The following is a 67,516-nucleotide window of genomic DNA, read 5'->3' as shown; positions in this document are numbered from 1 at the left end:
CCAAAAGCAGATGCTCAGCTCTACTGGTAAGGTGACAAAAGCAGATGACTCAGCCTCTACTGTAAGGGACAAAAGCAGATGCTCAGCTCTACTGGTCAGGGGCTCACACGCAGCTGTTTGGTTGTGCTGACAAGTGGGGCAGAAGCAGACGGGACATGGACCAACCCCAGCACAGCCCCAGCCCACAGGTGAGCTCCTCACCTCTCCGGCTCCTGCCCTTCTCCTGCTCCCTCTGGCCTATGGCCAGGGGACGGTGGCCCAGCAGGGCCTGGCAGCAGGAGGAGCGCCCCGGGGCATGCTGGGAGCTGTAGTGCTGGGGCTGCCGGCGGCCATGTTGGTGCTGGGGCTTGCAGGTTGTGCTGAGGGAGGGCCGGGGCCAGCGCTGAGGTGAGCGAGCCCCTGTGGAGATGGAGACAGCCCCGCTGTGGGCACAGGCACCGGGCACCCCGACTGCCAGAGCGCCGAGAGCTGCCCCAGCCCGCCTGCGGCCTGCAGCTGGCCCTGGGCTGCACAGGAGGAAAGGGGAGAGCACAGAGAGGCAGAGAAAGAAGGCCTGGGCTGAAGAGGTTCCCTGGCAGGACGGAGAGCGGGAGCTGTGGTGAGTGCCGGCCCTTGGGGCCGTGTCTGCCTCTCATCTCTCCAAGCTCCCCGCTCCCTTTCCCCTTGCTGTCATTGTCTCCCTTCCCCAGACCTCTCTTCTATTCCTGTGCTGTCCTCCACGTCCCTCTCTTCTCCAAGTCCTTCTTTCTCTGTCTCTCTACCAGCCCCTTCTCCTGCTTGCAGCTCATTCTGTATCCCACCGTCTCTGTCTTTCTCCCTGCCTACTTCTCCTCTCTCTGGCTGTGTCTGCTGCTCCCAGACCCTTCCCTCCATCCCTCTGCAGGCTTCTGATGCTTCTCTTTTCTTCCTCGATCCCTCTGAGCTGCTCGTTGCTCCTGCACTTCTCTTTCTCTTAGTTGTTAGTCTTGTTTGTTGCTCGGTTTTAGAATCCTAGAATAGTTAGGGTTGGAAAGGACGTTCAGATCATCCAGTTCCAAGCCTGTGCCATGGGCAGGAACACCTCACATTAAACCATGTCACCCAAGGCTCTGTCCAGGCTGGCCTTGAACACTGCCAGGGATGGAGCATTCCCAAGTTCCTTTGGCAGCCTGTGCCAGCCCCTCACCGCCCTCACAGGAAGAAACTTCTTCCTTATATCTAACCTAAACTTCCCCTATTTCAGCTTGAACCCATCACCCTTATCCTGTCACTCTGGTCCCTAATGAAGAGTTGCTCTCCCACATCCTTGTAGCTCCCCCTTCATACACTGGAAGCTGCTCTGAGGTCTCCATGCAGCCTTCTCTTCTCCAGGCTGAAGACCCCGGTGTTCTCAGCCTGTCTCCATACAGGAGCTGCTCCAGCCCCTGATCATTCTCGTGGCCCTGCTCTGGACTTGTTCCAACAGCTCCATGTCCTTTTGATGTTGGGAACACCAGAACTGCACCCAGTGCTGCAAGTGGGGTCTCAGAAGAGCAGAGCAGAGGGGCAGGATCACCTCCTTCGCCCTGCTGGTCACACTCCTTTGATGCAGCCCAGGACACGGTTGCTTTCTGGGCTGTGAGCACACACTCATGTTCATTTTCTCATTGACTGACACCCTCAAGTCCTTCTGGACAGGGCTGCTCTGAGTCTCTTCTGCTCCCAACCTGTAGCTGGGATTGCTGGGATTGCTCTGACGCAGGTGTAGGAGCTTGCATTTGGCTTGGTTTGAACTTCATGAGGTTGGCATTGGCCACCTCTCAGGCGTGTCAGGGTCCCTCTGGATGGCATTCCTTCCCTCCAGTGTATCGACCGAACCACACAGCTTGGTGTTGCTAGCAAGCTCTCCCTGCCCCTATTTGTTTTTTACCCACTCGCCCTTTCCTCTACCCACCACATCTTTTGATGATCTCTGTCAATCCCGTAGTCCTTACTTCTCTCTGCCCTGCTCCCTCTCCCACTGTTTGCCTCTCTTCTTCTTTCCCTGCTGCTTCTTTCTCCATCTCTGTGCAGATCCCTACCCTTTTATTCTTCTCATGTCTTTCTTCCTTTCTTCCTTTCTTTCTCTCTCTCTCTTTCTCTCTTTCTCTCTCTCTTTCTCTCTTTCTCTCTCTCTTTCTCTCTTTCTTTCTCTTTCTCTCTCTTTCTCTCCCTTTCTCTCCCTTCTCTCCCTTTTCTCTCCCTCCTTCCCTCCCTTCCCTCCTTTCCCTTCCTTCCCTCCTTTCCCTTCCTTCCCTCCTTTTCCTTCCTTCCTTTTCCTTCCTTCCTTTTCCTTCCTTCCTTTTTCCTTCCTTCCTTTTCCTTCCTTCCTTTTCCTTCCTGGAAAGCAGCAGCTGGATGTGATAAGGCTTGAAGTAGCTGAAGGTACTATTGGATTGTGTTTTCCCAGTGAGGTTCAGGCCCTGATGCAGCTGACAGAAATGTGGCAGGCCTGGCCATTGAGCAGCTAATGCAGTGCCTTGCCCTCGGCTGCCCGGCAGCAGAGAGGGGCACGAACGCTTGGCCCCTGCACCCAGAGCCGAAGAGCCAGGAGGGGATACTTCCTGATGTGTCGGCCTTCCCTTTGCACATGAAGGCAGCACGGGCAAGTGGGGTGCCAGGAGGAGCTGTGCTTCAGTGCCCATCACTTCTGAAGCAGCTCGAAGCCCTTCAGAGGCTGCCAGGATCTCTGTTTCAGGGGATATAACCAGCCTTGGATCCTGGGGATCCCGACTCCGAAAGCCGAGGGGTCGACCTGGAGTCTGCGCTGGAGCTTTCTGCCAGAGGCTCCAGGTAAGCCCATTCTCCCCAGTGTGGTGCAGAGCACATTTCACACCTTGCCCAGTGCGCACTGCCCAAGGGCATGAACTATCTCCTGGTTCATTTGTTCAGAGGCTGTTGTTGCTCAGGGCCCCATCTGCAATTGTTCTTCCTTGGGTCACTGATGCAGTTTACAATCAGACTGTCATGTGGGTTGTTGCACGGGCCCTGTGGGGCTCCTGAAGGGTGAGTGGGTCCTGCTGAGCACTCCTGGACTCTCCAAACAATGCATCAGCTCATGGATGGCAATCAGGGAGTCTGGGTTGGTGCCATCTGCCACCAGTGCCCTGCTGTGGTAGTGATTGGCACTTGTTGTTCTTCTCCCTTCAGCAGCCCCAGCACAGAAGGATCCTGTGAGAGACCAGGCAAGGCAGAGCTGCTGCATTTCCTCTGTCTCCAAGACAGCTCTACCAACAGCTCCTCAGTCACCTTTGGGCAGAGCCTGTCACAGGGGTTGGAGTAGCCTCAGTGCCTGTTGCTGACATTGAAATAGCTGTGCCACCTCTTGCTGAGGTAGCAGTTGTGGTGCCTGTTGTAGGGGTTGGAGTGGCTGCAGTGCCACATATCTTTTATTTGTATATGTGTGTCTGTATATTTCTGTGTGCCCTGTAATGTGATGAGGTGGTGGATTTTTGCTGGAAGCTTCAGCCCAGCCCTGGATCTAGGGCTTTTCTTTAGGGTATCTTAGAGCTGCCTGTGAAGGAGAAGGGGTATTGCAGCCCAGCAGAAATAATGGCAGAATCCAGCCCCTCCAGCATGTCTTTGAAACCCTCCCACTGTCCCGCACACCATTAGTCAGTGTCTCTTGCAGGACTGGTCCAGGCACATCTGCATCAATAGGCAGGAGCAGGACTGCAGCAGAAGTAGCATGAGCACCTGGCAGAGTTGGACTAGGACTAGTAATTGGTAGTGAGGGTGCTAGTGCTTGGTTCAAGTGTGTGGTACGTGACTGTTTGTATGGTGTGAGAACCCTGTGTAAAACCACATTTGGGGTTCCCCAGTGTGTCTGGGATACTCTGCTATCAGGGCAGTAGAATCTCCATGAAGGTTTCATACAACTTTAGGATAATACTGGACAAGAATTGGAAAAAAGAAACGAAAACAAAGAAACCCCAACAAAACCAAACCACAAAACCTAAGTCAATGAAGAAATAATCGAAGCTTTTGTGCATTCTTTATAAAACAATCTGAACTCATTTGAGGTTGTCTGTTAAGAAGGAGGAAAAGAACTGTTAGAGCTGAACCAGTGCAGTGATTGGGAGAAAACTCCAGGCACAAACTTGCCAACAAAGTTTTCAAGCTGACAAGCAGGTATTCTTCATTGCGGTGCTGGGAGACACGGGGGAGAGCTCCTCCTGCCGTTGGGTCCCCCTGTTGCTCCACAGGCCATCCTTATGTAGTCGCTGGGCATACATACATAGTCATGAGGCTACGTGTGGATTATGTTGTTTTCCAGAACGTTCCCTGCATGCGTACAAAAATGTGGTGGTCTCTGAGGGTATTTACTTCTTCCAACAATCTTCATCACTTCTGGCAGAAGTTCTAATCCAGGTCCTGGAAGGATACCTGTCGGTAATAGTAAAATTGGGTATTACAGCACCTAAGGTGCCTGCCCCCTTCCAGCTGGGGGGGTAGAGTCTCATAAGCATTTTCTCCACATAACCAATACCATCCTTTCCGTTTAGGAATGGCCACCACTGAACCAGATTACCATCTATATTAATAGTGTGGTTGCAATTTGAATGGTGACCCACATCTGTGGCATTTGAACAAGCATGATCTCCTGCCCTGGTTCCTGGTGTAATACATCTTTTTGCACAGGTGTGATATTTATTACCTGGATTAGGATTAACTATTCCAAATGTTAACCTTTCGTTTGAATACAAATTGCTAGTGTTCACCCACAGATTTGTCCATGAAACCAGTGTTAGGAATTGGAACTCCAGTTCATGGGAGTTCCAGGCTTTCTCCTGATTTAGGCAACTGTGCACACACCCAACAGCCACTACGATTAAAAACTTCAGTACCATTTTGCATAATTTCAGGTATAAATTCTGGTCCCAAGCTTGTGCACCAGTTATCATACGAGTCCAAATTACGACCGATGCAAGTTCATACGTAAGGGTCCTGAAGGTTCCATCTGCCACATCTCTGGTTCTGGTGCTTTCTTTATTCTTGAATACTGTATCCGAGCAGGTTGTTCCTTTATCTTCCCTGCTGTAAAGGTGGTCAGTAATATCTGGTACGTTCCGCTCCACTTCTCCTGTAGAGGATCTCCTGAAAAATTCTTAACATAAACCCAGTCTCCAGATCTGAAAGGGTGAATGGGATAATCCAAACCTCTTGCTCTTGTCCCTGCTACTCTCTTATTTATCTCCTCCAATTCTTTTCCCAGATTGATCAAAAATTGTCAGAGATAGCCTTTCTGCCACTTCCTGAAGACTTCCTGCTTTAAACTGGGACTGTTATGGTCTTCCATATAAAATTTCAAATGGGCTAACCTCTTCTTTTGACCGAGGTTTAGTTTGAATTCTTAATAGAGCAGTGGTCACCTTGGTACCAATAGAATTTCATTTCCTGACATATTTTCCTAATTTGTTGTTTGATCAGATGGTTCATCTTTTCTAACGTGCTCACTGGCCCGAGGCCTGTATGGAACATGTACTTGCCAATCAACTTCCCCCTGATCCCGGAGGGATGGGAAGGAGAATGGAAAGAGTGTAACTCCCAGGGGCTGAGGTAAGTCCAGTAACTAAGGTATAACACAAACCACTGCTGCTACCACCAATAATAATAATAAGGGAAATAACAAGGGAAGAGAATACAGCTGCTCGTGAGGATCAATGTTTACAGATATGTAAAGGTGGGTGTCAGAATGATGGTTTTTTTCAGTGATATCCAGGGATAGGACAAGGGGCAATGGGTGTAAACTGGAGCATAGAAGGTTCCATGTGAACGTCAGGAAGAACTCCTTTACTGTGAGAGTGACAGAGCACTGGAAGAGGTTGCCCAGGGGGGTTGTGGAGTCTCCTCCACTGGAGATATTCAAGGCCCGCCTGGACAAGTTCCTGTGTGATGTACTCTAGGTTACCCTGCTCTTGCAGGGGGGTTGGACTAGATGATCTTTTGAGGTCCCTTCCAACCCTTGGGATTCTGTGTAAAATGAAGATCTGCCCCTCTGCTCCCAGTGCCCAGAGGGGATGTGCTGGCAGTCAGCACAGAGGTCTCGATCCCATCAGAGCTGTAGAGTCTGACAGAACCTGCATGGCAGAGAGCAGAGGCTCTCGTAAGGGATGCACTGGCTGCCCTGTTTAAAAATCAAAGCCCTGGCTTGGGTTCCAGCCCAGAAGACCCTCTGCACAGCTGTTGTTTGACAAAACTCACAGTGTTTTTGGCCAAAGACTTCAGGTACAAATGCAGTCAAATAGTTGACTAAGCAAAAGACAATCCAGTGGTCCATTCTTGAGCAGAGCAACGATTGCTTTGGGGTTTTTGCTTGAGTTCAGACAGTTGTGGCTGTGACATGGTTGTAATGGGCCTGTGAAGGCACCTGCCCGGGGCAGGTAAAGCCACATTCATCTTTGCTTTTATTTCTTGGTGCCTGCTTCAGTTTGGAAGCTCGTTGCACAGCAGGGCTTGTGCCTGCAGCCTGCCCAGCACCTCTGAGCACAGCGTGCGTGCTGCAGGGAGCTGCCCCAGCTGCCTGTCAGCAGCAAGAGATGGGCCTGTCCCTCCAGTGCTTCCCAAGTGATAAATAACCCAAGCTGCTCCTTTCACAGCTTCTGAAGAGCCTGTGGGGCTTCGTAGGTGCTGGGGTTGTGGCCGGTGCTCCTGTGGGCTCAGGTTGAAAGGCAGGTCACGGGCTGGGCTTGTCCCCTCCCTGTGTCTCCTGGTCTGATCTTTCTCTCCCTTGCTTCAAATCACAGACCCACGTGCCGGTGTTTGAAGCTGCCCCACAGGAGAAGTATTAGCCCTGCTGTGGATGACCAGCTTGCTGCAAAGGCAGGAGCCCAGGAGCCCAGTCCTGCTGCAAATGGAGCTGCCACACTATGTCTGAAGCTGCAGATGCCAACCAAGCTGTGGTGGAGCAGGTAAAGCACGTGAGGGCTGTTGTTTGTCTTGCTCAGGAGAAGGTGGAGGGAAGGAGCACTTGTGGCAGCTGGTGTGGTCCTTGGAGCTGACCATGGGAGGATCCTGCTGGGCTGTGGGTGCTCGGGTGTAAGCATGGTTTGAAATGTGTGTGATGCCAGGAAGTAAAGAGCTGCCATGTGCTCAGGCTCTGAAGGAAGCTCTGTATCTTGGGGGAGGAGAGGAGGAGCCTGTACTCCCTAGGCTGTGGTGTGTCTTGGTGCTGGGTGGCATGGAGAAGGCCCCGGCAGGAGGGAGAGAAGAGCTGGGTGTGAGGGAAGAGAGACTGAGCCCTGCTCTGGCTGCGTGACTTTGACTAAGCCCTGGTCCTGCAGTGTGGGGGTACTGTAGGATGTTTCTGTCCTCAGTATCGTGGTGACTTTGATGGTTTTTAGCTGCCAGTGGAGACATGAGGCCAAGGCAGTTAGGATTAAGGCAGTGTCAGCCCCAGGAATGACTGTTGAACCATTCTGTAGCTGCTGCACAGTTATCAGTGCCCCTGACATCTGTCCCCTTTCCTGTTTAACCTGAGACGTGGTGCCAGTACCTTGCTGAATTGGGCCCGAACCTCCATCCAGAATGCGCCCATCTTTCTGTGCCCTGTCTCCTGGCAGTCACAGCCTCGGTTGCTGCCCTGCTCGTGTCAGAGATTGCCCCTGAACTGTGAGTAACTTCTTGAATGTTCTGAAATTTGCAGCAAGGCAGCTGCTGGGTTAAATGGTTTCACAGTGTGAAGGGAGAAGAAGAGCGAGGAGGCATTACACTTGTTGGGCCCAAGTTACTTCTGTTTTGTTTTAAAAAGTGATGGAGGGAAAATTCCTCAGTTCAGATTTGACTGCACAGCTGACGTCAGGGTCTCCAAACTGGGGGTATTTGAAATGCTGTCTGGATTTAGGAAAGGAGGAGAGAAGCCTTTGCTTGAGCTCTCCAGTTTTCACCTGGATTCGTGGCTGAACATGATGCGGGACATGTTTTGGAGTGTTTCCACAGGCTGGCTGCCTGGAGAGCCAGTTAGCACTCGGGGCTCATCTCCTCCCTGGCTGGTTTGTAAACCCCCAGATGCTGAGTGTTGGTTTCAAAGTGAGGACTCCACAATCCCCACCAAGCAGACGTGAGGATTTGCTTTGCCTGTAGCCGAGAGTCTCATGGGAAGCTTTTGTTTCTGGCAAAGGCTGTGCTGAAAACGTGTGAGGCTCCTGGCAGCTGAGATGCCCCAGGAAGCTGGGTGGCCTTGGCTGGTGCGTGTGCCCGTGTGCGCAGGCTGATTGGGTACAAAGTGATGGATGGGTGCTCAGCAGGGACAGCAAGAGGGGTCACCCCAAAGGCAGCCTGGCCATGGCCCTGTTGTGAGTGGGCTCCTCCTGGGCCAGCAAAATAGGAATTAAATGGTTGCTTTGTAGTCAGTGTGGAAGCTTTTTTCTTTACTCCTGCAGCAGGGAAATGATTGGCTCATGTGCAGTGTATAAACCAATTTATCTGCCGCTCACGGAGCGTGAACAACTGGTGCTGTAAGGTGCACTTTAATGGTGCTGCAGCCCTTCAGTGCGGGGCAGACATTGAAGGCGTAGGGGGGCTGCAGGGATCTGCAAGGCTGTAACTTTAGCAAGGCCCTGCAGTGGCCGTGGAAGCCAGCAGAGGAGAGACAAGGCGGCCGACAGTGATAGCGAGAGAGCTCAAGGCAGGAAGCAGCAGGGTCTCCACTCCAGCCTGGAGCTGGAGAAATCCCAGAGCCACAAGTGGTGGTGGCCTTGGTGTGGAAGTGGTGCGGGAGGGTGAGCACGTTCTTTCCGGGGGGTGTGGACCTCTCCTATTGTGACATAGAGGGAGCTGCTGCTGCTCAATGCACTGAGGCAGGAGCAGGCTTGAGCTACTGTCAGGCTCTGAGCTCTGCTTCGTGGAGGCGCTGGTGAAACCCTGCCCTAGCTGGCAAAGCCAGAGCGTTGAGGAGAGGGGCTGGGCAGCCCAGGTGCCAGCCCTGTCCTTTGGTGCCCAGGTTCCCCTGGCTGTTGGCAGCCCAGAAGCAGTTCCCTGCTGTGCTGGTGGGCAGCATCCCCACCGAGGCGGCTCCTGTCCCTCCAGCTGCCCACAGGTGCCGAGCAGCGCGAGGGCATTGGGGAGCCAAGGCCCTGCGGGGAGGAATCCTCCAGGAGAAGCGTGAATCACCCGTGCTGAGGTAGCGTCTGGCCCTGGGCAGGGAGGAGGCAGCTCCGTTGGCAGCAGGGATGGGGCAGTTGTGTGATAGCCGCAGGATTTAAACACCCCTTGGCTAAGAGCAGGGCTGGGCAGGTAGAAGGGCTTAAAGGGGCTGTGGAACTGCCGTGCGGCTTGCAGCGATGGTAGAGACTTGGAGCTAGGCTGTAGGTCCTGCAGCAAAGGGAGCCTTGTGTGTGTGAGGTGGGGAGCAGGGAGCCCCGGGGTGGTGGGCTGGAGGGGTGCTGTGTCCTGCTTGCTGGTTTGTCCTGCCCCTGCAGGGAGATGTGCCCGATTGCTCCGTTGTGCTCCTTTCCTGCTCCTCTGGGAGGCTGGTCCCTGCGGGCTCTGGGGCTGTGGAAGAGCCTTGCTCCAGGGCTCAGGGGAAGCTGCTGGGCTGGCCGGGCTGTGCAGGTTGGAAGCCCTCTGGAAATAAGCGTTGTGGGGGTGACGACAGGATTCGTTTCAAGTGAAGTGAAATCACAGTTTGGAGAATTGGGACGAATAAGGCAGTTAAGAGCCGGTAATAAACCCTGAAATCAGATGAATGTTGGATCATCCCCATGAGGTTTCTCCCCTGACAAGCAGTTCTTTCCAGCTTTAAAGGCCAGCTCTTGCTGCAGCAGGTCCTCCTGAGCAGAGGCAGTGCAGAGCTCTGGTGTTTGTTGCAAGAACAAAAGGAACCGGTAGCCTTGTTTCCTGAAGCTGCCAAGGGCCCAGCACCACAAACACCGTTTGTGCCGTGCTGTAGCTGTCTTGGGCGTAAAGGCATGAAGTGATTGCCTTGCGTGCAGGGTGTGGGGGAGAGTCGAGGGGCAGGGAATGGCCATCTTTGCCTAGATGCTGTCTTGCTGTGTAGAGCAAGTGCACACAACAGAGGTGCTGTGGAACACAGGGAAGCAGGAGGGAATATCCTCCTGGATTTTCTTTAGATTTGTGGTAATTGCTCCTGTGCCTTTGATGGTTTCCTGCTTCTTTCCTGCTGTGGCAGCCTGGAATGCCTGTAGGGAGCCTCGAGTTTGGGTGTTACCAAGTGACAATGAGGGCATCCTTCTGCATGGAGAAGTGCTCTTGGGCAGTGGGGTGGTTTCCTGGCTGGAAGGAGCCGTTTTTGCCAGCTAATCTTTGTAACTTCAAGCAGGCAAAGTAGCCTTGAGAAACTCTGGTTCTTAATCAGAGTCTTGAGCTCTGTGCTGAGTTAGTTAGAAACATCAGCAGGCTCCTTGCAGAAAGGGTGAGAAGTGCCAGCAGCCCCTGGTGTGTCTCCGTGGCTGGTGGGACTGCACCCTGAGCAAAAGGCTGTTTTGGCTCAGGGGCTGTCTGTTGTGGGGTTTTACGTCTATGAATGGAGCCTAAATGTGGTCTAATGATGAGTGAGGGTGGGGAGGCCATCCCTGCGTTCTGCGCTTAGGAAGGATGCCGGAGGCTGGAGACACGGCTGTGTCCTTTGGGTGTGCCAGGAATGGCGAGGCCCTGGCACAGATTGCCCAGAGAAGCTGTGGCTGCCCCATCCCTGGCAGTGTTCAAGGCCAGGTCGGATGGGCCTTGGAGCAAGCTGCTCTAATGGAAGGTGTCTGTGGCCATGGCAGGGGGTTGGGAGTGGGTGAGTTTTAAGGGCCCTTCCCTAAGGTTGTGGGTTCCAGGCTTCCATGGGTGTGGGGTTTTAAGGTTCTGGGGTTGTGGATTGTCCAATTGTTGCTTCTTCCAGGTGAGCTCTGCGACATGGCCAGTGGCAAGACCCCCCGGCCCATGAGGTCCTCCAGAAGGGCGGATGGATTCCAGAGCAGAGTGGTAGCATCTCGTAATCCCAAGCTGGTCAGAGAGGCAGAAGAGTCTCTCAGCAGCAAGCAAAGGCTGGCGAGGCCTCGGGAGATGAGGCGGCCCCGGACTGCCCAGCTTCGGGACATGGGTGAAGTCTCCCATCAAAAGGTAGCGTTTCCCTGGCCTTTTCCTTGCTGTTTGACGTGCTATTTGAAGAGGGCACGTGCTTGTGGCTGACTTGCCTCCAGCTCACCCAAGCAGCTTGGTGATTAGGTCCTGTTGTCATTTCCGACTGGTGGTAGTGGAGTTCTTTCTGCTGGGGGAAAGGCAAAACGTGTGTTTGCAGTGAGCCATTGAAGTCCTGATCTGCAGGAAGCAATGGAACCTGTGCTGCAGTTGGTGGGTTTTGCTGGAGTTGAGCTACCATCGCTAAAGCACGCTACTGGGGGTAGGGCTGGGGCAGGACACAAGGGCAGGAGCTGCTATTTCTCATCCTGCTGTTCAAAGAGCCACCTCTGGCTTTGGTGTAGTCAACTGCCACGTGCTTGGGGTCACAGGACTCCCTCAGTGGTGGCAGTAGTGGCCTTTGAAGGCTGAGGGCCTGTGGCAATTACTTAAGCTGTAAGAAACCCAATTGCGTCAATGCATGAATGGGTTGGAAGAAGGCGTGGGAGCCTTCCAGGGTGTTTGAGTTTTCAGGCTGCTGGATAGCCGGGGAATCGCCCTGGGCAGAGGAGAGTGGATGCGCTTTCCCTGGATCAGTGCTCTCTTAGATGGATGTTTAAAGCTGCTTTTCTTGCAGGACTGCTCAGTGTAACAGCCAGTCCAGGTGGGTGGACGACTGAGGTAGGCTGTTGAGCAGAGTGTTGCCAGCAAGTGAGCTGTAGCACATCAGTTCAGGGGTTGCCCCAGACAGCACACGAGGTGGGAACACGTAAGACAGGCGCCCAAATAACTGGCAGTGCTACAGCTTCTGGCCTCAGCCTGACCGTGGCTTTTGTGGGGCAGCGGGAGACCTGCGTGTGTGTCTCGAGTGGCAGCAGTGCAGCTGGGAGAGGGGAGACCAAGCAGGGAGGAATTATCTCCAAGTAATGCCTCTGCTGGGTCAGCATTTGTTCTTTGTGTGTACTTTTCAGAGCTGCTTCTGCAGTGCTGTTAAATAAACCAGCAGTGATAGAATACAGTGAAGCAGCAACTTTAAAGCTCCTGGGGAAAGGGGATACGAATTGCAGCCTAGCTCAGGTTGCCCAGTAATGCTGGGGAAAGAGCTGAATTTCATCCCCATCCAGCATTCACCTCATTTATCTGTTTCCCAACTGCCCTGTTACTTTCTTGTTGGCCTTTCCTCCCTGGTACTGGTGTCTTCCGCCTGGTTTCTTGGCTCTCCATCAAAAAAAGATATGTGGGATGTGTGGGACTCAGTGTCGCTGTCCCAGAGGGAAGTTCACCCGCAACTTGTTTCCTGTGGAGGCTCATGGAAACTGCTGGGTTTTGCTTGCTCCCCGAGTGCTGGTGGCTGTTCCAGCAAGTGTCTGGAGTTGAGCGAGCAGCTTAGCAGAGGGCTCTGCTGGAGGTGAGCGCTGCTTTGCCTTTTGGAGAAGGCAACCTGAAGAAAGAGCCTCCAAAAGAGCTTCTTAGCTTGAGGCTGCTCAGCATGGTCCAGAACCCTTTGCTGAGCTGAGAGCAGAGGTGGGTGAGCTGCCATCTCCTAGCGTGAGCTGGGCAGATGTAGTCACCAAGAGACTGTATTTACTGGAGATGAGTGTGGCATCTTCCTTCGTTAATCTTTCTCCCAGCAGCTGAAGCTCTCTCTGCTCTGTCTTGCATCTGCAGTTCTCAGCCGTTGAGCGGGACCAGAGGTCGTTCCAGCCTTTCCCATCCGAGGTGGTGTTTGAGAACTACATTCCCCACCAGTTCTACATAGCGTCGCTAGCTCTGAGGAACAAAGACAGGGTAAGTGCTGGGCTGTGGAGGTTGAGCACTGGGCTGGAAGAGGAGAGCAGTGGAATTCACATGGTGTGCAGCAGAGCAAGTTCCCTGCTGCAGTGCAGCGCATGCAGAATAAAATGTCTCACCAGCGTTATTCTGCAAGATGGGGGAAATGTTCCCATGCTGGGGATTCTGGTTTTGGCCGTGCACTGGTGGTATCTACCCAAAGGAGCTCTTAGAGCCAGCATGCTTCCCCTTGAAAGCCCTGGACTGATGGGATTGTCGAGGGCTGTGCAGTTCTTGCCTGCTGTCATGCTTTACCTCGAGTGTGCACCGTGTCCTGGTGGCTCTTTGGTCAGTCTTGGTTTCTGGCAGGCCATGTTTTCCTCTCTCAGCCTGTTCAGCCACCTGTGTGCAAGTGCCTGTCAAAGCACAGGGAAGAGCAGTGGAAAGAGGCTAGCTTAGCAGGAGCAGTTAAAGGGGATTCAAGTCCAGCCTTGTGTGTTCCGTGCGTGTACCTTCAGAGCTAAAAGTGTTTTGGGAAGGTGGTAAGGAGGCTGTCACGTGGCCTGTCCTGGTCCCTTCTCAAGTTTCCCCAAGTGACAAAATCATAGTTGTGTGTCTTTCGTGCAGGTTCCTCGTCTGCTGAACGTCATCCTGGGGAACTCTCCTTACTTTGAGTTGATCAGCCCGAGTGATGAGGACTATAAGGTAGCCCCGGGCACGTCTTCAACCTACCGCATCCTTTTCCGACCTGATGAGAACAAGGTGAGAGTGGAGGTCCTGAGAGATGATGCCTTGAGGGGAGGTGAACCTGCAGGGCTGGATTCCAAAGCAGGCATCTGGTGTGGGTTTTGAAGAAGTGTCCTGGGTTCAGTGGGGTTGCACTGGATCTAGACCTGGGGGAGACTCTTTGCTGGTGCTGAAGGTTGTGCTCCCATAGGCTGGAGGCTCTTGCCTGTTTCAGGCTCTTTTGTCCTTCAGTGGTGGAATATTTAATGGAATGTCTGTTGGCTTGAGGGCTGAGAGTCTGCTGCCTGTGCATGGCCTTTTACTCATCTTGTGTTTGCTGCTTAAATGTAGTTGAATAGTCTGTCCTATCCTCAAGCAGCATGCCTCTAGAAAACTACAGAGGATCTGCCCCATGGTCCCTGGCTGCCCCTGCTTGTGAAATAATCTGTAATGAAAGGCCATGAAGGTAAAAAGTGCGAGTACATTATTGAATGCTACTGTGAGAGTCACAGAAACCAGCAGCAGTTCTTCTGGCACAGGCATGGTGCTAAAGGCACTGTGCTGAGCTTGTTTCTTTCCCTGCAGGATTATTTTGAGGAGCTTATCATCATCACAGAGAGGGAGAAGTTCTTTGTGCCTATCCGAGCCATAGGTGCCCGAGCCAGCCTGGACTTCCCTGAGCAGCTGAACTTCTCCGAGTGTCCAGTCAGGTTCAGCACCCAGAAGACTCTGCTGGTGCGCAACGTGGGGAAGCGGGAGGCTTGCTACAGCATCACCACTCTGAGGTAAAGGAGCTCATCTCTTGTGCAAAACGCTGTTGTGTGCTCATGGAGTTGTAAACAGTGAGAAAAAGGAGGCAGAGCATCTGAGGTGCTGGACATGGGCAGGACACGTGGGGTTTGCCATTGCTTACGGTGTTTTGAGAAAGCTCTGCAAGCAAGTTTTACAGTGCAGTGATGTCTCCAAGGCAGCATCTTGCATATCTGATGCTGTTGGATTGGAAGAGCCAAGGTAGGAAGGCAGCTGGAGTGCTGCAGAAGGTGCTGTGTGGCAGAGGACAGCTCAAGGGGCTCAGGTCATGGAGCCCAAAGGCAGCATCAAGAAATGGGCAAGCAATGAGCTGGAGAGAGGCACTGAAGAGTTGATCAGCAGCTGTGTCTATATTAGCAAGCAGAGATCATAGATGAAAGCAATTGCTATGGAGGCCCTGGCAATAAGAGTGTGTGGTCTAGGGCCTTTGTTTTCCCGTGGGCTTGGTCTGGTGCCTGGGACCAAATATGCCTAAGCAGAATGAGCTCTGAAGTGGAGAGGAGCAGGTGGTGGCTTCAGAAGTGGACTACCAGAAAGCTAAGGAGGGAGCAGGTGAAAGATGCTCCAAGTGCCTGGTGCATTTGCAAAGGGTTGGGGGCCTTTTCTCCTGGAGCTGTCTCTCTCCCACATTTCCTGGAGAGGGCTCAAGTAGCTGAGTAGCTGGTTTGCACCCTTGTGGTCACAAATAACCTTCTGAAATGGTTCCATACCACTAGGAAGCAAGTACACCCGGTCTCTGGAGGCCACAAGGTCACGGTAGTCTGGTGGTCCCGTCATCAAATGCCTGAGGTGAACTGTGTTGCAGACAGCCTGTCCTGTTCCTGTTGGTCTCAGAAGCCAGTCACTGGTTTTCCAGTTTGCTGCACCGGAGAGGGGAATGTGTTTGTGACACTGCATCCGCAAGGCAGGCGGTTCAGTTGGCTGGGAGTTGAGAGTTGCTTGGTCCCAGAGGTCTCAGCGCAGGAGCTGAGGTTAAGAACGCACCAAAGACCTGCTGCGTCTCAGTTGGTACACCTGAGCTGCTTCAGTTTCTTCTCCAGGAAACGGGATTCAGAAGACTTTCAACTTGTCTCCTGTGAAACACGAGGGTCTGAGAGGAGCTTCTGCCAAAGGCTGGCAAGGCTGTTTAAGCAGGCTTCTAGGGTGCTCTTTAAGCAGGCTGCTGCTTTTCCCTGTGGAGCTCCATGGGCAGGAACTTGTAAATCACTGTACAGTTTCCTTCCGGGATTTCCATGCCTAGTTGTCACCACCACAATAAGTACCCAGTGAAGTCTAGCATCTATTTGCAATGCACTTGCCAACTACTCTATTGGATGACAGAGCATGTGTTGAGAGCTCCTTGACAAGGGTTTTAAGAGTTCCCGAACTTCAGCAATGAACTATTTCGGTCCTGATTTGCAATAAAGAAATGGGAAGCATTACAAAAGTTTAAGTGAGCTACACAAAAACCGTAGAATTGTAACTGGATGGCAGAGGTGAAGAGCTGAGAACTGTGTGCAGAGGATGGGGGGCTGAGGTCATGTTATACCACAGGATCCTCTGCAGGGTTCTTCTGCATGGGATTCTTCAGCAGGGAGAGTCACCCGCTCTGTTTCTGATTCTGGATGCTCTGGTTTTCTTGTACCGCCTGTGGTTTGCTTGCTCCTTGCTTGCACAAGAGAGCTGAAGTGAACTAGACTGCAAATTTAACGGAGGACCCAGATCTCTCTCTTTGTGTTGCAGCCCTTTCTCTGTGGATCCCTCCATTGGGACTCTTGGCGTTGGAGAAGCGATGCAAGTCACGGTGGAATTTCACCCACCAAAGACGGGTGTTTATACAAGTCCCATGATTGTTCACTATGACACAGGTAAGTGCTTGGTGCACCCTCGGTGTGTCCTTCCAAAGAGAGCAGTGTCTGCCATCATCGTCTGATGGCTTCATTGTCCTGTTGAATCCCTTCTGCAAGACTCCTTCACGCTGGGTAGAGCAAAGCTTCCATGCTGGCTGCCAGATATTGCTGTGCTGGAATATTTCAGCCTGTAACAAGGCAGCAGATCTTCCTAAGCACAGTGCACAGGGGGCGATGGGGAATATTCTGGGTGCTCCATTGGGGAAGAAGGCGTAGCAAGGAGCCTGATTGAAAAGGAGATGGCTTTTAACGTGCGAGAGAGCTGTCTGAAGAGCCTGCAACTTGTCCCATAGAGCTCTGCTGACTGGTCATTGCTTTTCATCCCGATGTGTTGTGTTACAGTTCCTGGCAAGGCCTTTGAGGTAGAGACCCTCTTCTTGTGATGTGATGCACGGGTACAGTGGGTGCTCTGCCGAGAGCTGGGCCATGCATCTTGTGACTGTGAGGAGCAGTTAGTGTGGCAGCAGTAGCCATTAGGGTGCTCTGAGCTTTGCTGTAGCCTGGGAATGATTCTGTAGAACCCCCCTAGTGAGCAGCAGTTATTTAATGGTGAGGTTTAGGGAGAAGCTGCTGCTAGGGCTGGAGTCAGTAATGTGAGGGTGTAATGATGTCTGAAGGTAGGTGGTGAACAGCACCTTGGAGAAACCCTTGGGGATGGCTGTGCTGCTGTGCGTGTTGCTCCGATGCTGGAAGTCTCCAGCTTTCCAGCGGACACTTACTCTAGTGAAGGGACTCACTTATCCAGTGGTGAAGTGGTAACAGCAGCACATTTGACAAAGGAGAATGTGCTGGCAGTGGTGAGGCACTTGGCTGTGACAGCAGCAAGGAGCAAAAGAAGGAGTTGGCAGATGGATCCGAGGGCCCCATAGCACCCTGTTGAGTGCAGAGCTCAGCACAGAAGCTGCTCTGTACTTGCCATTGTTCTTTCTGCCCTTGTCCATTTCATTTCAAATGCTCCCGCTTGGTTTCTGAGATGAGAGCTATGGCCAATATTTGAGGAGCAGGAGATGAGGATGACACGAGAGTGGGGGCATCTCCTGCCTGCAGGAGAGCCTGGGCAAGCCATGACTGAGGTGGGCTCCTCAGCGTCACTGAGTGACTTGGGTGTAGAATTCCCTATGACCTGAGTGGGATGGCAGCCCAAAGGGCACCCGGGCACATCTGCAAAGTCTCACTGTAAATGCTGTCACCTTGGGGATAAATCTCCATGAACACCCCCCAAAATAAGGTGCCTAAGGTGGTGCCAGGACATCCTCATGCCATATCATGTGCAGCTGTCAGGATACGATAAATGTCCTGACCTGGGGAACTGCTGATGCAGCTCAAAACTTCAGCTCTTTCTCCTGTTGCCTGCAGATTGCCCCGTTCCTTGTACTTCCATCAGCAAGTGAGATGAGCCAAGACTTTGCCTTTGCTTTGTTCCAGGTGAAGATGTTCACAAAAGCCTCTGTGGAGCAGCTGTAAATGCCAACATCAGGCTTGACAAGAGCTCCTTGACAGTTGAGAAGACTTCCCTCACGCTGTCAAAGCAAAGTTCCCTGGTCATCCACAATCAGAGTGGCATCACGGCCCACTTCCAGTGGAAGCGTTTTGTTGATGAGGAAGAGGAGGAGCGGCAGAAGCTGAGGTTTGTTTGAGAGATTCCTCCCAGCAAGATAGATGCCCCAGGGGAAAACTAACACACAGCCTCAGAGGGCTCTTGGGGCTTTTGAAGGGATTAGGGCAGACAGAGCCATGCACAGTGTGGAGCTTAACCCTTGCCATTCCAGTCCCACCCGTGCTACAGCTGAGGATGATGTTTTGGGGAGAGAAGGTTGATTGCAATCACTGGCTTGCCTCAGAGGGCAAATTCACGTTTGGGAGCCACAAACTATTGAGTTCAGAGCTGCGTGCACTGCAGAGGGTCCATGAGGCTGAGGAAGGTGTCAGCACTCGGTACCTGGGACTGCACTGAGCAGTAGCACTGAAGAGCTGCAGGTGGCACAACTCTTATGATACTCAAGCAGTTTCTTCTTTGATAAGGTGTCAGGCTCCTTTTCCAGCCACACGCAGGGTACAGTGCTCGGTTGGCCCAGAAGGTGGAGGCCGTCCTGCTGTAGGCTGGGGAATTGCCTTCCAGTGTCCTGGTTTCTGGCCCAAGGAGGTGTTTCTGGCCTTGCTCCTCGGCTGGGCAGATGTGGAGGGGGAGGGCTGTGCAGGGAACGGAGGGCAGCCAGGACTTGGAAGTGCTTTTGGGCTTCAGCAACCTGTGTCATCCTGGTGGTGAGAGATGGGGCAGGTTCTTCCAAGGGTGCCTCTGGTGAAGCTTTGAAATTGCCATTTCAGGCAGCAGAGAAACACTGACAGCCTGGGGGGATGAACTGGAAATGAGACTTAAAAGCTTCTGTGACTTGGGGAATCCTTGTGCAACTTTTCAGGCTCCCAGTAAGGAGCAACCACTGTGCAGCACTGCTCCCTTCTCATCTCCCGCTTGTGATCTCTAACCACTAGAATGATTTCTGCTGCAACCAGCAATAAAGGCAGAGGTTAACTGCACTGCAGCTCTGCAGAGGAGGCCAAAATGAGGGAAAAGATGAGGTGGTTCAAGGCTCAGCATAGGGTTTGCATTCAGAGATGCTGGTCCTGACTTCTTTCCTGAGTGATGCTGGGCAAAGTCCCTTCCTCTCTTGGCACCTCTGTTTTCATGCACAGAAACCCGTTTGTGTCACTGAAGTGGTGGGATGCCAAACCCATTGGTTTGCTTTGGAAGTGTACCAGGATCCTCTGGTGCAAGGCAGTGCAGATACTGTCTTCTCATCCCTGTTGGGTGCAAAAGGGAAGGGGAAAAGTGTGCTGCTGGTAACATGCAGCTGAAACCCAGTTGCTTCTCCCTTCCCAGTGCAGGAGGCTTTTTCTTGAGGGCTGCCAGCTTTAAGAATCCTCTGATGAGCTTGTCAGTGAGGAGTAAAACTCGCTGCTGTGCTGGGAATAATGGGATCCATGGGGGAGCCTGTGTCTCAGGGTCAGCCCCGTGCTGAGCTGCTGCTCTTCCTCACCAAGTGCTTTGCTGCTCGTGCACAGACACAACAGGCTCTGCAAATCTGCTGCTTCTTCAATGATCTCCTTGGTTTGTCTCTCCCATGGCACAGGCTGCAGAGGCAGGAAGAGGACAAGCTGGTTGATGTTCCTAAGGAGCACGGGGTGGTTTCCCCTCTCAGAGAACACCTTTCCCTTCCCGTCTGCACCTCCCAGAACCAGGGGACAGAGGTGCAGGGAGACTCCACGCCTTTCTGCAGTGATATTTTCACCATTGTGCCCATGGTAAGTGATGGCTGAGAACCTCCCTTCCTGCTCCTCGTCCTTCTCCTCTCTGAATGAGGTCCCTTGGCAGATCCCAGGTCAGCTGCTCCATGTGCCAAGAGAGGAGACATCAGGTTTCTGGTGATGCTGGGGGCGCTTGTTGCAGAAAGCATTTCTGAGCAGCAGCAAGAGCCGACCCCAGGCTGGGCTCTGCTGCAAGGGCTGTGACTCAAGGGCACTTCATGAGTGTCCTCACAGTGTTCAGAGGTATCAGTTATTCTCTGTAAGGACACATTTCCATGTAGCGCATGGGGGTGAAGAAAGGCCACTGGTGCACTGTTAGTTCACATCCTGACCTGCAGAATGAAATGGTCTCCTGTGGAAAGGAGTCCAAATTGAGCCCAAGTTTAATCGGGGGGACAGCAATCCATTCCTAAAACCTGGATGTATACCACATCTGAGTCTCCCTTCCAGTGCCGTCTGTGAGCCTGGACACGAGGCTGGCAGGTTTAAACAAGCTTTTTGAGTTCTACTGCAGATAGGTAGAGAAAACTGCTCACTTTCCTGGTGATGCAAGCAAAACCCCCATGTCCTTCAATCAGCCAGAGCCGTTGTTGTGGGTATTCACATGGTCTGAGATGAAGAATGGCTGCTGTCTGAGCAGTGCAACATCCCTTCTCATCTTGGAGTGAAGCCTGGAATAATCCCAACCTCTTCTTTCTTTTCCAGTGGGTGAAACTAGTTTATGTTTTGATTTTGTTTTTGAGGAAGGGGCTGCTGTTCTCTTCTTGCTTGCTCCTGCAGCGCATGTAAGGCTGAGAGCCACCAGTGCCAGCACAAGTGCGGTCTCACAGCACTGTAGCTGGCAGCAGCACGATGTGAGCAAGAGACTGTGTCAGAGCAGCAGGGATATTGGGGAGAGTGGGAGCTGCTGAGCTGAGCCTTCAGAGCATCCTGTGGTGTGTGAGCTGGTTCTGGAGTGTGCCTCAGGGCTCCTGCTTCATTCCAGTTGCTGTGTCTCCACAATGAGCTTAAGCTGCTCTTGAGCTCCTGAGGTGCATTAAGGGGAGGTCTGGAATTGTGGCTGAGTCCTGTCCACATCAAGATGCGATGATGCAGAGACGTGAAGTGTAGCTTGGCCCCAAGCTGTGAGTGGAAACCTTTCCTAAATGGCCGTGTTCCTGTTAGATAGTTTGCTGTAGGGCTGAATCAAAGCAGGCTCCTACAGGAGTCTCTCCCCTGCTGTCTTGTGCAGCGTTATCAGTCTCTTGATTTCCATGAATTCCATTCTTTATGGAGCAGTCCTTTTCCCATGGAGAGTCTTGCTGGTGTCTGCGTTCCCCCTGACATGTGCGTGTCTTTCCTCCAACTGACAGTATTTTCCCCTCTTTTACACATGTAGAATGTGCAGATCCCCTGCCACTGACTTCCAGACCGTGTTGTCTGTTGATGGCCCTGTAACTTTGAGCTTGGACCAACCCCCTTCTTGCACTGCTCTTGAATGTGCTGGGGAGGCCCCCCCAGAGGTGGGACCTTGCTGCCTTGGACGTCCTGGCCAGAAGCAGCTGCTCTCTTGTTGGCACCAATTGCCTGTGGTTTGTGGGAGCACCCTCTAGAAATCATCAACCCCTGGTGACAAGTGACGGGAGGAAGTGATTGCTTGCAGAGGTTAGGAAGCTGGCGGAGGGACAGTGGTGTTGGAAGTGCTTTGTGGGCAGGATGGCTTTGCAGGGCTTGTGCAGCAGCTTTGCTAAGTGGAGCATCAGCTGCCTGTATTTCAGGTGTTGCTGTCTGCAGAAGCTGCAGCAGGTCACTTCAGCATGTCTAGGGTTAAGTCCTGGCTGCAGATCAGACCAGGACAGAGGAGGCAGTGCTTTGGAACTTGCCATGTGAGGGGGAACATTTGGAGCAGCTTCCAGGCCCGTGGGGAAGGAGCTGTTGTGCAGGATATGGAAGTGCTGCTGTTGTTGATCCAGAGGCTGGGCCAGCAGGTAGCGGTGTTGTTTGTTCCTGCAAATGTCCACCTGAGCTGGGAGCCAAGCTGGTCCCCATCCAAACGAGAGGATCCTGCAGAGCCCTTCAGGTTTTGGCAGAGGCCCCATTTCCAGAGGGGGCTGAGAGTTGAGTCATTTGTGGATAGAGGCAGATGTTGGCTTTGGCACTGCCTTTCTCCTGAGTGCCCTGAACTAAGAGGATGCTCTCTGGATGTCATGATGGTGCTGCCTCTGCCAGCTCTGTCTTTGGGTATTGTTTGCTGTGAGCACTGGCTTGGTTTCCGTGGCTCACCTTCCACCTCTGCAAAGCAAAGCAAGTGGCTTGGGCAGCCCCAGCTGGTGGTGGGCAGCTTTTGAAGGCCAGCTTCTTCTTCGGCAGCCTGGGGGGGGTCTCACAGATTCTCACCATTTAGGGGCTGAGGAAGGAGCAATAGGATCTGTGTGTAATTAGTGTTGGCTCTCGCCCAGGGATCACTTGTGTAGCTGTGAGTCATGGTGTGCCATCCTCTCCTGGGTGCCATTGCTTTCTGGTGCAGCAAAGCCAGGGTCCGAGAGCTGAGGGGTTTGTGCTGTATCACCTGCAGCCACCGTCTGTGTTTTAGGGCACCTGCCATCACAGCCTGAGCCTGCCGTGAAGCCAGGAGTGTTGCAGTGTCCTGTTGAGAGCACTGCAGAGCTTTATTGCTGTCCTGGGTAGCATCCGTGGGAGTTCTCTATACTCTGCTCAGCTGCCATCCTCTAGAGAACCTGCTCTCGTGGGCAGAGCGCTGGCTCCTGAGGTGTCCCGAGGCTCATCCACATGTGTCACCAGTGTGCAAGGGTGGGGGATGAAGCACATCCTTTTATCCAGCAGTTCTTTTTGCTGGGGAGTAGCAGGCATGTGAAGAACCTCTTCAACAGCCTATTTTAATTTCCCGAGAGAAATAGTGTTCTGCTTTTGTGGTCTGCCCTAGAGCAGTAATGAAGGGAGAAGTGCCGAAGGGTTTCCCAGTATAGGTCTGTCTTTCAAGAATGTGGTTTGGCCATGGAATAGTAGGATAAAGTGTAACTGATGATTTCTCCTGGCCTTCCATCATCGGAGTTAAACGCTCTGGCTTACAGCTTCCCTGCCGATCCAGGGAATGTCTCTGTGGAGAGACTGCCAAAAGTTTCCATGCCAATACACTGAATCCGGCTGGATGGTGATTTCCTGTCAGGAGCTCAGGAGACCTGAGCCTGCTAAGTGCTGGGTCAGTTCTCTTGGGATGGAGGCTATGAATGCAAGGCTCCAGTGGGGGTGCTGTATCAGGATTGTTCCTGAGAGCTGTGCTGATCCCTAGAAAAGGAGAGGCTTTAGTGCTAGCCCATAAGCTTGTTCCTCAGGTGCCTTAGAGAGGTCTAATCTGGCTGTGCCTTGGGACCCAGCAGCACCTTGGATGTATGGAGATGTGTCCCTTGTGAGGATCGTGGTGCCTCACTGGATGGCTTTGTGGTGCTTGGTGGCCAGCAAGGCATCATCCCTGGCAAGAGGGTGTGTGCTGCACCCTCCTCTGATTAGCTTGTAAAGGAAGCAATGGCACGTTCCCAAAGCTCTAAGCTCCCTCCTGCACTAGTTAAAGAGTGTGTACAGAATGATGCCAGCAGTCAGTGTGGTCTCGGTATGGAGCAAATCATGCCCCCAGGGCCTTGGGCACTCGCAGTAACCCTGCCGGGCTCTCCTTTGCACTCCTCACTGTTTGAGATGTACCTTTGCAGTGTTCTCCAGGTTCTTGCTGAAGCTGTACTTTTTGGTGCAGTGGCAGCTCAGCGTTGTGATGTTGAGTTTGGGCTATGTGGGGCCGGGATCAACTGCAGAGTCAGACAGATGCCTTGAGGCACTGAGGCAGCTCCAGCTGCCCTGGCTAGAGGAATGGGGATGCAGGAATGGGAGGAGGCCGGGGCAGCAAGGGCTTTGTGTCATGGGCAGTGTCTCCTGTCCCACATGGGGACTTTGTGCAGGTTTTGAGAAGAATCCAAGTGACTTTACTCTTTCAGACTTTTGCAGTTACTGGCGGTTGGTGTTTGAAAGGGTTCTTCCCTGCCTGTCCTTGCCCGTGTTCTCCTGACTCAGAGCAGGTTGTGCATCAGGGAACTACTTGCAGCTGCAGGCCAATAACTTCCCATGTTGTAGCTCTTTAATTTTTGTGGGGCTGTCCTCTAAGCTGTCAGTGCTGTGTCAGTGGCAGAACCGTAGCTAGTAAATATTGATGCTGCAGGAGTGCTGGAGGCTCCAGTCAGTTCAAGGCTCTTCTGGACAAATTCCTGAGAATAGCCAAGAGCAGAGTGGAATCAGAGCCTGGCTGTGCTGATAGAAAAATGACTCTGTTCTTTTTATCTGCTTGCGTCAACTCAATATTGAATTCCTGTAGAGTGTTATTACGGTTGCCAGAGGTGTAGCTACTTACGTCAAGTGTATTTGTAATGCTAGGGGCTGAAGGGCTGTAGGAGGTGCCTTTGCTTAAGGCAGTTGGAGGAAGTGAGAGCAGATAGAAACCAGGGATGCCTGCTGAAATGTGTGACAAGGCTTCCTGGGCCTGAGCACCAGTGCCAGGATCCTGTGGGAGAGCAGCAGAGAGAGAAGACCCTGAGGAAGCAGCAGACAGTTGCAGAAACTGGTAGCGTGGCCCAGACTTAAATCCCTGGGCCAGAGCTCAGTCTCTTCTGAGGGTAACAAAAGCCCCTTCCGGGCGCCAGTAAAGGCGAGGGACTTTGGAAGGTGTTTCTGCAGCTGCTTCCAAGCTCTCCTCTAAATTCTGTTGACAAGTGTTGCTTGCTCCTTGCTCTTTGCTGATGCTCTAAATAAAGGCTTACAGGGCTGTAGTGGCAACAAGAATGTGCTGTTTGAAGATAAATGGTTTGCTGTCACTTCTGTTTCAGGAGGGAGATATCTTGCCAAGTTCTTCACTTGAAATCAAGGTGATCTTTAAGCCCAAAGAAGCCAGAGTCTACCAAGAGGCAGCCTACTGTGACATCTCAGGTACAGCTCCTTCTTCCTGCTCCTGTTCCCACAGAGGAGGTACAAACACTCTTCCAGCCCACTGGGATCTCGTGTAGCTCTGGAGGGCTCAAGAGGACAGTGCTGGCACATGCTGCTGTCCCTGCAGCTCCCGGTGGTCTCCTGTCTGAGGCCAGGGCTCAGGATGCCTGGCTCTGGCTTCCTGACCCCAGAAGAGACAAAGCAGTGAAAGAATAAGCTTTCCTGGCACGGGTTTGCCAGCATTTGCAACACACACAGCTTTAATGAAGGAGCACCAGGAGCCTGTAGACCATTTACCTCCAAGATGAGTCTTGGTTGTGTGGCTCTCTCCTCCTCCTGGTGCTGCTCGCCTTGTGTGCAGAGTAGAATGGGATGGCAGTGAGATCTCGTCCAAAATTTGAGCCAGGATTCAGGCTTCAGTGGCTGAGAGCAGCTTTCAGACTGAAGATCTTGTGCTCTGTCATCTCTAGCAAATCTGAGGGAAAGAAGCCACCCTGGAGTTTGGCTGTAAGCCTTGAGATCTCAGTTGCCTTTGCACCAAGGGATGTGTACGTTAGCAGTACATGTCTGGCTTATGTGATCTGCTCAGTGAGAGGGCTGGTTTTCCAGGGCTGGAGGGATGAGACAAGGGGTGATGGGTTTGAGCTTAAACAGGGGAGATTTAGTTTAGATATCCAGAAGGAATTGTTTGCTGTGAGAGTGGAGAGGCACTGGAACAGGCTGCCCAAGGAAGTTGCTCCGTCCCTGGCAATGTTCAAGTTCAGGCTGGATGGGTCTTGGAGCAGCCTGGTCTAGTGGAAGGTGTCGCTGTCCATGGCAGGGGTTGGAAGTGGATGATCTTGAGGTCCTTTCCAACGCAAACCATTCTGTGGTTCTCTGAGACACCATCCCAGGGGGTTGGTTAGAAATGAGAAACCAGCCCCAAGGCTGATCTCCTGAGGGACGAGATGGGTCCCGTATCTTCTCCTGGAGCATCTGGAGGTGGTTCCATGCAGGCCAGGGACCGGCAGCAGCACTGAGACAACCTGGAAAGTGCTGGGTAGCAGAAGGAATTGCGCTCACAGAGATTTCCCTCCACAGGCTGTGAGACCAGGCTGCCCCTGTGCATCAGCGGGGAAGGCGTCGGGCCCCAGGTGGAACTCAGCTGCGACCAGGTGAGCGTCGGGAAGGTGTTTGTTGGCTCAAGCCACAGCTACGGGGTGAGCAGGACGGGTGGCAGGGCATGGGGTGGATCCGGATGGCTCGTGGGCAGCAGTGAGCCTGGTGGAGGTGTGGGATGGGTCTGAATCAAGTTGGTGGTGCTGAGCAGGTCCTTGCCACTGCAGGTCAAGTGGAGTGCTCTGTGTCAGGGGAATAAGGCCAGAGTGGCTCTGTTTGTGTGAAGTTATCCCTGCTTTGCATGAAAAAGCCCCGAGGCAGAACTTGTCCTGTTGTATTTGGCAGCAGCGCTCAGCATCTTCTGCCTTTTACAGATGTTAATTGCTAAAGTAGAAAAGAAGTGAGCCTTCAGTAAGTAAAGAGGATTCTTCATGTATTTCCATGTTGCTTTCTTGCTGCTGCTGCAGGTGCTCCTGCTCAACAGAGGAGTTCCTGAGGCTCCCTTCAGCGTGGTGTATCCGGAGAGAGCTCTGGATTCCTGCTACGAGGTGGCTCTGCGTGGGGAGGCCTCAGGCATCAGCTACCTCCTGGACACCACCGAGATCGACTGCGGGCTGCAGGTACCGCACGCTGCTCTTGTCAGAGCTCCTTGTCTCCAGCCATGACCGGTGGGCTGCTGTCCTCCCGGGTCGAGGGCTCTCCCCCCTTCCCAGCTGCTTTGCTGGCTCTGTGGCTCGGAAGTCCAGCGTTTGGGTGATAGCTCCAAGCTGGTGTTTAATGGCCATCTCCAGCCCAGCCCAAAGCTGGTAATCCCTCCTCTTGGAGGGAACTAACGCTGCCTCCTGGGGCAGGCAGGATCCCAGTGTTGCTCTCCAGAGGGATGTGTCCCTCAGATGTCCATCCGCTGATGGGCTCCTAAAGCCAGAGGTGCAAGGAGATGCTCTCTTTTAATGCTCCTGATTCATCGGCCAAGGAGGCAGCTGACTTGGGCTTCCAGTCACTGTAGCTGGATAGAGTGTCCCAGAATAACCCTCACTGTACTTCTTTCCAGTTACATCCCCACAGCTGTTTCCAGCTGTTGGCCGTGTGTGCGTTGCCCTGTTTGTCTCCCTTTTGGCTTGTATTTTGCCCACAAATACTTGTGTGCATGAGCCTTTTCTCCTGAAAAGCCTCAGTGCCTCCTCCTGTGTTTCAGCTCGCTGTTGGGTGACACCTTCAAGTGCAGAGGGTTTGTGTCCCCTACTTGGTTTCTTACTGATCTTTCCATGGTTGTAATTGCACCTCTGCCACAAATACCTGTCCCTGTATAGGGCTCAGAGGTACCCTGCAGTCGCGGGTTGCCCGGGTTAACCCAGAGAGCCCAGTGCCCATCTCTCCTGTGCGCTCCATGCTTCTGGGCTGTGTTCCTTTGCTTTCGACCCAATGGAAGAGGAATGAAATTGTGAGCAGCAGACGTGTGCCTGTAACTTCCTGCTCTTTTGTCCTCTCCTCAGGTGTTTAACAAAGTCTCGGAAGCAGCAGTGACCCTGCAGAACAGTGGGAAGCTGGGATTTGCCTTTGTGGTGCTGAGCCCCGGCACAGGCACTGCAGCCAGCCCTCTGCCTGGCGTGCCCCTGGTCGTGCCCAGCATGGTGAGTAGCACAAGGGCTTCACCCGGCCTGTGTCAGGCTGCCCAGGAGAGAGTTTTGGGGGAAAATAGGGGGAATGAGCACACAACCCCCGTCCAAAACCAGGCAGGAGAGACGGGGCTGTGAGCGATTGCTGCAGAGGCAGAGGAGGTGCATCGAGCACAATCCTAATGGAGCCCCTGACTGGCCTTGGCCGCCACTGGCTCTGCTGTCCTACAGCAACCAGCAGTGGGAGGCACGATGGTTGCGGGAGCTCTTTGGAGCTGAGTGCTGAGCTCTCTGGTTGTGCCATCACTGGAGCATCACTCCATCCCAGTTGTCATCCTGCCTGGGTGTCTTAGAGCTGGAGCAGTGTTCCTGCCTTGGTGCCCTTTTGCAATGGGAAGAGGAAGCAAAGGGCCGAGTGGCTTCCACCTTCCTCAGTGCTTGTCCGCCTGAGGGATGACACGCTGATGTCCTCTCCTGCAAGCTGCTGCCAGGAGCTGCTGGCCCTGCTGGAAGTGCAGGCCCTTTGGTGCTCTTGCAGAACAGCTGGTGAAAGAGCTTTGGTTTGTTGTGCCTGGCTCTGGCTAGCAGAGGGTAAACCCTGTCAGCAGAAGAGCTGTGCTCATGCTGAGCAGAGGGCAGCCTTGCGAGGCCTCTGAAGGACATACTGCATCTTGGTGTAGGAGACTTGGGCGTTTGGGTACAAGAAAGCTGGAGGTGGGGATGTCTGATGTTTCATTATGTATGAGAAGCTGTCTTGTGTCCTCAGCGTGTCTGTCGTGTGAGCCATCCCTCCACTGAGTCCTCTTTGGTACACTACCTCCCTCCCTCTTCTGTGCCCTGCAGGGTTACATTGAACCTGGCAAGCAGCAAGTGCTGAAAGTCTATTACCTGCCAGGAGTGCCTGGAGTCTTCTGCAGGGCTTTCCAGATCCAAGTGGGTCACCTGGAGCCAGAAAAAATCTGCCTGAAAGGAGAAGGGACCTTTCCCAGGATCCACTTGGACCTGCCCAGGAACATCAAAGGTGAGCACTGCCTGTCTGCTCACCAGGAAGGTCACCTGGCTTTCCCCCATGCCATATGCCCATAGAGCAGCTCACGGGCACCTGCGCCAGGCCTGGAGGTTTCAGGGCTGTCAGGCAAACTCAGCCCTCTGGTTGCTTCCTTGGTCTCTGGCAGACGAGCCCGTGTGGCTTTGCCGCAGGAACCATCCTGCACAGCTTGCCAGCGTATGGCAGAGGTCTGGGAAGACGAAGGCTGGGCAGAAAAGCACAGGGAAGCTGCAAGAGAGGCTGGCAGGGATTTTGACAGGGTTGGGTTTGCATCACGTTGTGGGGCTGAGATGCTCCTGTGTGGCGAGAAAGACGGCTGGGGGTGAGAAGCAGCAGGATCGCCTTTCCCTCCATTGCTGGAGCAGTTTGTGTCTGCGTGTTGGGGGAATGGGGCTTCCCGTCTTCCATGGGATTTGTGCTGCCCCACTGCTATTGGTGGTGTTCTGTGCTTTCAGGCAATGCCAAATATGAGAAGATCCTCCAAAAGGCCCAAGAAAAGCTGGACAAAGGCAGCCAGAGAGACGAGGCCATTGCTCTGGGGGAGGCTGTGGCAGCCGAGCCCCGCATGGACGACTCGGGCACCATGGTGAGTAGAGCTGCTGCCCTGTCCCACACGTGCCACCCTCCTGCGTGTCACTGGAGCCCCTGCACCCCACGGCCCTGTGCCCAGGGCTCTGCTGGCACTGGGTGCCTCCCTGCACAGCCCTGGCCATGGACTGTGTCAGCTCAGCGTGCCCCATGGGCTGCCCACCTCTGGGAGTTGTCCCTCCTGGAGATGCACCAGCTCCTGACTACCCCAGGGAGATGCTAAGGGCTGTGCTCAAGCAGTTGGGTTTATGGTGCTCTGAAGGACATTCAGGTCGGTGCTGGGGGTTTTGTTGCTCACCAGCCAAGCCCTGCCAGCTTTACAGAGTGTAAAGCAGCAGCCTGAATGCACCCTGAGGCTGTGCTGTGTTCTGGATCTCCAAGAGGCTCCAGCTCTCTCATGGTTCCCTTTCCAGGAGAGCTTTTGTCCAAGCTGCTTTGGCACTAACTGGGGGCAGGGACATACTTGGAGCTTTGGAAGGTTTCTGGCTTGTCTGTCCATGTGTCCAGATCAGCTTTGATAACTGGGCCGGGAGAGACACTGGAGTTCATTTCTTTGGAGCTATGATCCTGCCTGAGAGAGCAGGAAGTGTCCCAGACACTGAGCAGTGAGACAGAATGACTCCATCGCCTCTCTCAACAAGAGCAGGGTGGGATCCTCCACCTGAGACAAGCTTGTGCCTTGGGAAGGACCTTTGCTAAGCAGCCCCTGTCTTTACTTTCCTCAGTGGGATGCTCAGCTGCAGATGCAGATGGAGGAGATGCTGATGGAGGAACATGCCGTGGAGCAGCAGAAAGCTCTCAGCTCCCGTCCCCCGGAGGACACTGCCTTTCACCAGCGTGTACATCGGAGGCTTCTCAAGTTAGTAGGGAGTCCTGTAGCCTGTGTGCAGGGGCCCCGAGGGTAACAGCCAGCAGTGCAGGCCTGCTCCTGAGAGCTCCTTGTGTCTCAGAGCTGGGAACAGCTGCGGACTTGAGAAGGGGCCTGATGCTGAGAGCTATGATGTGCTCCCTGTGGGCAGCTCGGTGTCCTCGCTTGCACAGTGCTCCCCTGAGCTCTGGAGGTGCTCCCCTCCCCACAGTTGCTGGGTTCTGTTCTCAGAGCTGAGGGGTGCAGACGAGCAAGCCCTTGCAGACAGCACAGGCACCATCCCTGCTGACCAGCTCTGAAAGGGGCATCTCAAAGCTGGCGTCTTTGTGCCAAGAAACAGACCCCACTATGCAGGAAGAGCAGGGAATGGTCCAGATCCCTTATGCACTTTTCCAAATGGGATTGCTTGCCAAAAGACCTCTGCAAGGAAATGCTATGACAAGGTCCTGAAGCAGTTTCAGGCTTGGGCTGGACACCAGCTTAGCAGTTTGATTGAGATCAGTGGAGATGCAGTGGACTTCTCTGCAATGGCTTTTTGCAGCATAGGAACTGTGTCCAGTACCCACTTTAAAGTCACTCGAAGATCCCATTGGTGGCTGATAAATCCTAGGCCCTGCACTCCCCATGACTTAGCCAAGTGTTATTACTGGGTACTCAGGCCTTGGGTTTCCTGGGCTTGGCTTGAGCTTTCAGAGCAGTGAATACAGAATTATCCACTCCATTTGCTTCTCCAGCCCATGCCATGCTGGGGTTTACAGAGTGTCCTTACTCCTCCTTTCAGAGCTGAGCTGCCCGAATACATCCTGGACCTTGGCTATGTCGTTCCCGGTGACATCCACACACACATGGTGAAGATCACCAACACCGGGCACTTCCCCGCATCTTTCCGTGTCGATGGATATGTCCTGTATAACACAGGTAACCTGTGGTGGAGAGGCTTCACGGGGGCTTGAAGGAGCTATCTCTGACACATCAGCTGAAGCCATTGGTCACGGGGAGATCTGAGTACTTCCTTGGACAGCTTTTTCCTCCTTAGTACCACCGTGCTGGGTGCCCTGTTCAAGAGCCTGACTTGTGGCGAGCAGTGCCCAGAGACCTGCTCTGCCTGTGGCTGCCCTAAAATCTGATTGCAGGGGCCAGAAGGGCTGATCACCTTGATCGCCTCTCAGCATCTTCTGCTCTTGGCTCCCGTGAGCATCATCCCAGTTTCTTTGTGCACTCTGAGGGTTTATGTTGCAAACAGATGGACCCTCTGTGGTTCAGAAGTGCTTTGTTTAGAGTTCATAGTGCCAGAGCACTTCTGCTCAGCCTTTATTGACCGGCCTGTGGGATCCTCTGCTCTATGGAAACAGGCTTCCCAAAGAGGCCTTGAGGTAAGGCTGCAGCTCCAGCACATGGTGACTGCTGTCTCTGCGGGGTGGCCAGTCGTCTCTTCTAAGCCGCTGTCAGGGAACACCCCAGCATTTAGTATCTTAGGTGGCAATTCTCCTTTGGAGAGGTCTATGCATCCTTCCCTGAGATGCTTGATGAAGGAATTGCTGGAGTTCCTCAAGCAATGTGATTTCTTTTTACTATGTAACCCCTGGATTCTGGTTGTGAAAGTCCTTTTGCTTTGGGCAGTGCCAGAGGGAGAAGAGCAGCTTCTCTGGAGATGCAAAGGGGTCTTTCAGAGAGCTGCCAGCCAGGACATCCCTGTGGCCTTACCGTGCTTCTGAGCCATTTCCTGTTGCTTGCATATCTCAGCTGCTTTATTTTGCTGTGTTCAGGCTTCAGCGTGTGCCTGGAGCGTGTGAAGCGCCTGCCCTCCTGTGAGAGCAAGACATTTGAAGTGTGCTTTGACCCACAAAGTGCCAACGTGCCCCTGGGAAAAGTGGATGTGCTCCTGCCCATCAAGGTACTCCAGGTTCTGGGGCAGGCAGCAGGTTGGGCACAGCAGCGAGTATTGGGTGGGCTCTCAACCAGATGCTCTGTCCTTCTCTAGGTCAGAGGAGGCCCCACATTCCAGGTCCGCCTCCGTGCCATGGTGGCTGAGCCGTCCCTCTGCGTGTCCAGGGACAGGCTGGAGTTCTCTGCTGTCCAGTGTGGGCAGTGCCAGGAAGAAACCATCCAGCTCCACAACACGTTCCAGGTCCCCTGTAAATGGTCCATCAGCATGACTGATCCTGTTGAGGAGGTAAAGCACAGACAACGTGTAACACACAACTTCTCGGTTGGGTTCTCTTTGCCTTTCTTGCCTTTTGTGCCCCTCTGGCTGCCTGAGCACTTGGGCTGCAGCTCGCTTGAGGAAGCTTTTGAGGGTACAGAGCAAGGCTGGTTCACCTGGGCCTGTTCACTAGCTGCCATCTTCACCCATTCCTCCTTCTCTGAGGACACTGCCTCCCCATCTGCCTGCCCTGCCAGCATGTTTGCCCTCCAGTTCTAGGCAGTGGTGGCCACGTCTGGGTGGGATGAAGGTGCTTCCTGCACCGTGCCAGCATCTCGGAGCACTGCAGGAACCGAGGGTCTGTCCTCACAGACCAAGGAGACCTCACACCACTGGTTTCTGTGCGCAGGTGGACAAACATCTGCCAGGGAGCGAGCACCAGAAGCTGCTGGAGGAGATGAAGTCTGTGCCCTGTGGCTTTGAGGTGCTGCCCTCAGCTGGAAGCCTCGCTCCAGGACAGCAGTGCCATGTCCAAGTCCGTTTTTCACCCACGGAAGAGGTGAGATTGGTGGGTGTCATGCCAGGATGTCTGGCAGGGCAGTGTGGTAAGGGGAGGCCAGCCCAGGGAGCGGGGGATGAGCTCTGCCTCCACGTGGAGCTTCCTGCGCCTCAGTTTCCCCTGCACGTTCCCACGCAGTTCGGGAGTCAGCTTAAATGATGGAGCATTCCCAAAGGCAGTTTGCATGTGGCCACCGTGACTTGGAAACTGGTAGCGTGTGACAGGATGGACACAAGTGCTTCCATGCCTGGGGACAGTCCCAGGGATCTCAATTGCTCGTGGAGATTTCAGCGTCTCGTGTCTGGCTTTGACCAGAGGCAAGCACTGAGCAGAGAAGATGATCCTTATTTGTGTCCAGTGAGAGCTCAGGTGCCTCTTGCACACAGCTGATGTTTGCCTGGTGCTGCAGTGCCAGGACTGTGTCTGAGGAAGCAGACCTTTCTCATGAGCGTTGCGCTCCCCCATGCCCAGGTGAAAACCTCTGATAGCCCATTTTAGATCCACCTGGTAGCCAACTGTCCAGTTATGCTCCACAGCAGGACTCGCTGCAGTTCCTGAGAGCCATGCAGATGCTGTAGCCCCTGCTCTAAGTAAATACCTGTTTTGGGTTCAGCTTGGAGGTGCTGACAAGACCCCTGACCCTGGGCGATTGTTGACTTGGAGGTGCTGTCAGCTGGGGCTTCACGGAGGAGCTTTCTGTGCTGCTTCTTTGCAGAAGTGCTACCGGGGCGAGCTGCAGATCCAGGTTTGCCAGAGCAGCCAACGCCTGCAGGTGCCGGTCTTGGGACGTGGTCTGGAGCCACGGCTGGAGTCCATCCCCGCAGAGCTGGAGCTGGGACCGCTGCTGCCCCAGAGCCATGGGGAAGAGGGGACAGTGGTGGTGAAGAAGCCCTGTGAGGTTTACTCAGTGCAGTTTGAGCAGCAGCACCTTGCTGAGGAGCAGGTGAGGGGGAAGGTCTGTGCACACTCTGTAGATTCCCAGCGCTCCAGCATGGCTAGGCTTGTGCAGGGAGACGGGGGCAGTGCACAGGGCAAAGCCTGGTGGCCTTCCAGGGTTAGCCAGCTCTGCTGGCAGGCTGCAGAGGGACTTGGATAATCCCTGCCCCTGGGGGGAAGGAATGTGGGAGGGGATGGCTTGGCTGGGGGGCCTGCTCACATGGTGAAGGTCAAGAAACTCATCCTGCCTATGGTTTCTCTTCCTTCTGTGCACAGCCCCTACAGACACCGAAAAATGACAACAGCCCCAACAGCTTGTTGCTGCCTCCGTGTGCCCCGGGAGAGAAGCTGACTGATGAGGCCCAAGGAAGGGGAATAAAAATGAAGGTGAGATGAAATCTAAAGGCTAAAACTCCAGGTGGCAACTGGCATGGTTTTCTCATTTCCTCCTCTCTTCCCCAGCCTCCCATGGTTTGGGTTTCTGCCACGAGAGTGGCAGAAAGCCTTTTCTCCTTCTTTCCTTTGGCTTGATATCAATCCCTACCGCCTCAGGTTGACGTTGTGGATCCACCAGGAAAGGTGGTGAAGCTGGGAAACGTCTGCATTGGACAGACGGTGAAGAAGATGGTCACCGTAGCCAACAAGAGTGCAGCCCCTCTCACCTTTAAGCTGAGGGTCACTTCCACCGTGCCAGAGTTGCAAGAAGCTGGGGTAAGGCCCGTTCCTTCTCTGCAGAGCACTTTGGTGTGCCTGCAGGGAGCGCTGAGCTGCTGTGGGTGGGAGCTAGTAGGTAATGACTCAGGTGTGGGCTGCCCTGGCTGCCTGTGCCTGCCCTGTCCTCCCTGCTGGCACTGCTCTGGCAGCAGATGCCTGCAGTGCGAATGCTTCAGCTGAGCTGGGTGCCAGGACTCCCTGAGAGCCAGAAGTGAGAAGGCAGCACAATTCCTCTAGCCTGTTTTAGACACATCCATCAGGATGCAGCCATGTGTTCTAGATCTGGAAAGGTGAGGGAGGTGAATCTTGAAAGAGGGAGAGTTGCAGCTCTGTTGGAACGTATGTGAAAGCTTTAGAAGACAGAGTTGACCTCGCCATGACCAGGTGGACACATGGTAGAAAACACCTTTGGTATTCCCTAGGAATGCCTAGGAGGGAATGAGTGGGACTGGGGCAGTGCTGGTGGGGACAGAAGAGGAATTGGAAGCCTCTTCCCTGAGTGTGGTGAGGGAGGCTCCACAGCTCGCTTGCCAGATGAAAGAGTCTCCACTCGTTTCTTCGGGTAGGTTCTGTGCTTGAAGCCCAGCAAGGATCTAAAGCTGAAGGGCAGAGGAGACACCTGCAAAGTGGAGGTGACCTTCTCCCCGAAGCGCCGCATGCAGCCGTTCAGCGGGGAAGTGCTGCTGGAGTGCCGCGGGCTGGTGCGCTCCCTCTGTGTGGTGCGGGGCTCCTGCCAGGGCAGCCTCGTGAGCCTGGACCAGGACCAGCTCAGCTTTGGAGCCGTGGTGCAGCAGAGCTACACGTGCCGGCGCGTCGTCATGCGGAACGCGGGCGACATGAGAGTCAGGTAAAGCAGTAGGTCCTGCCCAGCCTGAAGCCTTATTGCCAGGTGGCTCAGGGTCAGGCCTGAGATGTGGTGGGAAAGCCCACAAGAGACTTGGAGCCTCACACTGAGGCTTACACTGCCTTCACAGCTCCCCGTGGCTAATCCTTCTTTCCTGTCCTTGTGCTTTCCTCGGCAAGGTTTATGTGGGACGTGGAGAGCTTCAAGCCAGACTTTTCCATCAGCCCCACAAAGGGTTACATCAGCCCAGGGATGGATGTCCCCTTGGTTGTGACCTTCCGCCCCTCGAAGCTGAGCCAGGCTGTCCAGTACGAGGGGCTGCGGTGCCTCATCCAGGGCAGTGAGGCGCTGCGGCTTACGCTGGCAGGATCCTGCGTGGAGGCCCCTGGCCCCAAAGAGGTAACGCAGCAGGGACAGGATGGGCCCCTGGACCCCAGCATCTGCACCACATCTCTCCCAGGGCAGGAACTGAAGGACACTTGTGAGCACAGACTCGCTGGTGCTGGGGTATCCCAGAGAGAAACTGCTGGGCAGGATTGCCAGAATTCCTGAGCCCTGTCATTGCCTTTCTCCCCTGTTCAAGGTGCTGCTCCTCCAGTGAGCAGCTCAGCTGTCCTGGCTCTGCACTGCAGCACCTGTGCCATGTATCCCAGCACTGCACCTGCAGCCACACTTCTCCCCCCTGCTGGGCCAGGGGAGGGCATTCAGCAGTAGGAAGGGGCAAGGCATCTGCATCCAGTCCCTGGGATGGGGCAGCCTGGGAGCTGTTGGCTCTTGCTCCCAGAGAGAGCGTGGAGCTCCTCTTCCTCCTGCCCACGAAGGAAGGGGCTGTGTGGCTGCAGATCTTGTCCTTGCACAGGAGTTTCCTTTCAGGACTCCCCGTTTCCTTTCACCCAGCATGCGAAAGGCTTGTTCTGCTCCCTTCTTCAAGAGCAACCAGCTTGATTTACTCCAAAAGCTATGGCCAAAGCGTAATTTTTGCATGTGACAAGGAAAAGCTGCTCCCTGTGCTCCAGGTCCTGGTGCAGAGCCAGCGTGAGAAGAGCGGGAAGGATTGTGGGTACGACCCAGCAGCCTCTGTGCTCCTCTGTTACAGACGCTGACTTTCAGCTGCAATGTGCGTGAGAGGCAGAGCCAGACCATCCTCCTGTCCAACCCGAGCAGCGAGGCCTGGACCCTGCAGCCCATCATTGAGGGGAAATACTGGAAAGGGCCTGAATTTATCCATCTGGAGGCCAGGCAAAAAGAAAAGGTCTACCAGGTCACCTACAGACCCCTAACCATGAGCTCTGAGAACAAGAAGCACCAGGTACGTGAGCTGTGCCAGCGTGTGCTGACCCTCGTGGCATGACCCTTGTAGCTCACCCTGCTTTGGGCAGGAGGTTGGCCGAGATGACCTTCAGAGGTCCTGTCCAAGCTGAAGGTGTCCTGTGTCCTCTGTTGGAAGCTGGGTTTTGTGGTGGCTGGGGGCCAGGCACGGGCAAAGGGCAGATGGGAACTCGGGCCTGACACCAAACGTGTTGGAGCAGCTGACCTAAAGAGCCAGGCTTTCTGAAGGCCAAGAAATGAAGTTTGTTCTGCGCAGCTCCTGGTGGCTGCTTGTGGCAGCCCAGGGGGCTCAGAGACCCCCACGCTCAGCGCACGGCTGCACAGGCTCTCCGAGCCCTGGGCACAACCACTTGTGCCTGTCCTTGTGCAGCTTGCAGGGAGCAAGAAGGGCAAAGCTGCCCTGCAGTTTCTCAGTGCCCTCCTGGCCGTGAACAGGCAAGTGGGAAACGAGAGAGATCTCTTGACAGTCATGCAGGAGCTGTGGGAGGAGCCCTTCCTGCAGGTCTCAGGCTGGGCACATGGGGGTGACTGGCCCCTCTGCAATGTTTTCTGTGCCACAAGCTCATAAATCCAAGGGGTCAGTTCAGAAGGGCTCTGGGGTGCTGGAGCTGCCGGGTCCTTGTCCTGCTCCAGCTGACCTTAACAGTAGGCCAGAAATGAGGTCAGAGATTTCTGGTCTCTGTCTCCAGGGTGCTCAGCAGATCTGTGCCCTTAGGGTTGCACGTGCTCAGCATGTCTTTAACGTAGAGCCTGCGTGAGGAGTCTTGCAGCTTTCAGCTGCTGTGGAGGCAGAGGAGATGGCAGAGGCAGGTGTCTGGGATCCACTGGCACCCAGAATGATCATGGATATGAGCTTTCCATGGCCCACGGCTGGTGGGCCCCTGTTGTGCCAGCTTAGAGGCTGCTTTCCGGGCAGTGCTGTTGGGGCTAAGGCCAGCAGGACTGAGGCAATGGAGCTCATGAGGGATGGGCATCCCCTACCCAGGGCTGTCCCTGCATGAGCACAGGCTGGCAGGGATGTGCCCAGGTGAGTGTGGCCAGTAAGGGAGTGTTGGGATGTGCAGAGCAGCTCTGCTGCAGGGCCCGTGTCTCCTTGCTTTGCCCAGAGATGCTGCCTCTGTGTCCTGTAGCTGTGCCATGTCCTGTGGGCCATGCACCTACTCACAACCAGCTCTGAGCAGGTGCGATGCTGGTGCCTCCTCCTGCACGGGACAGGGCTGCAGGCAGAGCTCTGCCAGCTGGGCGTGCTGGAAGTTGCTGCAGTGAGAGCCTGAGGCATGGGGCTGGCCAGGGGTGCTCCAGAGCCGACTTGTCCTATTCGTTGTCTGTAGGGCTCCATCTTCTTCCCCCTGCCGGACGGGACAGGCTTACGCTACCACCTGGAAGGAACTGCTGAAGCCCCCAGGTGTTCAGGGGCCATTTCCCGGCAGGTTCCATGCAGGAAGTGCCACATGGAGCTCATCCCTGTGTCCAACTGGCTGCACAGACCACAGAGGTGAGTCCAGCCCAGGAAGTCTGGAAGTGCCTGGAAGCTCCTTCCTGAAAGCTTGTCCCTCTCCTTGGCCGTGTCTGGCCATACCCACGTTCTGCCTGTGCAGAGGCACCCTGGAGGGCTTTCCTCCAAGGGGGATGAGAGCTGGTGCCCTGTGCCTGAGGCACTGAGGGTGAGAGGGGCTGTATTGTACCCCCACACGATGGGTATCCTATGGGAGTCCTTCGTGTTGACCTTCACTGCGTCCTTCTCACCCACAGGTTCCTGGTGATTATTGACATGCTCAAACCAGAGAACCTGGAAAGCAGTTCTGTGCTGCAGGGGTGTTCCTACATGGACGTGCCAAGCTCTGCGAAGAAGGACTACCAGCTCACCTTCCTCTCCTACAAAGAAGGAGTCTTCAGGGCAAAGGTAAGTGAGGATACTGGTCTGCAGGGCCCTTCAAGGAGCTGTTGGCTCACCAAGAAGCTACATGCCTCTTCATACCTCCACGTGCACAGGTCCTATGAAATACCGCACGTGCTTTCTGTGGTCTTGTGCTCTTCCTCGGTGGGTGCTCACAGCCATTCCTGGAAGCAGGGCGCTGAGCTCAGTGGGCTCTTTTGGGTCTGTTTTCATGTGTGGAATGAGCAGCCCTTCCCTTTCTGTCTGATTTAGGTGACCTTCCTCAATGAGACAACCGGAGAGTACTTGTTCCACATGGTGACTTTCAAGGTGGTGGCTTCAGGACCCATGGGCACTGTTCAAATGAGCACCGCTGTTCGGCAGAGAGTGTCCTCCAGCGTCAAGGTGGACAACCCTCTGCCTGTCCCGGTGACGTTTGACATCAACTGCAAAGTGCCCGACATCAGCGTTCCCCAGCACTTTACTGTCCCTGCACAGTCGAAGGTAGGGGCAAAGCTCCTCCGGCTCCCTCTGCTCTCCCTGCTCCTGGCTGGAGGGGATGCTCTTGAAGGGTGATGCCTGAAAGGAGCCATGTGGGGCTTCCTTCCGTGGTGGCAGCTCCCTGCCGATGATCTAGAGAGGGAGCAGTGTGCGAGAATATCCCCAGTGGGCATCATCCTGCGCTGGTGGAGCCTGCCCTGCTGCCCCCTGGAACACGCTGCAAGTGGGCCTCACGTGGCAGGTCCTTGTGCCACGTGCCCCTCATTTAGTGTGGTGCTTCCAGCTGTGAGTGGCTGCAGGACAAGCCTCAGCCCATGGCCAGGTTGTCTGCAGCCTGGATTGACAGGAAGTGGTGTGTGCCCTGGGGGAGCACAGGGGCTTTTTATGGTGGGAAGCTTCTGGCATCGTGCTGGAGGGCTGTGAGCTGTTGGGATCTGTCCCTAAGTGAACCGTCCCCCAGAAGGAGCAAGGCTGTGCCCGAGAGAGGGGAGTCAGAGCGGGGAAGGCAGCCCAGCCTTCTGGCACTGCCTGAGCACAGCAGGGACCAGCTGCCCCTTGTCAGGCACACGTGTTCCCTGCCTCTGCCTGACAAAGTGGCTTTTTCCTTCCTTCCTCCCAGGCGGATCTTGTCTTGGAGTATCAGCCCCTGCAAACGGGTGAAAGCAGCGGGCAGCTGGTGCTCCAGAGCAGCGACTTGGGCTCTCTGTTTTACACCCTGCAGCTGAAAGCCACCTGGAGCAGGCCAGAGAAGCCCGTGTATTTCCGCACCAGGCTGGGCTCCCGTCAGACCATCACCACCAAAATACGGCATTTTGCCCAGCAGAAGACCGAGTACCTCGTACAGGTGAGCGCGGCTGCCGGGGCTCTGGCTGGGAGGCAGCTCCTCTGGCCAGCACCAGCCCTCTCCACCAAGGGCTCCAAGTGCCTCTGGCTTGGCGTGGCAGAGCCAGGGTGGCCATGTGAGCCCAGGGGTCTTCCCACTAGTGTGGGCTTGTCACCAGCTGCACTGTCCTCCCTTGCGGGCCTGTGTCTGCTGCCCTGGTTGGAGCTGCTTTTGCAGGCGCCACGGTGCCTGGGCTTGCTTCCCCCTTGCAGCCCAGGTCTGGTTGTCGGGCGTCTTGGGGCTTGGGTGCAGGGTTGTCCCTGCTGGGCACGTTTGCACAGTTCTCGTGCCCATTCCCCGCAGGCACTCACCAGGAGTGTGGTGTGGGTGGGCCAGGCCAGGGCCAGGGGACCATCGTGTTCTTCCCGATGTGCTGGCTCTGCTGTTGTGACCCACCCCCCATGGTCTCTTGTCTCCCCTGCACAGACCGACTGTGCCGACTTCCAGATGGCAAAATCCATCAGTGCGGCACCCGCCAGTGCTGGGGGCTCGGACCTGAGCGTGGAAGTGACCTTTGAGCCCTGCCACCTGGGCGAAGCCAAGGCCACGCTGCAGCTCAGCTCTGCATTGGGCGGGCAGTACTGCATCCCACTCATGGGCCTTGCGCTGCCCCCTGAAGCCCAGGGCCCCTTCCTCATCCCAGCCGGCGGCACCACCTCCATCTCCTTCAGGAACGTCTTCCGGAAGGCCACGGCGTTCCAATACGCAGTGAAGCACCCGGGCTTCACCGTCAGGGCCCCCGAGGTGCTGCGCGCCAAGAGCAGCACCACCATCACCGTCTCCTTCGCGGGCGGCCCGGCTCCTGTCACCAGCAGGCTGGTGGTCTCCTGCCCTGGGGGCTCCTGGATCTACCACCTCCGGGGCCTGCCCTCCCCCCGCAAGTGAGCAGCTGCCCCCGGCCCTTCCTGCTACGTTCGTGCTCTCTGGAGCAAATAAATGTCATTTAACATCCTCCCACACGACGTCCTTGTCTCTAAATGGGAGAGACGTGAATTTGCTGGATGGACACCCGGTGGACAAGGAATTGGCTGGATGACTGCACGCAGAGAGCTGCGGTTAGGGGCTCTATATCCAACTGGAGACCAGTGAGGAATGGTGTCTCTCAGGGGTCGGTGTTGGGGCAGACCCTGTTCAACATCTTTGTCGGTGACACAGACAGTGGGATCGAGCACCCTCAGCAAGTTTGCTGATGACACCGAGCTGTGTGGTGCAATCAGCGTGCTGGAGGGAAGGGATGGCATCCAGAGGGACCTGGACATGCTGGAGAGGTGACCAACCTCCTGAAGTTCAGCAAAGCCGAGTGCAGCTCCTGCCCCTGGGTCAGGGCAATCCCAAGCACAGCTACAGGCTGCAGGGAGAAGTGATTCAGAGCAGCCCGAGGAGAAGGGCCTGGGGGTCAGAACATGAGCTGGCTTCAGCATGGGCTTGAGCCCAGAAACCCCCTGTGTCCTGGGCTGTATCACCACCAGCATGACCAGGTCAAGGGAGGTGATCCTGCTCCTCCACTCTGCTCTCATGAGACCCACACTTGGAGCACTGGGTAGAGTTCTGGTGTCCTCACCAGAAGGACGTAGAGCTGTTGGAGCAAATCCAGAGGAGGGCTGCGAGGATGCTAAGGGGGATGGAGCAGCTGCTGTACAAAGACAGGCTGAGAAAGTTGGGGCTGTTCAGCCTGGAGAAGGGAAGGCTGCATGGAGACCTCATAGCAGCCTTCCAGTATCTGAAGGGGGCCTACAAGGATGCTGGGGAGGGACTCTTGATCAGGGCCAGTAGCAATAGGACAAGGGGTGATGGGCTTAAAGTGAAACAGAGGAAGTTCAGGTTAGCTAGAAGGAAGAAATTGTTCCCTGTGTGGGTGGTGAGGCACTGGCACAGGTTGCCCAAAGCAGTGGTGAATGCTTCATCCCTGGCAGTGTTCAAGGCCAGGTTGGACGTGGCTTGAGCACCATGATCTTGAGTGAGGTGTCCCTGCCTGTGGCAGGGTGTTGGAACTAGATGATCTTTAGGTCCTTTCCAATCCAAACAGTTCTATGATTCTGTTATTCTCTAAGATTCTTTGGGAAGGCATGGTTAAGACTTCAGGTGGTTCCCCTTAAAGGTAAAAAGTGGAGAATGAAGACCTTAAGCCCACTGTAGGAGAGGATCTGGTTCGAGACCATCTTAAGAACCTGACTGTGCAGAAGTCCATGGGACCTGATGAAATCCGTCTGTGGGTCCTGAAGGAGCTGGCAAATGAAGCTGCTAAGCCACTGTCCATCCTATTTGAACAATCATGGCAGTCAGGTGAAGCTCCCGATGACTGGAAAAAGGGAAATATAACCCCTATGTTCAAGAAGGGTAAAATGGATGACCCAGGGAATTACAGAGCAGTCAGTGTCACCTCTGTGCCTGGCAACATCTGGGAGCAGATTCTCTTGGAAGGCATGCTAGGGCACATGAAAAACAAGCAGGTGCTTGGTGACAGCCAGCAGGGCTTCACTAGGGGGAAATCCTGTCTGACCAATAGGGTGGCCTTCTATGATGGGGCTACGGAACGAATGGACAGGGTTAGAGCAGTTGATGTCACCAACCTGGACTTGTGCAAAGCGTTCAACACTGTCCCACACGACATCCTTGTCTCTAAATTGGAGAGACATCAATTTGATAGGTGGAGCACTCGGTGGGTAAAGAACTGGCTGGATGGGTGCACGCAAAGAGTTGTGGTCAATGGCTCAGTGTCCAGCTGGAGACCAGTAATGAGTGGTGTTCCTCAGGGATCGGTGTTGGGACCGGTCTTGTTCAACATCTTTGTCGCTGACATGGACAGTGGGATTGAGTGCGCCCTCAGCAAGTTTGCCGATGACACCAAGCTGTGTTGTTCGGCTGATCCACCAGAGGGAAGGAATGCCATCCAGAGGGACCTTGACACACTTGTGAGGTGGGCTGATGCCAACCTCATGAAGTTTAACCATGCCAAGTGCAAGGTCCTACACTTGGATTGGAGCAATCCCAGGCACAGCTACAGGTTGGGCAGAGAAGAGATTCAGAGCAGCCCTGCGGAGAAGGACTTGGGGGTGTTGGTCGATGAGAAAATGAACATGAGCCAGCTTCAGTGTGTGCTTACAGCCCAGAAACCAACCGTATTCTGGGCTGCATCAAAAGGAGTGTGACAGCAGGTCAAAGGAGGTGATCCCGCCCCTCTACTCTGCTCTCGTGAGACCTCACCTGGAGCATTGTGTGCAGTTCTGGTGTCCTCAACACAGAAAAAGGACATAGAACGGTTGGAGCAAGTCCAGAGGAGGCCACGAGGATGATCAGGGGCTGGAGCAGCTCCTGTATGAAGACAGGCTGAGAAAGTTGGGGCTGTTCAGCCTGGAGAAGAGAAGGCTGCGTGGAGACCTCATAGCAGCCTTCCAGTGTCTGAAGAAGGCCTGTAAGGATGCTGGGGAGGAACTCTTCATTAGGGACTGCAGTGACAGGACAAGGGGTAACGGGTTAAAACTTAAACAGGGGAAGTTTAGATTGGATATAAGGAAGAAATTCCTTACTGTGATGGTGCTGAGGTACTGGAATGGGTTGCCCAGGAAGTTTGTGAATGCTCCATCCCTGGTAGTGTTCAAGGCCAGGTTGGATGAAGCCTTGGGTGATATGGTTTAGTGTGAGGTGTCCCTTCCCATGGAGGGAGGTTGGAACTGGATGATCTTAAGCTCCTTTCCAACCCTAACTGTTCTATGATTCTATGAAAGAGCTACATGGGAAAATAAATCTGATAGAGAAACTGGTCAAATAGGCAGTCCATTTTGAAAGCTGCAGATCTCAATGTGTATTTTGTAATACCTGCTACTCCACTGATGAGCTGACTCTTACCGTGGTGGAAGTGATCTTGGAATGATAATGGAATGTCCTGAAAGCATCAGCTCAATGCTTCAAGAGCAGCTGAAGCAAATGAGGTGCTGGCAATCTTCAAAGCAGGAATTCAAGATAAAACAGAAGGCACTGGTATGCCACCAAACCAATAGTGTGCTCTCAGCTGGAGTGCAGCATGTCACTTGACTCCCTCATCTCACTTAAAGGAGATGGAAAGGCAGTACAACTGGAAGAAGTCTGGAAAAGAGTGGCAGGGATTATTTTAGCCATGGAATAACTTCAGTAGGAGGAACCAACTTGTTTTCTTCATCCTGGATCTTTGCCCCATTTGGCCTGAGCGAGAAGGAGGAATGAAAAAGTCTGTTCCTCTTTCTCTGTAGTTTTAAGACAATAAGCAGCATACAAAAGTTAACAGCAACTATTATTCACTGGCCCTCCCAGTAAGGAAACAAAGGAGTGTGGGATGCAGGTAATAAGTGGTGGGTGCAAAACAAACCCAAAGAACTGGTTCTGGACAGAGTATGTCATTGACATTGTTGCCACAGGGTGTTTCTGTAGGTTCAGAAAATATCAGGATGAACTGATAGAATAACAGTATGTTGGGTGTATGAAATAGAGAAACCTTTGTGTTAGGCAGTTCTGCAAGTGCATGGAGGCAAAGAAGACATTCAGGGAGCTGTGCTACATACTGCCTTTGCTTTTTAAACTCCTTTTTCCCAAGAATTTAATTTCTTTGACTGATGTGGAGGTGAACGTTTGGTCTGAGCTAGTATCCCATTTTATAGGAGGGGCTAGGAAAGTGTACGTGAAGAGATGTCATAGGTTGTGACAATAAAGGGCCTTGAGCAGCAGGAATCCTAATTCAAAAGCACACAAAAGCTCTGAAAAATAAGAGAAAGTGGAGATTGAGGTTGTTCTTAATTATCCTTTAGTGTGTCCCGATAGACTAAATGGCATTTCTTTGTATTCTTAAAGACACAGCTCTTGCGTCTAGTGCTTTCAAACACTGTAGCCGCTAACTGATGGCTTCCTTGTATGTGAAGTTGTACCTTTTGAAAGCTAAAACAGAACATATTTTATTAAAATCAAAACGTGTAAGTAACAGAAGGTAAAGGTGTCTTTAGTATTTAGTTGTTTATCTTCCTTGTTTACAGCTTTAGTTTACTGTTAACTGCTTTATGGGTAATCCTTGTCCCTGGCATTTGTGGAAAGAGATGGAGCTAACAGCTGTCATGTTTTCATTAGATAAGAACTGAAAGATCTGGAACAGAGGCAAAGAAAAATCTTCTGCACTTATGGAAATAACACTTGTAGACATCATTTGTGATGTCTTGTTTCTTGCACTTCCAAAATGTTGTGTGGCTAGAAATGCCTCCTGTCAGTCATCGGTATATATGTTTGTAATAGTTTTGATAGCAGATTGTATTTACATGACGTGTTGCTTCTTCCCAGATTCTGCAGCAGGTGGTGCATGGGTGCAGTGAGAGCATGCTAGGGACAATGGCACTGCCAGCTTGCCAGTTCATGGAAGAACCCGGAATGGCAGTGCAGAGGCATTAATCTAAACATCCTTCTAAAAACAATAGCAAGTTTGAGGTAAGTTAGACCTGCAGTGTAGTACAGTGCATTTGCATGGCTTGAAGAGTTCTAAACCATCACGGTGGTTGGAGCAGAAATGTCAGTGGTCCATGTGTTTACCTGTGGGACTTGGTGCTTGAAGCCCCTGTGAAATACCCGTTCAGCCTTGCTTTTGGAAGGGCTGCTGCTGGATGAGTGGGGCCCTGCCCTGTAAAGAAATAGGTTCAGTAAGTCACTTTTATTTAATCTCCTTCAATCATGTGATAAGTGCTTAACTTCAGTGGTTCTGCTATGCGTGTGTTTGCAGCAGATCTTATTCTTAAATGGTCTCAGGGCCTTAATGAACAAATATTTCTACCCTTTCATCCCAAGGTTCATTTCCATTTTCCTGTTACTTCCTTGTGCTGTCAGATGAAAGCTGGGAGTGGAGTCTCATTTTTCTTGTCTTCTCATTTTAGGCTATCTTATCCTGACACAAACAATTCTTATTTTCTTCTCTTGATGAAGCCTTTTCCTAATACAGTTTAGTGAGTAATTGTTGCCTCTGGGCAGTCTTGGGGTTGTTCATTTATCTGCAGCTCTGACTCTTCTGATTTTTGTTGTTTAAAATGCATAGAAACCTTTAGGTTGTGGCAGTGGAGATCAGTATCAGCAACATTTACCACTTCTAATAAAACCCTAGCAATTAATTTTACATGGTTAAGAGCTAACGCAAACAATAGGCTATGCTTTACATTTGTTAAATTAGCTCTGGATAAAAATATTACAGAGGGGTGTTTGGTTTTGGGGGGATTTTTTTCCTCTATGGATATGTTGTAGTATTTGTTGTTGGTGTGGTGAAAGTGAAGCAGCTCTTTGGTAAAATAGTATTGCAGGATGCAAAGATCATGTGTTTATTTGTCAGGATAAAGTTCACATTCCTGGTGCTATCTACCTCTCCATCAAATGTGACTCTCAGTGTAATACAGAAGAGGGCTGTGATGAGTTGCTCATGTCCAGCAGCAGTGATTTCCAGCAGGATCGACTCAGCTTCCGTGGGTCTCCACAGAAGTGGAATGACTTTGAACGCCCAGGTGAGTATGCTGTGTTTCCAAGTGCAGATGCGTAGGCTATTGATGGTGTTTTGGACTCTCAAGAGAAACTAATGACACTTGTATGTAGATGTTCCTGAGATGGGTGGGAAGAAAAGACAATCGTTTTCCTGTCCCAGCCTGTTTGCTCTGAGGTGCTGCTCTTGCATTTGTTTCTTGAAAGCAGGCTCATCTGCTGTTCTGCTGCTTGACCTTTTTTTTCCCACCCTTTGGTCAAAGCATGCACTCAGTGACTGGGAGCACATTTTGCTCTGGATTCTGTTCCAGCACAGTCCTTGTTCTGCACAACATTCACTTGCATTCTTCCTGCCTTCTCTGACTTTCCACAGGAAGCACATTGGTAAAAGCCCAGCAGATAGGCTTATCTCTTCTCCCTGCTACACAAGTGCTCAGGTAAGGAGTGTGTGCCCGTGCCTTGTCTCCAGGTGTTGCCACAGAGTACAGCTGAAAAAACCTCACTCAGTTGAGTGAGAGCTTCAGTCTCTGTTCTCTCCTAAGCCTGTTTTTGATAACACAGGAGCAAATGCTGGTGAGCTGCAGGATGACATCCTCAAGTTGTTTGAACCCACTGAGCACCATGACATTGCAGGAAGCTTTTGGTTTCGAGTGCTGTCAGTAGCTGGAAATAGGCGTAGGAGCTCTCTTAGTGAAGCAGTTTGGGTGACAAAGTGCATACTAGGAACTAATGTGCATACTGTAGAAATACTTTGGATTTTTATGACCTTTCTGTCCTTTTCCTTCCGTATAGTTGCAGAGGTTTGCTAAGAAACTGAACTTGAAGGCCCATTGTTTTGGAGCAGCCCTGGCTGTGAAACCTGAGTTTCACCTTGTGGAGCTTCATGTTTGGACAAGGGTGTCTGGATTAAGGCTCTTGATTCCCCTCAGCAGGCTTAACTGAAACCAGGCATTTGAAGGCTTCTGGGCTTTTCATTTGTTGGCAAGGCTTTCTCAAACCTCTTAGGAATAGGAGAGAGCAATGAGTCCATTTCGTGATGGAAAAGGGGAAAAAAAAAATTTTCTTCCGTGTTGTGTTTATTACTTGGCCTTTATTTTCCTGAGAATTTTACTAGGAGTGGGTGGAAGTTCCAGAGAGGGGAGTTAATAATCAAGATCCTGTAGAGCTTTGAATTCTGTTAGGACATGGGTGGTACACATTGTGTTCTCCTCTTCTGTGCCCGGCCTGTGGGACCGGATCAGTGTGCGCTGTGGGGAGTTTGGACGTTGGAAGTGAGACTGCCCTGGGGGGAGTGCATGGAGTGGCTCCGGTGGCTGAATTGGAACTAGACTGACGGGGACGTGGGGAATCTACCCCAGCAGATCCACTGGTTAAACTGAAACTAGGGACTAGAAGAAATAAAGTAGAATTTAGTGGATACAGGAGCAACTTACTTGGCATTAAATCAGAGGGGAAAGAATTTGTTACAGATGTGGGAGCTACTGGCACCAAGAAAAAAAAAAAAAGGCATTCTTTCTGAAACCCTTAAAGTACAAATTCAGAAAACAAATGGGAATGCAGAAATTGTTATGAACGCGAAATTATCCAACATTTTTATTAGGGAGAGAAGCAACATTTAAAGAAGGTAAACTGGAATTAAGAATTGTATGACCCAGAGTAGGAGCCAGTGCAGGAAGGACCTGATCTTGACTTGGAGCAGGTATGCGACCTCCTAAAGTAAAATGAAGTACGACAGTGAGGCTTGGATCTTAAAACAAACACAACACACACACACACAAATGGAAGTTAATTCAAAACCATCATTCTCTCTATATTTTTTCCTCCCAAGCTTGGTTTGGGTTTTCTTCTCTTTCAGCTGCCAACATAATGCTGCTGCAAACTGAAGAGATAACATAGTTCAATCATTTGCTGCCCGAACATGGACCCTGTGCTGTGCTTCCTGCTGATCCGGGGAGTCTCTGGGACCTTCACGCCAGGGTTGGGCATTTCCCAGAAAGGAACCACAGATCCCAGACCAACTCGGGACCTTGGTAAGACCCTGATTTTATGTCTTTCAAAAGGCTTCTTTTTGGTAACTTGTCCACATGAGTCATAGGGGATGCCCTGCGCAGTGGGTAAGGATTTGTTTCCTTGTCTGGACATTGTATTTGGATGGAGGTCAGGACCACTGCCTCCAAAGGGAGGATTTTGAAGAAATCCCCATGGGGTTGCATTTTGTAGGGTGGGTTTGGATGCAGATGGGAAGAGAGCTCTAGCCCCATCATGAGGTGAATAACAAAAGGGGCTCTCCGAGGTATACAAGCTCCTTACACCAGGGAGCAGGGGTGGAGGTGACTATCAAGGTGTCTTTTTCTGGGTCAGATTTATGAGCCTAGAAAGAGTTAGCTGGGCCCTTTAGGGAAGATCCTGAAAAAGTAACTAAAGTGATGGAGATGATTATTAGAACACCAGATCCAGACTGGAATGATTTACAGGTAGTCCTGGATACTTTGGTAAATAAAGTACAGTGCTGGCAAAAGCAAGGGAGGAGGCAGAAAAGATCCATATGTAGGGGGCACAGGGCAGTGTCAGTAGACAACCACTTTCCCTCTGCAGAACCTCCCTGAGATCCAAATCATCTACCTGAGCAGGATCTATTAACCAAATACCAGCGGTTGGTTTTGTTTGGAATGAAACAGAAGGATACAGGTAAGGACCCTGAAAAAGGTGCAGCACAGTTATCTTATACTTTTATTGGTCCATCAGACCCAGGTATTAAATGCTAGCTGCAAAAACTGGGAGGGACAGACTCTCGGTCACTCCATAAACCAGTGGAAACAGCCTGGAGAGTATCCAGTAACAGAGAAGTTGAAAGGGAAAGGGAAATAGTAGGGAGAAAAAATGCATTGTTGGCTGTTGCTCTCACCCAGGAAAGCAGGAAAGAGAGGAGCAGCCTGGGAGGAAAGGGTCAGAAAGAAGGATTACATGGAAAGGTTGTGAACAGACTGCATGGGATGCACTTGGAGAATGACCAGAGTGCAATCTGTAAACAGAGGGAGCACTGGAAGAGAGAATGGCCTCGGAGTCAAACACCGGAGATTGAGTGGAATGTCAGGGCCTGCCCTGACATACTTTAGATGAAGAGTGAGGAGGAGCAAGGGAAGATTCAAAACCCTCCCCAGCAGAGCCTCCGGTTACAGTTAGGTTGGGCAATGATAAAGTACAATTTCTTGTAGAAACAGAAGCTACTTATTCTGTTATAAATTCTTGTCAAGTGCAAGTTATCTCTGTAGAAGCCTCTATACAGAAAAGCTATCTATAACAAATCTATGCCAAAACCAAGGACTAGCATGACACAGAAACAGGCTCTTCTCTCTCCAACTGAGAGAAAGCAGCTTGGCTGTTTGAGGTGGCTAAGTGAGAGAAAGCAGCTTGGCTGTTTGGGATGGCTAAGTGGAAAAAAATCAAATTGTCATAAAACGACAGCACTGATTTTTCCAATAACTGCCTCAATCAGTAGCAACCATGTTGTTAAACCAAGAATGTTGGATGCTGATTTCTACTGAAAAACACATTTATTTCTCAGCCCTACTCAGCCAGCAATGCAAAGCTTTCCATCTGATTCTTTAATTGAGTTTAATTTTTAGATGTACTTATGGTTTTTCTCAAAAAGCATCCCTCTTTCAGTCTTCTTTTTAATCATGTACCAGTTTTAGTTGAAATAATCTTCCTGCAAGCACGCATCCCCTTTCTTATAGCCAATGCAAATGAAGCCGTTTAAAAATCAGTTGCCAGTTGTATTCCCCACAACTCTCTGTGCACACTGATTATCGATCAGCTGTTGTGTAAGTCATACGTTACAGCCTAGGTTACAAGTAGGTATATATTGAATTTCCATAGCATACTTACAGTCCACAGCTTGTTCTGGCACCTGGGCAGTGCATGGTACTGTCTGTCCTCGGAGGACCTTTTGGAGAGGGGAGAATCAAAAAAGCCCATTCAGCTTATCTGAAGGTAATTGTTTAAGAGAAATTCTAAAGCTGTCATTACTTACCACCTGTGGGTACTGATTGTCCCTGGGAGCCCAGAAGACTTGGTAGTGCTAGTTGTCTTCATACCGGAGCTTGACAGGCCTTGTGAATAAAGGCAAACAGCTGGAAAATAAGCTCTCCTGAAATCCTGGACTCACTGCATATGTGGAAATAAAACTTACCTTCTCTTCCAACAAGTTGCTGTTTGGCAGAGGGGAAGATTGAGGCAGTTCAGCGGCAGTCACCAAAGCAGCAGGAGGGATAACAGATCTGAGTGGTGGTGGAGGTGGTGGCAACGGCTGCTGGGTCTCCTTATGGAGCCTTTTTGTGTAGCCAACACCATTTTTGAAGTTGTTCACAGCCTAGAGGCAGAGGAACATGTTATAAAGGTAACCTGAAACTTCAGCACATACACCAACAAAAGCCTCCACAGAGTAAAATTACTTGTGTATTCCTGGAAATGCTGTCAATCTTAACAGCATTCAACCACAGCTATATAAACACACCACTTTAAACACTGATGTCAATGATTGTTAACTCAGGGTATCTGTATGTAAAATACTTGAGTGTTAACACCAAATTTGAAAGTGAGGTGATTGTGTTAAACACAAGTGTGTCCTGAATTTGCCACATTGTCTCTAAAGAGCTGTCAGAGATAATGTGTTTGAAAAGTAAATTTAGCCTTATTCAATTTAGCCTTGCTTAAGGCTTAATTAATATTACAGTAATCTTGTCTTCTCTCTCAGCTCCTTACGAGCTCTTTGTCCAATTGATGTAAAAGTCATCACAGTACCTGGCGTAGGCTCTTGTTGGCAGCTAAACCATCAGGAGAAACGTCTGTCTGGTGACATGCTGGGCATGTATATTCCTCAGTCTCCAGCAATGCCAACATGAAAAAGTATTTGTTGTTGTCCTTCTATCCTTTGCATCCCAGCCTCTTGCCTTGCTCCTCCTGGGTCAGTTTGATTTGCTGGGACACAGGCTCGGGGCTCACCTGTGGGCTGGGGCTTTTGCTGGGTGACGCCAAGGCAGCGTTGGATGAGGCCATAAAAGGATGGAGCAAGCTGGGCAGCCACTGCAGCGCCAGCTCTGGGAAATGGGCGTGTGAGCCCCAGCCAGCAATTCCCACTCACCAGCAGGTGTGAGCTGAGTTGCCCATGCTCAGCCAGTGTCTGCCTGGTGCCTGGGGCAGCCATGGTTCCTTCCCAGGGCTGGATCCAGCTCGCTGCAGTGATGCTGGTACTGGGGCACTGATAGAGGTGTCTGTCCTCCAGGCATTGATAGTAACCAATGCGGTTTCTCCCATGGCTTCACGCCACCTGGAGCAATGCCCCAACATCCTCTCGGTGGCCATCCCCATCCCAGCTCAGTCACCTGCAGGGTGGGCAGGGGCTGCATTAACCCCCTACCCACTTCCCACCATGCAAATGACTGCAGGCAGAGAGAGGTGCTGTGAAGCGAACACCCAGACCTCTTAATGAATGAAACAAGAAGCAGGGCTGGGGGAGAGGGCTGGGGCAGGTCCTAGCCCATCAATGGTGTCTTCTTTGTGGGGGTGACCTTGACTAATGATGAGCATGGGACCTTGTCCTGGAAAAATAGTCACGGCTCTTCCTCCTGCTGCTGCTTGGAGACTGTGGTGATGGCCAGATGGAATGTGAATGGGAACAATTGTGTGATCCAGAGTAGGAGCCAGTGCAGAAAGGACCTGATCTTGACTTGGAATAGTTATGCGACCTCCTAAAGTAAAATGAAGTACGGCAGTGAGGCTTGGATTTTAAAAAAGCACAATACACACACAAGCACCCACACAAATGGAAGTTAATTCAAAACCATCATTCTCTCGTATTCTTTTCTTTTGTATTGTCTCTAACATGGAAGGGGCATCTCATTTTGGTAATGTGGTTTGGTAAGCGTACGTAAGGTTTGAAAGCTTTCTGTAAGTCAAGATAGGAAATCTTGTGGGTAAAGGCCCATACCCAGCTGCTAGCGTCTGTTTGGTATACACCCACAAGAAGCAGAGGGCATCTTGTGGTTTGGGTCCTGCAAGACACAGTGGGTGTCTTGTAGAAAAGGTTTGGGATTTTACTGGTGTCCTGGGTTCAGCAGTAGCAACCATTTTTTCTCCTTCTTGGTACCTGGTGCAGTCTGTGTTTTGACTTTCGGGCTGAGAACAGTTGCTGATAGCAAAGTATGTTTTGAGTTACTGCTCAAATGTTTGGTTTTGTCCAAGGCCTATTCTGAGCTCATGCTCTGCCAGGGAGGAGGGGAAGCCGGGAGGAGGGAGAGATAGGGCACCTGGCCTGGGCTAGCCAAAGAGGTATTCCATACCACAGCACGTCATGCTCGGGGAGGTAACTGGAAGTTGTCCGGAAGGGGGGGAGTGAGCTCTCTTCCGGGTTGGGCTCGTTTCGGCAGGTGGTATCGTATTCTCTCTCCTTGTTTATTTCCTCTCTCATTGTTTTTATTAGTGGTAGCAGTAGTGATTTGTGTTATACCTTAATTGCTGGATTGGTTTTTATCTCAACCCGTGGGAGTTATATTCCTCCGGTTCTCCTCCCCATCCCTCCGGGAGTGGGGAGTGGGGAGGTGGGGGGGGAAAGGGGTGTGTGGTGCTGCGGGAGACTGAGGTGGGGTTTTAAACCATGACAGTTGTTTTTGGCGCCCAACGTGGGGCACGAGGGGTTGAGATAACAACAGATCTGACAGGATTTATAGTCATTCGTCACAATGCTGATTTATTGGCTCTCACGGTTGTTTCTCTTGATCTCACAGTTTCAGGATTTTGCCAATTACTTTCGGTATATATTAGCTGTGTTTGTGTTTATCAATCATGGGATTTGGGCTAAGTTTCTTATCTCATTGTTCTTTATGTTAATGACTTTTGACATTGATCATGAAACTGATCTGGTTTATGTTCTCGGTGTGGTCACCAACTTTATACTTTGGGAGGTATATAATAGAAGTGCTTAGCAATTTCACATGTTTTTTCTCCTTCTCGGGTGGTCAACCTGTGAAAGAGACATTCTTCTACCCTCACAGTGCCCCCTCCAGACGGTCTACAGCATCATTTGAGGGTTTTGAAGTTTTTGAATGGCCTTTTCATACTGTTGAGACTTGTATGCTGATTGTGATGGGGATCACCATAGTAGCACGCATACAGAGTGTGTTTTGCCCACAATCATTTCATCTGATCTCAAGAGTTAAGCAGAGTCAGGTTTGGTCCTGTATTGGGGTTAAACGACGACATAGGAGGACCAAGAGATTTTCCCAGAGGCTGGACAGCCATGAGTGGCAGGGTCTGTGGGATAGTATGGGCAAGCATCTAGGTCAGTGGGCCCCTCCAGTACTTTGGATTTTCGCTTCCGAACACGTGCAAAATCCGGAAGAATTAGTAAAACACCTAAATGAGGTGTGTTGTCGTCCTGGCCATACCAGAGATGGACAAATTACGGCAACGTGCTGGGGCTTGGCCGATGCCCACAGGGCCTTGTTCAACATCCAGCACTCTCAAAAGGAAAAAAATGTCCCTGGATCTGAGGGCAACACAGAAGTCAGCACAGCTGTTCCAACTCCAAGTACAGCAGCTACACCATCCCCAGCAGCAAGTACAGTTGCTACCCAAACTTCAGCTGTGACAGACAGTGCAGCTACCCCAGCAACAAGTACAGCAGCTATTCAACCCTTGACTGCGACAGACAGTGCAGCTACCCCAGCAACAAGTACAGTTGCTGCTCAAACTACAGTGATAATCACTGCAGCTGAACCAGAGGACCAATTCGTACCAATATCGGTTGCTCCTGTACACAAGAGAAAAACCAAAAGAGAGGCAAGAAGGAGGAGGCAGGATGAAGAAACTACGCATCCACTACCGGGTCTAGTACCTGATCAGGGGTCATCATCACATGACAAAGAAGAAGAAGAGGTGACTTCTTGATCTCGGACCTCAACTGAGCTGCGGAATATGCGAAAAGATTTCACCCGTCAACCAGGGGAGACTCGAGATTGACCCCTTGGTTTTTGGAGTTGGGGATACAAAGGCTCTGAGGCCAGCTATACCCCAACGGAGAAAGAGATATTGTCAGCTTATGAAGGGGTTCGAGCTGCTTCGGAAGGGATTAGCACTGAAGCACAGCTCCTCTTGTCACCCCGCTTGCCAGCGCTGGGCTGGATGTTTAAAGGCAGGGTCTCCTCCACACATCATGCAACTGATGCTACTTGGAGTAAATGGGCTGCACTAATTACATAACGAGCTCGGATAGGAAATCCCAGTCGTCCAGGCATTCTGGAAGTCATCATGGACTGGCCAGAGGGCAAAGATTTTGGAATGTCACCAGAGAAGGAGGTGATGCGTGCCGAAGAGGCACCACCATATAATAAATTGTGAAAAGCAGTATGCCTTGTTCACTGATGGGTCCTGCCGTACTGTGGGAAAGCATCGGAGATGGAAGGCAGCTGTATGGAGTCCTCAGCGACAAGTTGCTGAAACTGCTGAAGGAGAGGGTGAATGGAGTCAGTTTGCTGAGGTGAAAGCCATCCAGCTGGCCCTGGACATTGCTGAGCGAGAAAGGTGGCCAGTACTCTATCTCTATACTGACTCATGGATGGTGGCAAATGCCCTGTGGGGGTGGTTGCAGCAATGGAAGCAGAGCAACTGGCAACGCAGAGGTAAACCCATCTGGGCTGCTGCATTATGGCAAGATATCGCTGCCCGGGTGCAGAAGCTGGTGGTGAGGGTACGCCATGTAGATGCCCACATACCTAAGAGTCGGGCCACTGAGGAACACCACAATAACCAACAAGTGGATAAAGCTGCTAAGATTGAAGTGGCTCAGATGGACTTAGATTGGCAACATAAAGGCGAATTATTTTTGGCCCGGTGGGCCCACGACACTTCAGGCCATCAGGGCAGAGACGCAACGTACAAATGGGCTCATGATCGAGGGGTGGACTTAACAATGGACACTATCGCCCAGGTTATTCATGAGTGTGAGACATGTGCTGCAATTAAACAAGCTAAACGGTTAAAACCTCTTTGGTATGGAGGACGATGGCTGAAGTATAAATATGGGGAGGCCTGGCAAATTGACTATATCACACTCCCCCCAACCCGCCAAGGCAAGCGTCATGTGCTTACCATGGTGGAAACAACCACAGTATGGCTGGAAACATATGCTGTGCCCCACGCCACTGCCCGGAACACTATCCTGGGCCTTGAGAACCAGATTTTGTGGCGACACGGCACCCCAGAGAGAACTGAGTCAGACAATGGGACTCATTTTCGGAACAACTTTATAGGCACTTGGGCCAAAGAACATGGCATTGAGTGGATATATCACATCCCTACCATGCACCAGCCTCTGGGAAAATTGAACGGTACAATGGGCTGTTAAAAACTACACTGAGAGCAATGGGTGGGGGAACTTTCAAGCATTGGGATACACATTTACCAAAGGCCACCTGGTTGGTCAACACCAGAGGATCTGCTAACAGGGCTGGCCCAGCCCAGTCAGAACTTTTACATATTGTAGAGGGGGACAAGGTTCCTGTAGTGCACATGAGAAATTTGCTAGGGAAGACAGTCTGGGTTACTCCTGTTTCAGGCCAAGGCAAAACCACTTGTGGGATTGCTTTTGCTCAAGGACCTGGATATACTTGGTGGGTGATGCAGGAAGATGGGGAAGTCCAATGTATACCTCAAGGGGATCTGATTTTAGGGGAAAACAGCCAATGAACTTAATTATACGTTGTTGCTTGCTGTGTAATATTTTTATAGTCCATCAACTAGATGTCTTCAGGTCACCAGCGACTGGCCCTGACTTCCCTCTAACCATCGTCCCAACAGAGAATGAACTTTGATAGAACCAGATGAGTTCTGCAGTAAAGGGATGATCAATATCGGCAGGCAACAATCCAGCACTGCACACAGACTTCCCTGCTATAAAAGGCTATTACAAACTTAATATCATGGACCAAATGGATTCAATTGCATTATAGGGATTGGTCCATGTATTAAGAAATTATTTCTTTTTATTTGTCTGGGTGTACGCAGATGTATATATATATGTGTGTATATCTATATGATGATATATTGAAAATGTGGGATCTAAGCATGACGTGAATGGTATGGAATAAGGGGTGGATAATGTCATGGGTTCAGCAGCAGCTCATGCTCTGCCAGTGAGGAGGGAGAGATAGGGCACCTGGTCTGGGCTAGTCGGGGAGGTATTCCATACCACAGCACGTCCTGCTTGGGGAGGGAACGGGAAGCCCTCTCGGGGGTTTCCGGCTGCGGGGTTCCGGCTGCTGGCCTCGTGGCGGCGGGTGGTATGGTATTCTCTCTCTCTCTGTTTGTCTCCTCTAACATTGATTTGTTACTGGTACCGGTAGTTACTTCTGTTATACCCTGATTGCTGGACTGATTTTACCTCAATGCGTGGGAGTTGTATCCCTCCGGCTCTCCTTCCCATCCCTCCGGGAGTGGGAAGGTGGGGGGGGGGGGGGGAAGGGGAACAGAGGGGGAACTGTGCAGATTTAGTTTAAACCGTTTTTATCTCAATCCGTGGGGGCTACATTCTTTGGATTCTTCTTCCTAACTCTCCGGGAGTTGGGGGACTTGGTTTAAACCACGACAGGCAGCCACAGCTTCTCTGGATTAATGAGGGTTAATGTCCCTCACTAAGGTGAAATTGGGGTCCAGTCTGTTGATGTGATCAGTGAGGTGCCAGGTATCTGCTGCTGCAGGTGCGTGCTGTGAAGACAGGGAAGGGTAGGAGGTTGATGGTGACTTTCTCTAGAGGCTGGAGAAGAAAAGCTCTTTCAGAGGATGTAGTAACATGTATTCCTCTGACAGGAAAAATCAACCCAAACCCAAGGCTAACAACCAAGTATCTGGCCAGGTATACTGCTGCTGTGCTGCTGTCAGGGGACAGGGGCTGCTCTGCCAGGTGTTTGAAGCAGTTTGCATTGCATTTCTGTCCCAGCCAGCCCTCAAGCCATGGGGCCCAGCCCAGCTGACCAAAGCTGCTGTTGCCTGGCCAAGGGCTGCAGGGGCTGAGAGCTTGGATCTCCCAGGGGAAGGAATAGAACTGAAAGCCCATGGAAGCATCTGATAGATGATGAAGGAAGCTGCATCTTTCTGGCCCAGGGAAGTTGCTTCTCGTGGTGGGAGGAAGCTGTTAAGGTGGGGAAGGGGAAGCTCAATTTGGCGATGAAGCTTGAGCCCAGGGATATTCAATGACATTTATCCTGCTCTGCTATTAACACTGGTGTAGGTTTTTCCTGTGACTGATTCCAGGAGAAATATTTTCCCCGCAAATAGGACTGAACACCTGAAAAATAACCAGGGTCTGTTGTGTATTACAGCAAAGTAAGAGACTGGTTTGAAATGAATATTCAGATGGGAGGTTTAAAATAAATACATTTCAAATGAAGGCTAGAGTGGGACATTAAAAATCAACGAGCACTTACTGTGTATTAGCCTGATAATAAATCAACCTCATTTCCCTCAATCATAAAAGTTTATGCTACCACTGTACCAAAAGAGCTGTAAAACCCCAGCTTTTTGCAATTTATCACACAGAGAAACAGAGCAGATGCCTCAGGATGATGGGAGGAGCTTTGCTCCAGTGCACAAAGCAGTGGTGCAGGTATATGTTAACATGTCTTAGAGGCCTTATTCTTGAAAAGTATTTCATATGCTCTAACTTAAGAGCAGCTGCTTTAGACAATCTACAAATTTCAGGTATCCCCAGGAAGAGAAAAACCCTACATCTGCAGTTATGCAGGAGTTCTTACCCAGCACTATACCCAGGTCATGCTTTAAGATTCTAGATGAACATAAGTTTTTAATCAAGAGCCCTGAAGGTGTGAGAGCAGCAGGCAAGAAGTGAAGCCAAAGGTGAGCCCTGACAAGAGGATGTGCTCAATGCTAAAGGTGAAAAGTAGCACCCTCCATTCCATGCCAATCCATTGCCTCCCATCCCATGCCGTTCCCTACACCCAGCCCGAGCTGAATAACAGTGGCACTGCTATTGCCCTGCAATGCCAGGGTTTTTCAGCTCCAAAACCACTTTCAAGGAGGTGAAACACAAAGCTTACAAGTGGAAAAAAGCTTTTATTTTAGGATTTCATTTGATTTTAGTTTGGTTTCTTATCTTTGACCGAATTTTCCATGATGTTCCATCATGGGGTTTTGCTGTGGGTTGGTTTCAGGGGCGATGCTCACAAGCATCCAGGCCTTGCAAGCACAGTGCTGCTGTGCAGAAGGCAGAAGGCCCGGGTATACGGAGCCAAGGGAAGAGCAGCAGTGGCTCCCTCTGTGAGCTTGCAGTGGAGCTGGAGAGTGGGAGGGCAGGAGTGCTGGGCTGCAGGTGCGAGAGCAGCAGGCAAGAAGCGAGCCCAAAGGGGAGCCCTGTCAAGGGGCTGTGCTCAGTGCGACAGAGGAAAGCAGCAACGTCCAGGGGCTACCCCGGGAGTGGTGAAAGCTTCCTCCCCCCACATGCATGGGGGCATGAGGGGCCACCTGCGTGGAGCAGGAGCAGCAGCCCTTGGGCCACAATAGCCCAAAGGAGCCCTGTCAAGGGGCTGGCTCACCGCTGCAGGGGAAGGCAAAAAACCCGCGGGGACACTGGCAGGCCCTCCATGCGGGAAAAAAAGCCTTCCCCCCCCAGCTGCAGGACACCAGGGGCCACCTTCATGGTGCACGAGCAGCAGGTAGTAGTGCAGCCAGAATGGAGCAGAGGAGCCCTGACAAGTGGTCCTGCTCCATGCTCAGAGGAAGGCAAAAAACCCCCAGGACCAGTGCCAATGTGTCCTGGGGGAAAATTCCTTCCTGACCCCAGCACTGGCGATCGGCTCTCCCTGAGCATGGGAGCAGGACCTGCTCCTGCTCCACAGGCTGCTCACGCCTCCCCGCAGATGCCCAAGCCCTGTTCTCCCTCAATCTGGAGCCACCTCAGGGGCTGCTGAGAGTGGCCAAAGGCCCCTGGCCTCATGGAGCCTGGGGGCAAGAATCCATCCTTCCTACACGTGGCAGGGCATCAGTGGCTGCTCCAAAGCGCTGGCATCTCTGCAAGCATGTCCGCATCCCATTGCTGATGGCTTCTGCCCCTGGCTGCGTGGGGGATGAGAATGGTGAGCTCTGCGGTGCTCCTTCAAAAGGCATTCCTAGAATCTAGCCCTGCCTATCCAGCTGAAAAGGATTGCTATCCCTGCCGTGTGCTAAGAAGCTGGCCCTGCCAGGAGCTGGCTTTGCAGCGCAGAGCTCTGAATCTCTTCTCTGAAACAAGGGGAACATAAAATCACAAAATGGAATATATAAACCTTTAAAATTAGTTGTAAGTAATGTTAAGTTCGATGGCTTTGTAGCAGTAGCAGTGGAAAGTTACTGAGGTGCTTAGTACATAGAAGAAAAACTAGAGTCCAGCTAGAGAACATACTGGCATAAGATAAATCGTTCTAGTTGAGGTAGTTTTAAGAAAAACAGTCTAGAAAAACAGGACGCAGGGATAAGGAGTATCTGGGAATAGCAGGTGTCCAGGATGGGCTACGGGTAAACTAACTGATAAGTAGGAGGACAAGGGGACTCTTATGTCTCTGGTGCTAACGAATTCTGTATGCATGCGGGGAGCTTTCTGGAAAATGATGTAATCCATATGTAGCCTCATGAATATGTATGTGTGCCCAAGGGCTATATAAGGATGGCTTGTGTAGCAATAAGGGAGACACACGTTAGGAGGAGTTATCCCCCGTGTCTGCTGGCGCCGGAATAAAGAATACCTGCTTGTGAGCTTGAAAACTGTGTTGGCAAGTTTGTTCCTGGAGTTGTCTCCGTATCCATTTGTCACCCCAGATGGGAGCCTCTCTGCTCGGCTGCAGGACCCGCTGAGGACAGGGCTCCCCTCCACTCATTGGGATCACTGCGGGAGCAGACAAGGACCATCTTCATCAAAGGTATAGTCTGTAAGATGCAGGGGGCATCTCGGTTTGGTACATTGGGTTGGTAAGCGTACGCATGGTTTGGAAGCCTTCCATAAATCGAGATAGGAAATCTCGTAGGTAAAGGCGTATACCCGGCTGCTAGCGTCCGTTGGTATACACTCGCAAGAAGCAGGGGGCTTCTTGTGATTTGGGTGAGTCCTACAAGACACAGGGGGTGTCTTGTGGACACGGTTTTGAACCTTATTGGTATAAGTATTCAAATTGGTATTGGTATCCGATTTGTTCCGGTTCGTTCTAGTGCTGATTTTGGTTCTGTGATTTTGGTATCGGTGACAGATTGTTAAAATTGTGTTATTAACTGTGGTCTGTTTGATAGAATTTTAGTCTCTGTATCTGTTCCAAGTGTTGTAATTGTGTGCAGTGTGTCTGTGGGATCCCGTGTGTGTGTGAGAGATTGATAACGGGAAATCAGCAGAGTGAAGAGATCATGCAAAAGAGTCCTTTAGGGTGCATGTTGGCACACTGGAAAGAACTGGGAGGGTCTCCTGGGGGCTCGGGAAATAAAAAAAAGAGCACTGGTAAAATATTGTAACCAGTGGTAGCCTTTGTACACCCCAGAAGATCAGGAAAAATGGCCTAAAAATGGAACTCTGAATTATAACACATTGTTACAATTAATGTTGTTTCTGAGGCAGCAAGGAAAATGGGATAAAGTGATGTTTTCACGTTGAGAAATCACCCGGAGTGGCAAAGAGAACGTGGAATTAATATAGCACCTTCAGATCCCTTAATTTTAGCTTTAGAAAAAGAAAGGAAGCAGGCAGGGAATAAATTGGAAAGATGTTGTTCTGGTTGTGATATTGGGGAAATTTGTTTGAAACTTAAGAAAAGAGCTGAGGATCATAGGGTTGAGGATAGAATGGAGGATTATATATCCCCAAAAGTACCGGATCAGAATCCACCTCCGATCGAGGAGGAAACCCCTGATTCAGATGTAAAAGAAGAACAAAGTGTAAAACAAGAACAAGGTGTGAAACAAGAACCAAGTGTGGAACAAGAACAGAGTGTAAAACAAATTCCCTCCCCGCCCGTTGCTGCCCAGATTCGTAGTAAAACTAAGACTGTTCTGCAAGCCCCTCTGAGGGAAGCAATGGGACCGGAGGGATGGACCAAAATAAAAGTGAATTTTTCTTTAGGAGATTTGGATAGATGGAAACAGATTGCAAAAGAGAATCGAAATGACCCTATAGGGGTAGCAAAGACATTGGAGATCCTGGTAAAAAGTCAAGATCCTGACTGGAAGGATATAGATGTCATCCTGGATGCATTAACAGAGACAGAAAAACAGTTAGTTATAAAAACTGCTTGCACTCAGGTAAATGCCCAGATTTCTGCAGGGGCAATGGATGGGAGGGTTGAAGATCATACTCCCCTTACAGCTCCAGATTGGGATTATGATGATGATGGAGATGATGCATCTTTAAAAAGATACCAGAATACCAGAAGATACCAGAAAAGATACCAGAATCTGCCCAGCCTGTAGCTCTGCTGGGATTTCAGGGCCGTCTGGATGCTCCCCCTGTTGATCGCTGGGCTGGCTGCTGACTCCTTATGGCAGCCGCCTTCCACCGTGTTCTCAGACCCGTTAGGGAGAGCACTGAGCAAGGCACTCCTGTCGTGGGTGTTGGGGATGGTGTCGTCGTTGTTCCCCTGCCTTGCCACGGCTGCTGGCTCTTTGGATCTGACACCCTTCACCACTTTCTCAGGTACATCAGGGAGAGCACTGAGCAAGGCACTCATCCCATGGGTGCTGGGGATGCTGTTCTGACTATTCCCCAGCCCTGCCACGGCTGCTGGCTCCTTGGGGCAGCTGCTCTGCACCGTGTTGTCAGTCAGGTCAGGGAGAGCACAGAACAAGGCAGACAAATCATAGACCCCGGGGGCAGAGTCCTCATTGTCTGCCAGCCCTGCCACTGCTGCTGGTTCCTTGCGGCTGCTGCCCTCCACTGCATTCTCAGTCAGGTCAGGGAGTTCTTTGAGTAAGTCCATCAAATCATAGACATCAAGGGCACTGTCCTTGCTGTTCTCCAGCCCTGCCACGGCTGCTGGCTCCTTGCGGCAGCTGCTCTCCACCGTGTTGTCAGTCAGGTCAGGGAGAGCACAGAACAAGGCAGACAAATCATAGATCCCAGGGCTGGTGTGGTCACTGGTTGCCAGCCCTGCCGCTGCTGCTGGTTCCTTGCGGCTTCTGCCCTCCACTGCTTTCTCAGTCAGGTCAGGGAGTGCTTTGAGTAAGTCCATCAAATCATAGACATCAGGGGCACTGTCCTTGCTGTTCTCCAGCCCTGCCACAGCTGCTGGCTCCTTGCGGCAGCTGCTCTCCACCGTGTTGTCAGTCTGGTCAGGGCGAGCATAGAACAAGGCAGACAAATCATAGACCCCAGGGACAGAGTCCTCATTGTCTGCCAGCCCTGCCACGGCCGCTGGTTCTTTCTGGCTGCTGCCCTCCTCTGCACTCTCAGTCAGGTCAGGGAGTGCATTGAGTAAGTCCATCAAATCACAGACATCAGGGCCACTGTCCTTGCTGTTCTCCAGCCCTGCCACTGCTGCTGGCTTCTTGGAGCAGCCACTCTCCTCCACATTCTCAGGCACAATAGGGAGACCACTGAGCCAGGCACCCCTATAATGGGTGTTGGGGATGGTGTCCTTGTTGCTCCCCTGCCTTGCCACGGCTGCTGGCTCTTTGGATCTGACACCCTTCACCACTTTCTCAGGCACATCAGGGAGAGCACTGAGCAAGGCACTCATCCCATGGGTGCTGGGGATGCTGTTCTGACTATTCCCCAGCCCTGCCACAGCTGCTGGCTCTTTGCAGGCCTTAGAGTAGTGCCATTGCTGCTTCCCAGAGTTGGAATAGCTGCAGGCCTGAAAACTGGTGGTGGAGTAACTGCAGTGCTTCTGCCTGGGGCTGGATTGGCCAAAGTGCTTGTTGATGGGGCTGGAACAGGCACAGTGCCTGTCCTTTGCATTCAAGTGGCTGATGTGTCTGTCACGGTACTTTGAGTATCCACAGTGCTTGTGGATTGGTTTGGAAAAGCCTCACTGCTCGTGAATGAGGTTGCAGCAGCTGCAGTGTCTGTCTCAGGCATTGGAGTAGCTGCACTGCTGTTGCTGGCACTGCAGTACCTGCTATGCTTGTTGCAGTTGACACACACTGCAGGTATTCCAGCCACATCAATCAGCAGTGAGGCTTCTCCAGTGCGAGCCACAAGCACTGTGGCTTCTCACTGCCTGCCAAAGCCCTGTGGCTACGGCAACCCCAGTAACTGGGACAGTGGCTACTACATGGCAATGATAGGCATAAACACTGCAGCTATTCCAGCCACTGCAACAAGCACAGCTGCTGCTGCAGTGCCAGCCACAGCAGTGCAGCTACTTCAATGCCTGAGACAGACACTGCCGCTCCTGCAACCTCATTCAGGAGCAGTCACATGCAGTGTGGGTACTCAAAGTACCCTGACAGACACATCAGCCACTTGAATGCAAAGGACAGGCACTGTGCCTGTTCCAGCCCCATCAACAAGCACTTTGGCCAATCCAGCCCCAGGCAGAAGCACTGCAGTTACTCCACCACCAGTTTTCAGGCCTGCAGCTATTCCAACTCTGGGAAGCAGCAATGGCACTACTCTAAGGCCTGCAACGTATGCAGTGGCTCCGTCAACCTCCTCTACAAACAGTGCGGCTTCTCCAACACCATTGACACGCACTGCTGCTTCTCCAGCCCCATTGACAAGCAGTGAGGCTTCTCCAAACCAAGGCCTAAGAACTGTGTTTGCTGCAACCATGGGGGGGGTCAGTTGGGGGGGCAGTTGTGGGTCTGGGCGGTGACTTGGGGGCAGTTGTGGGTTTGGGAGAATCAGTTGGGGGGCAGTTGTGGGTGTGGGGGGGTCTCTTTGGGGGCAGTTGTGTGGCTGTGGAGTTACAGGGGGATGACTTTGGGAACAGTTGTGGGTCTGGGTGGTCATTGGGGGTCACTTGTGGGGCAGTTGTGGGTCTGGGGAGTACCCACACTGCACGTGGCTTGGTTTGGAGAAGCCTCACTGCTCGTCAATGAGGTTGCAGTAGTGGCAGTGTCAGCCTCAGGCATTGGAGCAGCCGCACTGCTGTGACTGGCACTGCAGTAGCTGCTATGCTTGTTGCAGTGGCTGGAATAGCTGCAGTGTTTTTGCCTGTCATTGCCACATAGTAGCCACTGCCCCAGTAACTGGGGTTGCAGTAGCCACAGGGCTTGTGGCTCGCATTGGAGAAGCATCACTGCTGATTGATGTGGTTGGAATACCTGCAGTGTGTGTGTCATTGGAGTTGTAGCAGCCACAGCACCTGTCCTTGGCATTGGAGTAGCCCGTGTACCTGCTGCCATGGTTGTAGTAGACACAGTTCTTAGGCCTTGGGTTGGAGGAGCCTCACTGCTTGTTGATGGGGCTGGAGGAGCAGCAGTGTGTGTCACTGGCATTGAAGAGGCTGCAGTGTTTGTGACTGGCACTGGAGTAGCTGCAGTGTTTGTGGCTGGGGTTGACGTAGCCACTGTATACATAGCAGGCCTTAGAGTAACACCATTGCCCCTTCCTAGAGATGGAGGAGCTTCAGAGCTGAAAACTGGTGGTGGAGCAACTGCAGTGCTTGTGCCTGGGGCTGCATTAACTGCAGGGCATGTTGAATTGGCTTGTAGTAGCCACATTGACTGTCGGCGTTCGAGTGGCCAATATGTCTGTCTCTGTACTTCTAGTACCTGCAGTACCTGTGGCTTGGGTTTGAGAAGCCTCACTGCTCGTCACTGAGTTTCGAGTAGCCGCACTGCTTTTTTTGCCCTTGTTGGAATAGCAGCAGTGCTTGTCTGTGGAGTCGTATCAGCTGTAGTGACAGTCCTTGCCATTGGAGTAGTCACGGTGCCTGTTGCCATGGTTGGTGTCATCGCAGTGGTTGTGGTTGGTGTTGGAGTAGCTGCAGTTCTTGTGGCTGGTGTTGCAGTAGCCGCATTGTCTGTTGCTTTGCTATTAGGTCTTGCCTGCCCTCACTGCAGAGCATGAGAGACTGAATCAGCCTTGCTCAGGGGAAGTGCTAATCAGAAACCACTATACAATCCGTGTGTTACCAGCGTTATCCTCAGACTAGAGCCGAACCTAACCACTGCCTCAGCTACAACAGCAGAATGAACTCTTACGAGGTGTCCCTCTGACACCTGTTGCCCTCCAAAGAACCCAGAAACCAATCCCCACAACCCCCCCAATAACTGCAAAAGTCCCCCCAAAACACCCTATCCCCCAATAAACACCCAACCTCACCAAGGTCCCAAAACTGCAAAACACCCAAACCCACCAACTCTCCGCAAAACCCACAAGGTCCCCCCAAGAAACCGACCCCCAAACCCTCAAAGTCTCCAAAAAATCCCCACAGGCCCCAAAACTCCATCCTAACCCTCCAAGAGCCCAAATCCTCGCCAAAAACCCCAACCTCCCAAAACCCCCAAACCCCACAAACCCCACGCTCCCCCCAGAAGGCACCCCGGGCTTACTTGCCTGGCTGCTGGCTCAGGCTGTGAGGGTGGAGTGTGGCTGTCTCCTGGGGCAGTTCATGTTTGCAGCCAAGGGTGGTTGAACACATCCTCCAGGGATGGTCTGGCCCAATCTTTCATGTTCAAGCACCACCTGATGAGCTGCTGGCATTCTGGGGAGCATCCGGGAACCACCACTCAGTTGCAGGAGGCTCCTGCCCACCTTGTGCCACCGTCCGCAGCGCCCAGGCCGGGGTGTGCTCAGAGCTGCACCCAAACCTCCTGCTCCATGATCCGGTTTGGAGGAGAGCAGGATGGCAGGACATGTGCCACCTCCTCCAGCTGACCAAGGGAGATCAGCTGCCACCCTCTAAAACTTGACCTCCCCCTGCTGCCGCCAAGCCGAGTACCTACCAACAGAGATCTGGCGCTTGAAGAAGAGCTGCCCACTGGTGATGTCCTTGCAGCACCGGAAGGGGAGGACCCCGCACACCATCTCATACAGCAGCACGCCCAGGGACCAGATGGCCGCCGGACGGCCGTGGTAGCAGTGGTAGAGGAACCACTCCGGCGGGTAGTACAAAGGTGTTCCTACAACAGGATACAGGAACAGCTCATCAGGCGGATGCCGCCTGCTCCCGCATCCTCAGCCGCGCATCCCCAGGGATGCAGGGGCTGCACCGGTGGCCCCATGGACGTGGGGAGACACACTTGGTGTGACCTGCCACTTTGTCACCAGCACGTGACTCTTTTCCCAAACTGCCTGCTACTGGAAGCACCCTGGGCTGTGCGCTCACCGCTAAATTTGGTGTAGACCATGTTCCTGAGGAGGGTGCTGCAACCAAAGTCAATTAGCTTGACCTTTCCGGTGACCAAGTGGATGATGATGTTCTTGGACTTGATATCCCTGTGCAGGACACCGCGGCTGTGGCAGTGCCGCACGGCCCTCAGCACCTGCAGGAAAATGCCCTGCGCCGGAGACTCGGGCACGAACGTCCGGTTTCTGATTAACTCAAAGAGGTCCTGCGATGGCTCCGGACGCTCCAAAACCAGCACAAATGAGTTGGGCAGCTCAAACCAATTGAGGAGCTGGATGATGGTGCTGCAGTCGGAGCGCACTTTCCTCATCATGGCTATCTCCATGGGAATGCGGGTGCCACTGCGCTGCAGGGTGACCGTGGCACCGTTAGCGGGGCTGATGCTGGCCCGGGGGTCCTGTGCCTCCCTGCCTGGGATGCTCTGATGCCCCCCTGCCCGGCCCCACTGTTCCCAGGTGCCCCCCCCCAAGTCCCCAGGGATGCTCTGGTGCACCCCTAGCCGGCCCCAAGGGTACCAGGCACCCTCTGCCCAGGATGCTCCGTGTCCCCCGGTGACTCCACAGCCGCTCCCCTCGCGCTGTCCCGCTTTCCCCCTCCCGGCGCCACCGCCTCACCCCCACCAGCCCTGCCCCACGCTGTGCCGGTGGCCCCGCGCACTCACCCGCTGGCCCCACGAGGAGATGCGCTCCCGAGCCACTTGTTTGATGGCCACCTGCAAGCCGAGAGCAGCGCTGGGCTGAGCCTCGCCTGGCCCCGCCGCCTCCCCGCCCCGCCGCCGGCCCCGCCCCTTACCGGGGTGTTGTCACCCAGGCGGACCCCCGAGTACACGGAGCCGAAGCCGCCTCTCCCCAGCAGCGGTCCCATTCGGTAGAGCCGCTCGAAGGTCTCCTTGTCATGCCCGACGCGAGAGACGCTGCCGCTGCCGCTGTCGCTGCGCGCGGGGTCCCCGCCGGCCCCCAGCGGCCGCTCCGGGCCGAGCGGAGCCGCATCATTCCCGGCCTTTCCCGGCCGAGGCTCCGCGGCGTGCCGCTCGCCGCCGCTCCCGGGGCGCAGATAGAGCGACGGGTCAATGCGGGTGAGGAGCACCACGGGCACCTTGGCCGAGCGCGCTGCCGGTGCCGGCACCCCCGCAGGGCTCTCGGGGGTCGCGGCTGCCGGGCGGCTGCGGGGCGGGGCCTGGGGGCGGGCCGGGGAGCG

At 52.6% G+C, this 67,516-nt stretch overlaps 4 protein-coding genes and 2 long non-coding RNA genes across 6 annotated transcripts in view; 5 read left to right on the top strand and 1 right to left on the bottom strand.

Moving 5' to 3' along the window:
- Nucleotides 1–6,892: 6,892 nt before the first annotated feature.
- LOC117438677 (hydrocephalus-inducing protein homolog) lies at nt 6,893–19,439 on the top strand (the record flags this gene model as incomplete). The annotated part of the gene is made up of 8 exons (XM_034074119.1): nt 6,893–6,908; nt 10,844–11,064; nt 12,730–12,849; nt 13,459–13,593; nt 14,143–14,342; nt 16,090–16,214; nt 17,682–17,883; nt 19,385–19,439. Coding segments are annotated over exons 2-8 (1,044 nt in total), but the record flags the coding sequence as incomplete, so codon positions are not given.
- A 5,012-nt stretch (nt 19,440–24,451) lies between these two features.
- LOC117438692 (uncharacterized) lies at nt 24,452–26,146 on the top strand. The gene is made up of 3 exons (XR_004550948.1): nt 24,452–24,524; nt 25,605–25,678; nt 26,090–26,146. It is a non-coding gene; the product is annotated as an uncharacterized lncRNA (long non-coding RNA).
- Nucleotides 26,147–28,749: 2,603 nt separating this feature from the next.
- Nucleotides 28,750–30,582, top strand: LOC117438660 (uncharacterized). Its single transcript, XR_004550946.1, has 3 exons — nt 28,750–28,872; nt 29,600–29,733; nt 30,524–30,582. It is a non-coding gene; the product is annotated as an uncharacterized lncRNA (long non-coding RNA).
- Nucleotides 30,583–31,589: 1,007 nt separating this feature from the next.
- Nucleotides 31,590–35,410, top strand: LOC117438676 (hydrocephalus-inducing protein homolog). The gene is made up of 9 exons (XM_034074118.1): nt 31,590–31,636; nt 31,724–31,915; nt 32,295–32,444; nt 33,160–33,387; nt 33,657–33,767; nt 33,933–34,091; nt 34,661–34,941; nt 35,118–35,337; nt 35,399–35,410. The coding sequence occupies exons 2-9, from the start codon at nt 31,763–31,765 to the stop codon at nt 35,408–35,410; spliced, it is 1,314 nt and encodes a 437-aa protein (XP_033930009.1). The 5' UTR covers nt 31,590–31,636; nt 31,724–31,762.
- A 639-nt stretch (nt 35,411–36,049) lies between these two features.
- Nucleotides 36,050–44,942, top strand: LOC117438675 (hydrocephalus-inducing protein-like; the record flags this gene model as incomplete). The annotated part of the gene is made up of 6 exons (XM_034074117.1): nt 36,050–36,247; nt 37,599–37,762; nt 38,020–38,170; nt 38,417–38,647; nt 39,264–39,488; nt 44,826–44,942. Coding segments are annotated over 6 exons (1,077 nt in total), but the record flags the coding sequence as incomplete, so codon positions are not given.
- Nucleotides 44,943–65,518: 20,576 nt separating this feature from the next.
- The window catches only part of LOC117438674 (serine/threonine-protein kinase pim-1-like), a 2,109-nt gene continuing 111 nt past the window's right edge, over nt 65,519–67,516 (bottom strand). Inside the window, 6 exon segments of the mRNA XM_034074115.1 lie at nt 65,519–65,582; nt 65,584–65,674; nt 65,916–66,092; nt 66,299–66,665; nt 66,981–67,031; nt 67,112–67,516. The exon segment at nt 67,112–67,516 is cut by the window's right edge and continues 111 nt beyond it. Coding sequence (XP_033930006.1) covers nt 65,519–65,582; nt 65,584–65,674; nt 65,916–66,092; nt 66,299–66,665; nt 66,981–67,031; nt 67,112–67,516 — 1,155 coding nt within the window.

This window comes from Melopsittacus undulatus, unplaced genomic scaffold (assembly GCF_012275295.1).
Source record: "Melopsittacus undulatus isolate bMelUnd1 unplaced genomic scaffold, bMelUnd1.mat.Z mat_scaffold_55_arrow_ctg1, whole genome shotgun sequence".
NCBI classification, from domain to species: domain Eukaryota; kingdom Metazoa; phylum Chordata; class Aves; order Psittaciformes; family Psittaculidae; genus Melopsittacus; species Melopsittacus undulatus.
The sequence above is the reverse complement of the archived record's forward strand: the minus strand, read 5'-3'. Positions and strand labels throughout refer to the sequence as shown.

Bases quoted from the DNA above. Each gene is read 5' to 3' on its own strand.
- LOC117438676 (XM_034074118.1), top strand. From the start codon at position 31,763: ATGGTGGCTGAGCCGTCCCTCTGCGTGTCCAGGGACAGGCTGGAGTTC. The intron at 34,092-34,660 runs GTAAGGCCCGTT...TTCTTCGGGTAG, and splicing joins CAGAGTTGCAAGAAGCTGGG to GTTCTGTGCTTGAAGCCCAG. The intron at 34,942-35,117 runs GTAAAGCAGTAG...TTCCTCGGCAAG, and splicing joins GCGGGCGACATGAGAGTCAG to GTTTATGTGGGACGTGGAGA.